Here is a 69,913-nt window from a genome sequence, read left to right on the forward strand (position 1 = left end):
GTTAGCATACAAAGAATCTTGTCTGAAGTCGTCTCATCAAGACACAGCATCTGAATATCTTTTGGTTGAAGAGTGATGTGGACAGTAGAGTGTCAATCCAGGAGAGAGGAAAAGGAGGGGAAAATGGAGAGGTTGGGAATGAGCAGACACTTGAGAATCTGTTTCTTACAGCTAGATTTTTGTGGAAAGAGCCTTTAACATCCAGCCCTATGCAGGAGGGCGGGGAGTCCCTTGGGCAGAGGGGGACAGGAATCAGATGGGTTCTGGCCACAAGGCAGACCAAGCAGCATCTGAGCAGACTGAAGGTCAGACGACAACGCAGGGAAGAGGAGGAGGACAAAAGGAGAGATGGGGAGGAACTGACATTTATTGAGCACCTACTGTAAGGAAGGAGATTGGGCAAAAGGAAAACAAAAGGACAAGCTGGGGAGAAGTCACTGAGGCAGATATGTCTGGTTTACCCCTCGTCTTCATCATCCTCGATAACCAATCTCTACGGTCAGCCATGTGCCAAGTCCTGAGGCTGGGATTACAGGAAGCAGGTCCTTGCCATTGGAGGCTCACAAGTCTCCTTGAGGAAGCAAGACCTAAAGATACGACAAGCCATAGTAGCATATGCTCTGTCAGTGGATGCCAACTAGTTAAGTGTCAGAAACTGAGGGAGGGATTGCAGTTCCCTGGTTTGGGGAGGGTCCCCGGGGAGAAATCCGGCTTGAGTTTGGATGCTGGGTAGCACACAAGTGGAAAGGAGGGACAAACTGGTATGGACAAGAACAGCAAAAAGGACATGGGCGGTGTGTTCAAAGGACTGTGACCAGCAGTTTATTATTCTGGTTCTATCGCTTTGTATTTTGGGGCCCTTTCACATACGTCACCTCAGGAAATGACTCTCTTGTCCTTCATAAGCCCAGCTAAACCCTGAAACGGATGGCCTTCAGGGAGTTCCACAGAATGAAATGAACTCCTACTATGTGTAAATCATTGTTAAGTATTGCAGAGTATGCAGAAAAGTGTAAAAGATAGTCCCTGCCCTCAAGGGCAGAAAGGATTTTCCTTCTGTCAGAAGGCCAGTGAAAGAGATTCGGGATGACTCTGCAGCAGTGGAGTCCTATGTCTGATAAATGGCAGCAGGTTCTGGGCAGCATGGACAAGTCCAAGGAAAATTAGATTAGCCATCTATCAATGTTCCACTTGTGGGTGGTCCAAGGTATTCTGGTGACTCTGCAGTTTTCTTCTCAGAATTAGTTACCGGGCTCAGTCCTGTGTCTTCCATATTCTTCCCCAGGACATTCCTTAAGCACAGAAGCCTGTCTGCAGCCAAACACCAGTTCAGAATCAGAAGCCAAAGTAATTGCAGATGTACCCATAACCCATCCATGGCTGGGCCACTGAGTAACACCCCAATCAATGCGCAGTCTCAGACTCCGCAATTCATCCTGGTAAGGAAGAGGCATTAGAACAAGAACGAAAGAACCAAAATAAGACCACACACATGGATAACTTCTAAACTGGTCAACCTTGGACAAAGAAGTCTGAAAACCTCTATCTGGCCTGACAGAAACACAAAGCAACCTCATCCTGGCCCTTAAAGCACCGGCTGGGTCTGAGTAAGAGAAAGCACAGGTGAGCACCATCTGAAACTAACTGAAATGCAAATTCATCTTGGGCACCCCCACAGTCTGATGATGGAGCTACTGCCACGATGGAGCGGAGAAGATTCCAGGAACTTTCCAAGTAGCATGGGCGGAGTTGCTACTTATAGGACAGAAAGGGCAGATGTCTGTCAATCGGTTCTCAAAAAGTGAGTTATGGGGATATAAAGCAGAGAACTAGCCACATGGGTCAGTCAGTAGGCAGGAGACTGAAGATGGCCTGCACTCACTCTGGCGTATTTGACCTCCTGCTTCCCCAGATGACTGAGGGCTAAATAGATGGGATCTCTGGGACCTTGAGGGTCTGGGCTCTGAATGTTTGGTTGGAAAAACTCTTTTCAAGGCTAAAACGTACCAAAGGATGTTTGGACGTATTCTGAAGAATGAATTCACATTCAGCCATAAAAAAGAAGGAAATCTTGCCATTTGCAGCAACATGGATGGAGCCAGAGAGTATAACGTGAAGTGAAATAAGCCAGTCAGAGACAGACAAATACTATATGATATCACTCATATGTGAATTCAAGAAGCGAAACAAACGAGCAAAGAAAAAGAGACAGAGACAAACCAAGACTCTTAACTAAAGAGAACAAATTAATGGTGACCAGAGGGGAGATGGGTGGGGGGATGGGTGAAAAAGGTGACGGGATTCCGAGTACATTTATCATGACGAGCACTGAATAATGTATAGAATAGCTGAATCACTATATTGTACACCTGAAACAAATGTCACACCATATGTCAGCTATACTGGAATTAAAACTTAAAGAAAAAAAAAAAGAATGAATTCATATACTCTAACTGTAACAGAAGCAGCTGACAGATCTCACTTCAAGACAGCTGAAACATAATGCTAGCTGCAGGCTGACCCTAAACGAAGGGACTGTACATCCTGGGTCAGAGCGGATTCTTCAAGACCACCAAGTAGCCCCCCAAAAAACAAAGAAAGCACACAATCTTACAACTCTTTATGTAACCAGGCTACCAAGCAGGAAGATGCTACTGAAACCTGCCAGTCTGACTGATGGCGTTCGGTCTTGGATGTTAACAAAAGGTTTGTTGTTGTTTAACTACGTACCTCCACCTTCATGTTTAATTCAGAAAATTCCATTCCATGAAACTTTAGGCCCTGAGGCAAAGAGGTGAGCACAACTCCTGTGCATTAATACTCCCAAGGCAAAGGTAAATGGAGCTGCCCAGATAACCCGTGGTAAGGTGTCCCCAAGGACGATACCATATAAGGAATCCGGTTGTTGAGAAAGTGATGACTGGTCCACATATCACTCATATCACTTTTTAAAAGAACTGAGCAATAACTTTCCAAGCAGTTGAACGATGTTTTAAACATACTGGGTTGCTAAAGCTATCAGAAGAAGCATCCAGATCTAAGAGAATAAGGCAAAACTATATGAATGAACCCCAATTTTTATCTATTCTAAATACTAATTTATACTTTTGAATGTTAATTATATATATTTGTATACCCCCAAAAAGTATCTGGTGAGCAGAGTTGGCAAAGGCAAAACAGGTTAGCTGACCGGCAGGTGGTAGATATTCTTACAGAATTATACCTTAATCATTATCATACCTATATGATTATTATTATATTATATACCTATATTATTATTATTATACCTTAATAAAGTATCTTACTCCCTCCACAGTGCACAGACCTTCCTAGGACAGAAGTGTGGCCAAGCTATTGTAAGAACATTTCAAACTCGCCAAGTCTCCAGTCTCGAGATAACGCTGGAGATACAGCCCCTGTCCTTTTGTTCTCTCCCAAGAAAGGTTTAAATATTTCCAGGGTCTTTCCTTTATCCATTTTTAAATCAATAAAGGGCATTTTTGAGCATTCACTGCAAGATACTGCATTGGCCATATCCCAAGGGTTGCAATGATTCTGAAGAAAGCATCATTTATCACAGCATCAGATTGGACTAGAGAGTCCAGAACTTTGGACAACATTTCCAACTCTTCTCTGACCTACTGAGTACTGTTTCTTCCTCTGCCCATTTTTTTTTTTTTTTCATTCAGAAAATATTTACTTATTACCTTTATGTGCCAGGTTCAATTCCAGGTGCTGTTGTCTCCAGGACCAATGAGAGATCAAGTTCCTCTCACAAAGCATACATTCTAACTAAGAGAACAAATACTTTCAGATAGACCTGAATGCTAGAAAAAAAATAAGCAGAGTAACACAGTTCAGTGATGGGGGCAGGACAGAGGGGAAGAAAAGCCCTTCTTTAGCCAGGAAAGAGCTCCAGGAGGGGTTTACAGCTCAGTTACAGATCTGAGTTGATTAGCAAAAGATCTGAGGGAAAAGCTCTCCAGGTGAAGGGAACAAACACAAAGGCTCTGAGGTGGCAGAGACAAAGGAACTGGAGGAAGGCCTGGCGGGAGAGATGGATAAAGACAAGTAGGGGAGGTGATAGGGGCTCCAGAACTGAGGGCACTGCATGTTACAGGAAGGAGTTAACATTTCAACCAAAGTGAGATGAGAAACCACTGAAGGGTTTTAAGCAGGAGCTACACCATCCCAACCCTGGGGCAGACTTATTGAGGACCACGTGTATGAAGGACACTAAACAGAGAATGAAGAGGTTTTCTCTAGAAAGGGGCCTCAGAGACCAGGGTGAGACATGAAGCACATCTTCAGGTCATCCTGGGGCCAAACATTAATGGGCTGGCCAATCCTTACCCCCTCCTCTAGCCCAATCCCCTGGAACTGGAATCCCCTGGCAACATCATGGACTTACTCTACTCGGACTGTTCCAGACATGGAGCAGCCACACTGAAGTTCTTCTAAAATCTGATTCCTTGCGGGGCGCCTGGGTGGCGCAGTCGGTTAAGCGTCTGACTTCAGCCAGGTCACGATCTCGCGGTCCGTGAGTTCGAGCCCCGCGTCAGGCTCTGGGCTGATGGCTCGGAGCCTGGAGCCTGTTTCCGATTCTGTGTCTCCCTCTCTCTCTGCCCCTCCCCCGTTCATGCTCTGTCTCTCTCTGTCCCAAAAATAAATAAAAAACGTTGAAAAAAAAATTAAAAAAAAAAAAAATAAAATCTGATTCCTTGTGACTTTTACTCATCTGCTTCCACGTATTCTTCTGGGCTCTACTAAAAGCTAATAAGACCCTAAGAATTCCCTTCTCAGGCACGTCAGTACGAGTTTCCTTGAGTTACTCATGTGACTTTTTAAACTTTTTATTATGGAAAATTTCAAATGTCCACAAAATCAGAGCGAATAGATAATCTCCATTTACCTACAACCAGCTTCAACAATAATCAACTCGTGACTCACTGTTTTCTGTCTGACATTTTTATTTCCTTCGCCAACTTGGTCATCACATTTGTCTTACACATGTGCTCTGGCCAACCCAGAGTCCTAGCAGCTGACTCACCAGAGACATCCCATTTCCACTACAACAGCCAAACAGTCCGATTACACGTGTGGCAGCCACACTGTTGCTTCATCACGTGAATTCGGTGGACCCAACTTTCCCACCAGAACTTATGCAGTAGGGTTTTTGAACCCAAGTGAAGGAATTTATGTTTGTTCCCAGTGATTTTCACCTTATCAGGTTTAGCCCATTCCTCAGGCTATCATGATCTTTTTGGATCTACACTGGTATTTATTCACCATCCCTCCCAGCTTTTGCGATACCTCTAAAATTTTGGAAGTAACCAATCATCTCTATCCTGAGTTTAAAAGGAGTATGGGGGCACCTACCTGGGTGGCTCACTCGGTTGAGTGTCCAACTTCGGCTCCGGTCATGATCTCGCGGTTCTGGAGTTCAAGCCCCAGATTGGGCTCACTACTCTCAGTGCAGACCCCACTTCGGATCCTCTGTCTCCCTCTCTCTGCCCCTCCCCAAACTGTATGCTCGCTTGTGCTCTCTCTCTCGCGCGCTCTCTCTCTCTCTCTCTCTCTCTCGCAAAAATAAAGACAACATTTAAAAAAAGGAATATGAATTACAATGAACGAGTTAGAAAAAGAGTAGAGCCAAAAAGGATAAGAGAAAAACTTTACATTCCTTACGCTATAGATAAGAAACCTAAGGCTCAGAGAGTCTGTGTTTGGTTCAAGGCCCCCCATTAGGTTAAGGGCAGGACAGGCTCGACCCTAGGCCTCATGCTCAGAGCTCCTTCCATCAGACCTTACCTCTGTAAGTCCTAAGGAGGAAAGAAAATGTGGGTTATCACCAGCTAGGCTAGTGTCTGTGGGGCACTGCAGACTGATTTCTACTCAACTACTAATAATAACCCACTCATCTGGCAAACAATGATCAGATATTGCTCTCTGCCAGGACTCACTGCCCTCAGTGACTTTCCCAGTCACTGGGAGAAAGTGGGGGAGAGAGAGAGCAATCTCTCAGAGATTAGGCTGGAAATCATTTTTCTCCATTCTTATTTAATGCCTGCAGTATGTGGAACTATGTAACTGAATGAGAGGAAAGTCAAAAACGTTCATTAATAATAAAGGATTCACATCTGTTAGAAATGATCATCTGTTATTAAAAAAAGCCACAAAAGATCTCATTTAAAGAAGACCCTTAACAAAATAGACATCTTAAAAATTCACCCCTCAAGAATGCTCTTTACAATTTTTTCCATTTGAGAAACAAAGGATTGAGTAACAGTTATAGACACAATTCACACAGTAACCTGGATAATACACAAGAAGCATCCAAATGTTTTTCTGAGCTTTCTCTTTGTGGGTCACTAATCACCCACCGGGGAGGGCCCAAAGTTCAAACATGTAGAGCCCAGGGGGCCTCTCACCAAAGTGGTGGTGAACTGGGTAGGAAAGGGAGTATCCTATCAGAGGATAACATGAGGGCGTGGAGGGAGATCTGGGAGCTTTACCAAGAAGTGCACAATCCAGCTTCTTATCCAGTCTGCTACCATCATCAACTATCAAACCATTTGCTCCTCTTCGCAAGAGGTACTCCTTTAGAAGGTCCCAATAATTTCTGCTTATATTGTTCGACCAGCTGGTTGAAGCGGATTTCAGTCTTATTTCCCTTAGCTTTTCTCCTAGGTGTCTATAAATGAAATAGGGAAAAACAAGATTATGAATTTCAAGCACTGAATATCACCTTACCCTTAACACCACCCAAGAGAGAAAATAAGAAATCCTGTTCACCACAAGAGGTGAACTTCCAGAGAGTGACCCTTAGAAAATGCAAAATGAATTGTCCACTGGCAAGAAACCAGACCAGGAATGCCTAAGAGAAGGGTCCCTCTAAAACACTGCAGGTGCTCCTGAGCTCTAGCCCTTAGATGCTCACGTGAGTCTTCTTGCAAAAGAGTCAGCCCAGAGTCTAGACCTTCTCGCTGGCCCTTTCCCTTAACAAAAATACTGCTTATGGGATTTCAGAGACAGAGCTCCATAAGATAGTACAACATGGATCAGACTTCCCAGAGACAGATTCCTTGAGGAGGAGGAGAAGCTAATGCTTCCTTTGCCCTTGAAACTTAACAGAAAGGGACTAGGGAAGGAGAAAAGAATGCTTGACCTCAGATGTTCAAGAATGTAGAACAACCATTTTCTACTAAAAGAAACTAGGGCCGCTTGGGAAACTGGCTAATGCCAGGGCCAGCGGAAAAATTATGTAAGATGAGCTGCAACATTGGGTTGTACCAGAAAGCAAGGACACTACCACAGACAGGCTCATATCAGAAAGCATCGAGAGCCACCCTGAAGGGCCTTCTGCTGGCCTAAGATGGGACAGGAATAATAACTATATTTGACTGAAACATATCAAGTATACAAAAACTTACGAATCTATGATACTAAAAAAATCTCACTGGTAGGGCACCAAATCACTACTCTGAAAACGGACAAAGAGAAATGAAATCAAGCATGCCTTTCCAACACAAATGGTATTGCATGGTAACCAAATAGTTGACAAGGGAAAATTCTTTTCTCTAAAGTTCTACTAAAACAATGTAGAAGAACTGAGGAAAAACAAAAACAAAAACAAACCCCTAAAAACCCACCATCTGGAAGGAACCCATATTGAAATCACAGATCTAGATAGCAATCATCAGTATGTGCTAAGACCATCAGGTGAGAAGCTGATGGGAACTTTACAAACAGAAGACAGGCAGACAACCCCTAAGCTTACAGATCTACTGATCAACCCCTGAGCATCACTAAACGTGGGGCAACCAGACATTATGTGCCTTAGGATGTCAACGCACCAGAAAGCACCCAGCACTACCCATGAAATACTCTTGCCAAGAAAAGTGAACTTTAGGGGCACCCGGCTGGCTCAGTTGGTGGAGCGTATGACTCTTGATCTTGGGGTTGTGCCTTCCAGCCCCATGTGGGGTGTAGAGATTACTTAAAAATAAATAAAATCTTTCAAAAAAAAAAAAAGAAAATGGAACTTGACTCTAATCAAGCCGGGACATCTAGCTACCAGTTTACAGGCGCTACATGGTTATCACAGGAACAAGTTAAATGATACCACAAGGAAGCAAGCAGCTAAAGTTAAAACGTAATACATTCTAAAGGGCAAATGATTCAGTTTCTCCAAGGAATGATCAGCATGGAAAAAAGGGAGGTGATAAGGAAGAGTATTATAGGGGGAAAAAAAGATTTAAGAGATATAAAAACCAAATGTAACGTGTGGACTCTTTCTGGACCTTGATTTGTACTAGCCAACTATAAAAGAACACTTATGAGGCAACTGGGGGCATTTTAATATGGGCTGCATATTAAATGATATTAAGGGCTTCCTATCAATTTCATTAAATATGAGAATGGCATAATATATGTATATTTTTAAGGCCTGGTAAGTTAGAGATGCATTCTGAGGTATTTTTCTGAGCAATATACCTCATTTTCTTATAAGGCATATTTACATGCAAAGCAGTTTGCTTTAATATGTTGTGGGCAGGGGACAGTATGTATGAGGAATAAGTAAAATAAGATAATTGTTGAAATAGAGTAACTGATACACTTGATCTTCTCCACTTTTTTATTTATAATGTTTATTTATTTTTTATTTATTTATTTTTCAACATTTTTAAGTGCTCTCTATACCCAATGTGGGGCTCGAACTCACAACCCTGAGATCGAGTCAGCCAGGTGCCCCTATTTTTTAACTTAATCTAATTTTTTTTTTTTTTAAGTAATCTCTATACCCAACATGGGGCTCAAACTCGTGACCCCAAGGTCAAGAGTTGCATGCTCTTCTGAGTTAGCCAGGTGTCCCAGGTTCTCTCCACTTTGAAAACTATATATTTACCTCAACATCCTCTATAAAGCTGTAGTCCTGCATGTAGATGCAATCCAGAAGCCCTTTCTTTTTGCTTAACTAATCAGGGCACAAAAGTGGCTGCCAGCCCCGGGCAGAGCTATGCTATACCAAAGCCCCGTGCCCTACAGAACTCACCTGCTTGGAAGGTAATTTCTGCTTCTCTTGCTTCTGCTGGTTTATCTGGGGCTTTGGCTTTTTGGGAGGGAGAGACTTCACTTTGCCTTTGTCCCGGAGCCTGAAATAAGAGGTCAAGTAAGTGTCACTCTGAGTTCTTCCTCTAACTGGCACCTCTGAGGCTGTCTAAGCCAGAAGATAAAATTCCTTTTCTAACACTGGCTCTAAGTCCATGACAAGTCATTCTAAAAAAGAATACTGTAACAGAATATCCTAAGGCTCAACATTTGTATATGTTCTTGTTTCAGCTTAAAACCTCACAGGATCCTCAAAAACCTTCACTTACTTAACAAATACTTTGTAAAGACTGACTTTTGTGGATAGCACTAATCTGTTGCCTCAAATAGGATCTGCAAGATAACCTTGAGTAGGTGGGCCTCAGCCAACAGAGACAGCCCTGCGGATGGGAGGAGGCTCTTCAGGAGAGGGAAAAAGGCACGAAGGCCTGCCCTAGAAGGCTGCCCCGAGGTCCCCTCTGCTAGTGCTTCTTCCAGCCTCCCGGTGGTCCAAGAGCACATCTCCGCTAGTGTAGAGATGCCTGCACATGAACCCCTCGTGGGGGACTGACACGGTACTAAACATCCCTTTCATCCAAACAAAAGCTACAATAAGAAAGCATTAAGTGAGAACAAACCCTTTTAGAAGCCACCCACTGCTCTATGCCACAGTCCTGCCTGTGGCCTCACCTGATTTTGGGGCCTCGGTGTGAGGGGAGCACCAGGACCTTCCTTCTCTTCTTTCCATCAGGCAGCTCCACCTGCTCCACTTCAGCCTTGGTCTGGAACCCCGTCCACGAGGTAGAATGCACCTTTCCCTTCTGCTCCAGGGCGGCCTTGCTTTGTTCCTGTGTGTGGTCTTGAGCTGCTTTCCGCTGCCGGTCTTTTCCAAGCACTGGCTGTTCCTGCTGGGGCTCGCCAGTTGCAGGCTTGGATTTCACTTTTTGCTGCATAAAACAAGAGACTGCCATCCGGTTTCTGGATGAGGCTTATTTGCTGGAAACACTCAGCAGAAAAGGAGCTTTATGTGAGCGTAGTGAAAGCAGGGGACTTCTTCCCCTGAATAGTTACAAATTATAGGAAAGTGAATACATAGTAACAGATGGTTACCAGTTTGGGGGACATGAAACCACTACTTCCCTCCCCATATGCAGAGACAGGGGAGAGTACATGTATGTCCACGACTCAAAAGCCAGTAGGAACATGCCAGTAGCATGGGACAATTACCAAAGGTGTAACACATGTGTGAGAGGAATCCCAGAGGGAGAAGAAATATTTGAAGTAACCGGGTTGAAAGTTTTCCAAACTTAGTGACAGATACTAAACCGCAGATCCAGGAAGCTCAGCCAAATATATACCAGTAACTCTACACCCAGCCACATCATACAAAACTGCAGAAAATTAGAGACCAAGTGAAAATCTGGAAAGTAGCTGGGGGGAGGGGGAGGGTAGAGAATACCTTACCTACAGAGGATTACACTGAACTCTTCAGAAACCATGTAAGAAAGAAGAGAACACAGAAATATTTAAAGTTTGGGGCGGGGGGAGTCACCAACTTAGAATTCTGTATCTAGTATAATTATCATTCAAAAGTGAAGGAGAAATAAAGATTTTCTCAAAAAAAGAAATAAAAACCACACACACACACACACACACACACACACACACACACACACACACACCAAAAAACTAAAGGAAGGAATCTGTCACCAGGGGACCTATCTTGCAAGAAAGGCTAAGTGAATTTCTTCAAAGGAGGAAGACGACCTAGGTCAGAAACTCAAATCTACATAACGAAAGGAAGAACACTAGAGAAGGAATAAATGAAGTGAAGATGTGGAAAAGATGCTATGAGAAGGAAGGCATAAGGTGTGTTACAGATTTATGTTGCACTGTAGTAGAAGAAGAAAAAGCAGATTCACATGAAATTAGTGTAATAATTGACACAACAAAGATCTGCTATGAGCCTGTACTGTGCCAGTGTCAGTTTCTAAGGTAAGGGTCCAGAGGGAAAGAACAGTGTTTCCCTTTCAGTACTTTCAGCCTAGTGGAGACAAGAGACACACAAACAAAGCAAAGTGAAAAACTAAAGATCTTAGGGAAATTCACGAAAGTACAAGTAAGGAGGTCTTACCTCTTCTGAGAGAGGTAGAAAAATGCTAGAGGAAGCACATTTGATCTGCACATGAAAACTGTGTAGAAGTATCCTTGAGCCAAGGGAAAGGGGCAATTTTACACAGAGAGTATGTACACAAGTTTAGGCAACAAAAGACCCATCTGAGTAGTTTTCTAAGTCACTAGCTTCAGAATCACTCCACAGCAACAGCTTACAGCAGTAAATAAGTCTATATCTAGAACAACAAAGCTGCCTTGAACAAGAACCAGATCCCAGGTTTTCCGACCCAAGACCACTGTATTAACCACCGAAACTGCTCTTCTATTGGTCAGTCCACCGTACACACCACAAAGAGTACAAATATTTGGTATATAAGCAAGTTAAGATACGCCATCAATGGAGGCCGTAGGAGTTATGGTATCAAGAATAACCTGGCCTCCTACGCCCTGGGGCAAGATGGGTAAGAAAATGAGTGCTGACTGTGTGCTGACCATGCACTGTTACCACTTAATCCCTGGCAATCATGTGAGGTAGATGCTGTTGATCCTATTTTACAAACGAAACTGAAGCTGAGAAAGGTACTAACTTGCTAAGGAACTCAGAGGAAGAGCCTGAGCCCGACCATGACCGTAAGTATTCCTGTGCTTGTTCTTTCCTTGACACCACACTGGCTTAAAAACAACACTAAAACACTATCAGGCATCACACTTCTGGAGCCATCTAAGAATTCTGGAAGAGATAGATGAAATCTACAGCAATGTAAAACTTTCATCTGGGCCACTACCTCTGACATGTACCATCACCAAACACTGTACTGGCATTGCTCATCGCTAATAATATCAGCCTGATTCTCCTCTCTCCTTCCTTTCCCTCCTGTGGAACTATCACAGGATAGGCTAGCAGAGGAGAAGATGGCCTGAGAGTTCTAGGGAACTAAGAGTAAAGGGTAACAAAGAACCGAATCAGGTAGAGAGACCTATTTCAAGGGTGCAGAACCACAAACCGAACAAAACAGGAGTTTAAATATATTGTTTTAACTGAAATAGTTTTTTTTTAAGCTTATTTATTTATTTTGAAAGACAGAAAGTGTGCACGCGAGTAGGGGAGGCGCAGAGAGAGAGAGGAAGAGAGAATCCCAAGAGAGAATCTGCACTGTTGGTGCAGAGCCTGATGCAGGGCTTGAACTCACAAACCGTGAGATCATGACCTGAGCTGAAATCAAGAGTTGGACGGACACTTAACCAACTGAGCCAAGGTGTCCCTGAAACAAATTGTTTTAACTGAGCTGTACACTTAAAAATAGTAAATTTTATGTTATGTGTATCTGACCACAATTAAAAACAAACAAACAAACAAAAACAGAAAAACATTTCAATGCTGTACCAGGCTGCGCTGAATCCTCAGTTCCTTTATTTTAAGTTTCCTTCGATCTTCCAAAGAGAACTCCACTATCGGTCTCTGTGTCAAAAGGAAAATGTCATTCAATAGATTTCTTAATTTCTGAGTGCAATGATCTAAGCTGTCCTCCACTACTCCCCTCTCTCCTGCTCACTTACTCTACTTAAAGGTAGGGGGCCAGTTCTGCAAGCAGGCTGTCCAATTTAGATTTCAATTCCTTCTAATCATCAGCTGAATCACTGCTATTCCCTCCACCGACTGGCTACTCTTCCCCACCACACACAAGTCAGAGGACACTGGACATAAAGGAGAGAAATGGTTTTCTGCAAATGGCCCTCAGAGGATCAGGTCTCCCCACAGGAAAAGGCTCACCTTCAGAGGCCCAAAGATCTCGGGATTGTTGTTGATGTGGCGAAGGGCTGTCAGGGCATGCTCGTGCTCCTGGAACTCTGCAAAGGCGTAGCCCAGGGACTGGCCCTTAACCTTTCCATGCGCTCCTTTGAGATCTCGCATCACCCTACACTAAGAGTACAGCAAGAAAACAAAAATCCTTGATTACAGGATAAGGACATGAACAGATTCACTAAGTAATCAGGTTACTGGAACAGAATCCTGATCTATATCACCATCACAACAGTCATACTGGAAAATATACTTACCAGTGTCTGTCTTAATAGAATACACCTACTAGAAAGCACAAAACCAATTAAATAGATACCTTCTGGCTTTCTAAGAGTTTACAGAGACCAACAAAAACCTATATATAAGCACATAAATAAAACAAACTTCCTCCCCCCAAAATTATGACAGCTAACTGCTAATAATATAAGTTGAGAGGTTTATAGAACTTTAAACTATACAAGTTATCACTGAGGATGAAGCACCATCCATAGATCTCATCACTGAAGAAACAACTGAAAAAGGAAATTACTGAAGAAGGGAAAGAAGGCCTGACGGCTTTAGTTAAGAAATACATTCAGGTGTGGGGAAGAACCTGCCTAACATATAACCTAGAAAAACAGGAAGAAGCTTCAGCTGGCTTTGCTCAGAGCTCAGACTGTCTCTGGTGTGATGTTTCCCTAAATCCTTTACTTCAATGTAACAAGCATCCTGGGGCATTGAAGATACAATATCATAGCAATCTATCTTAGGATACTGTTTATATGCTATTACTCCTAGAAGCTGTAGTTACCACATAATGGAGAAATGTAGGTATTAAGGACATGTGGATGCTGCATTTGGTATACTTCTGGTACTTCTCTGTCCCTAGAGCTGTGCCATGTACTGTAGAGAAACCAAGAAAAGCATAAAATGAGGTTCCTGTCCTCAAGAAGCTTATAATCTTGCTGACATACTATACCTTCATGAGGTGAGCATATGAAAGAATTAAAGAGAAAATTCAATACAGTGCAAACACTGTAAACTCCTAAATTTTCCTAACTGATGATATACAGGCACTTACTAAGTATTGTGGATGCTGATATGAGAAATTTCACAAGTGACCCCTACACCAGTAACACTTTGAACAGTTTTACTAAGAGCAGTGTCAGATATGTGCTGATATGTTCACATTCTCTCATGTAATTCCCCAAATACCAATGCCATACATTTTAAGAGATTTTCCAGGATTAGGAAAACAGCTTATAGTCACCAATCAGAGCAAAGCAGATTTACAATACTGGCTACGTTACTTATTCAATAGGTACTGATGAGAGATGACTATGTTCCAGGTACTCTGCCAAGGACTAGGAACAGTGGGATACCTACTCTCCAAGAGCTCAGGGTGGTCGGGAGAAATGACTGGCAGACAATTACAGGACAGTGTAATAGTAAGTGCTATGACAAAGGTTTACAGAGGGTGCTGTGTGGGCAGGGGAACAGTGTCTGCACTCACTGTGTAATCAAGTCTTGGTCTGAATCCAGTGTTTGTCTAATACAACTGTTGAAGACCCATGTGGCTCTCTGTGCTTACCACATACCACTGAGGACTCTTTTTATACAGTACCGGCCTAAATGGCAGTAAAATGTTCTTCTAAAGACCAAACTACACAGATTATTTTCTCTGCAAAAAAATTAACATTACAGCACCTGCTATGATGCTGAGCACATAGCAAGCATGCAAATTAATTCATGAGGCAGACACTTCCTCGCATTCTGCTGCAACTTGGACAGTGTGTGTGAAAGGCCGTTCTTTTTTTTTTAAGACTGTCATTTAAAGTTTTTCTTTATTTTGAGAGAGAGAGAGAGGGGGGAGAGAGAGGGGGGGAGGGAGGGAGGGAAGGGGCATGAGGGAGGGGCAGACAGAGAGAGAGAGAGGGAGAGAAAGAGGGAGAAGGTACATGGGGGTGGGGCGGGGGGCGAGAATCCCAACCAGGCTCTGCGCTGTCAGCACAGAACCTGACTCAGGGCTCAATCCCATGAACTGTGAGATCATGACCTGAGCCAAAATCAAGAGTCAGATGCTTAACCAACCGAGCCACCCAGGTGCCTCTGAAAGGCAGTTCTAAGAAGAGAAAATAAACAAGCAAACGTGAAAACTACCTTAACTGTTGACAACGTGTCCAAAAAAACCGCTGTCAATCTGCTAGCACCACAGTCTGAAATAAATGCTCAAAACGACCCATGATGAGTACTGAAGTTGTGGGTGGGCAGGGCCAACTCTCACCTCCTTGAGGCGCACCCCTTTTTCCCCTCGTGTGGCATTCAGCAGCAGCTTTCTGAGCTCTTTGTCATCCACAGCCTTTGGGAGGTTGTGCAGGCAGAGTCTGGTCTGGGAGACAAAGATATTCTGGTCCTTGAGTTTCTGATGTTTCAGCAGCTCAAACTGAAAGAACAATAAACTGTTAACAATACAATCTACCTTTTAAAAATGCAGGTTCCTAATTCTCCAAAAGGAACAAACTGTGACCTCCCCCCCCCCCCCAAATCCAATAACCACGCATATAGAAAAAAGAAATCGCCCACCCGCAGCCTTATGATGTGTAGCCTAGGGAAAGACAGGTTCAAAGAGGCCAGATGGTGGGTATGTGGTAAGATCATGGGCTCTGGATTCAGACTAAATTAGAAATCCATCCTAACTGGAGAAGTTACATGAAATTTTTTAAGCCTCAGTTTTTCCCCCTACAAAGTGGAACTGTAGATGAAAATACCAATCTCTCAGCACTGATGTGAGGCTGAAATGAAGTAATACACAAAAAATCCCAAACTCAAAAGCTGGCCTAAAGCAAATAATACATAATCCTGTGGTTAACGTCTATGCCCAGTCCTTATCTGTCCACCAACTCAAACTAATTTTCTAGTTTTTCCAAAAGGATGTGGAATTTATTTACAGAATACTTGCTAGAATGTTGTCTCGACTCTGCCACCTTGAGGCAGAAGACTGTCTATGATCACAGAGATGAGTTCTGCTTCTAGAGCACTGGCCTCAAGGATGTTGCACCAGTCCCAGGGGTCCACTCTCCAAAGTGAGAGGATAACATTCTTTTCCTGCTTTGTTTTTAAAATTAGGTTAGTAGATGGGGGCGCCTGGTTGACTCAGTCGGTTAAGCGTCCAACTTGGGCTCGGGTCATAATCTCACTGTTTGTAGGTTTGAGCCCCGTATCAGGCTCTGTGCTGACAGCTCAGAGCCTGGAGCCTGCTTCAGATTCTGTGTCTCCCTCTCTCTCTGCCCCTCCCTAGCTCCTGATCTCTTTCTTTTTCTCTCTGTCAAAAATAAATAACATTAAAATTTTGTTTTTAATTAGATTAGTAGAAAAAAAGTTTTAAATTAAATTTTTTCTTTAATCAAGTCTCATTTCTGCTGTTCCTTATTTGGTAAAGGTCCTAACAAATTACAAAATGATCAGATTCTCTGAAAATGAATATTAAAGGGTTATTCGAAGTGGCTCTCATGCCTACGTTCAACAGTCTTAAAAGAAACTGTGAATTATGATGCATATAATGCAGTGAGTTTTTTGCTAGAAAAATTCATTCTAAGGGAAAATTAAATGTGTCACTATCACATTGTGATAGGCAATGTGATAAAGGGCATATAATGCCCCCCAAACACCATGGTTTCCAGATGTTCACTACTAAAAAAGTTGTGAACGTGAGTCTAGAAACTGTACACCAAAAAAACACACTGCCTCTTGGTGTCATTATATTCTCATCTCTGTTCTCCATCTCTGTACCTTCAGGCTCCAAAGCTAATTGTCTTTTTTTTTTTTTTAACATTTATTTATTTTTGAGACAGCAGATACAGTGTGATTGGGGGAGGGGCAGAGAGAGGGAGACACAGAATCCGAAGCCGGCTCCAGGCTCTGAGCTGTCAGCACAGAGCCCGACACAGGGCTCGAACTCACAGGGAGATCATGACCTGAGCTGAAGTCAAGAGTTGGCCACCTAACCAATGAGGCACCAGGCACCCCCTAATATGATTTTTCTAATCTGAACATAACCTTCTACCAAAAAAGGACATCTTAACTCTTCCAAGAACCCCATCTACCTCTTTCTCTACTAACTCCAGCCTATTCTCATCTTCCTTTCTTACGTCATTCTGTATTTACACTGACACCTAATTATACACAGCCTTGGCCTCCATGCTGTAGAAAGCATACTATATGGCCAACACTTACTGCCGGGCATCGGGAAATTACACAATAAGACCCAGTCCTTATAATGGCATACAATGCTCATGTATTATGTTCAGTGTTGGCTTCTTTGCTGTTTCATCTGTATGTTTTCCTCTAACAAGAGCATAAGCAGGGTCTGTGACTGATGCTTAGCTCTCTGATAAGCACCTCCAGCATTCAACAGTTATTATTTACTGATTTGTACGAAGTCATGCAGATCCCGTAGGCTGGCGCCTAATCTACCCACCCGTTCTCTTTTGGCCATATCAGCGGCACTCACACCCTCAGCAGCCTTAGTCCCAGCACGAATCACTGCAGAAAGAGGGGAAAAAGGCCAAGACATCAGCAAGGGAATTTTCACTGAGCAACAAGAGGAATGTGATTTGAATGATGCAAGCTCTTTGTACAGGCCCAGAGGACTATGCTGGCCAGGACATAGTGGCATTTGGGTAGGTCCAGAAATAGGCTACAGGGCTAAGTTCTCAGCTCTGAGCTGCTCTCAAGGACTAAAAACTGAACATTTTGTGAATTTGTTCCTTTTCTCCTTCCCTCCCCTCAAAAACTTCATGTGCATGCCCGAAGTCTAATGGAAAGGCCTAGAGGAGGGCCTGAAAGGAAGTACATTTTAGATATTTGGAATACAAAACCGCTCTACTTGTAACCTGCCCTTGGAATTTTACTGTCCCTCATGTACTAAGTACTGTACTTAGTCCTGCCAGTAGAAAGCAGTGAGTTAAGCCATCCTGAAAACAGCAATATGGCCATAAGAGGCCTAGAACTGAAGGCTAACAGCCTTACATCACCAGTCCAGGCTGTGCAGCTGTGCAGCAGGTGGGCTGACAAATACTGCATGACCTAGAGGAAGGGATTTTTTTTTTTAATTGAAGCTAATTTCTGATTATCTTTCTGACATTAAAGGAAAGGTACTGAACACACAATTTATATTCATAATCCAAAAAAGCAATAATTTTAGTGATAATTTTCAACTCCTTCAGGAAAATTATCAGAACTCATGACAAGAAGCAAAGGCAATTTGAATTTTTCCTCCCTCTTTGCCCTGCTAATCCTCTGATCTAAAGGTCTAAAAGCTAGCAGGCAGACAAGAGATGGGCGAAGTCTTCCTAACAGAAAGCTACATCTGCTAAAGTGGAATAATATAATGCTGTTATATTATAAGCTATAGTGTTATATTATAAGCTAAAGTGGAATAATATAATGCTGGTAAGGAGGACATGTGGGTTTTCAATTTGAAACATGCCCCCAAACATCCTACTGCTGCTCACTGCCACTGCACAGGGCCAGCTACTCAAGCCTGGTTCACAGCTCCCTCCCACTACTCACAGCCTTCTCTGGCCAGGTAAAGGTTCCGGGTTCCAGTTGGCTTCTTCACCTTCTTTGTCTGGAGCTTTGCAGCCTCGTCACGCGTCACGGCCAAGTCGATTCTGAGCAGTCGGCCATCCAGTTTAAGCCCACCGCCCTGTAACAGACCGCAACTCTCTCTCTCAAAAGTCATAATGGGTAGAAATTAAGCACCTAACAAGGAATGCCAAGGAAAGGGAAAACAGCAAACCCCAATTATGCTGTGGAACCCAACCCCTAGGATGTTTTAGCCCAGGCGGGTGCAGGTGGACCACTGAGTCTAATACTTAGTATAGCTGTGCAAAAGGCCACGTGTAGGGGTGCCTGGCTGGCATGGTCGGTAGAGCATGCGACTCTTGATTGCAGGGCTGTGAGTTCAAGCCCCACGGTGGGTGTGGAGCCTACTTAATTTAAAAAAAAAAAAAAAAAAAAAGCCACGTGTACACTTAGGGCAGTTAGCAGTAATTTATTTTATAGGAGTTGATTAGTACCAAAGTAGGCCCGAATTAAAGAAAATGATCTTTAAATTCTAAAGAAAGCTAACAAAATGGTAGTGTTAACTCTACTTAAGAGAATTTAAGAGATAATGGCAATACAGGATAATTTATCTCAGAACAATTTATAGTTGGCTATAGAACACACAGAAAAATTCTCCATCACCCATACATTTTCTCTCATTTACTCCACTTCATAGATGACCTTAATCCCTTCTTGTCCCAACCTTTCATGTCATCAGCCTAGGATAGAGGCTGACGTACAGACAGTAATCAATAAACATTAGATACATTTTTAACCTGTTTCCTTACTTATAAAATAGGTATAATAATTTTATTTACGTTACATACCCCTGTAGAAGTGATATAAGGATTAAATAAGGTAATACATATAAAGCTCAGTGTCTAACACACACTAAGTTCTCAGTAAGTGTTGGCCTTATCTTATTACATTATTGACAGTAATCATCAAGCTGTATGTGAACAGCAGACTCTGGCCTTTGGAGCCATTATCCCCTAAATTATGGAGTAAAAGAAATGTCCTCCTTACCTCAGTCTCTGGAGAAGCAGCTTCAAGGCATTTCTGCGCTGCTTCTTGAGTCATGAACTGGGCAAAGGCACAACCTGCACAGAGACAAAATTAAGTGACATGCCAAACTCCCCTGGCCCACCAGGGTGCCAAAGATAACACTACACGTGGCGGCAGCCTGAGACAAAGTGGGCAAGACTCCCATCTTGTTAGGGTGCTACGAACAGGCACCGTGTCGGGCACTGAAGGTTCAAAGGCAGACAAAATAGGACAGGTGCTTATCATGAAATTTTACTATTACTTCATCATCTTTTCCAATGCTTCTTAGAACTTCGGTCTCACCATCGCTCTCCTTGGTAAGAAAAAGCCACAAGATATGGTAGAGAAATTCCACTCGATTCAGCATCACTTACTGCTTGCCTTTTAGAGGAGTAAAAAATGAGGCAGGAACCACTTAACCTGAAATTAATTACATATCTCACTGTCATCAAAGCTACGTGGGAGACATCAGATATGGGCAGACTGACCTCTTGGAGTCAAAGTCCCTGGCCTCTATCGCATGAATACAGCAGTGAACCAGAAAGCCATAAGCTCAATTCCTGACTCATACTCTAGAATTTGCAAAGGCACACCTCTGACTGGTTAGATGCAGGGCCAATCAACCCATCCTAATTTCTGCTACTGATAAAAAGCAGTTTTTATAAGCAAAGAAAAAAAGTTCACCTTATAGTAGACTCCAAAAAAGAAATACAAGTCTCATAATATTTTGCTAGTATTCCTTTATACAAATTTAAATATTCACTCGTATATGAAAAAAATGTCAAACTTCCTAGAGCTACTGGGGCACTGATTGATCTTTTGTCCCCTACAAGAATGAATGGCAGCAGACTGACACAACACATGTGGCAGGTTGACCCAAAAGTCACCATCTAGGTGAGGTCTTCCCTGCCTCTTCCAGGCAGAGCCAAGTACCCCCCGCCCTCGTCCCCCTCAGTCCTCCAATCACATCTCTCTATTACAGCACTGGTCAGGTGGCATTATCCCAAACAGAACGAGTGTCTCAGGAGTAAGGCCCATGTTTCTTGGCTGTTTCTATATTGCTAGCACCTATCATAGTGTCTGGCATTAACAGACACTCAATAGAAGAAACGAACGATACAGAAAGAAAGAAAGGAAGATGGAGGAAAATGTTTCTAATAGGCAGAATAGCTTATTCATCCAATTTGAAGAAAATGTGTACTTCTCTCTGAATGGGTAAGAATTTTATTACTGGAATTCCCAGGGTCAGTATTGGGTTTAGACTTAACACTTTCCTAAAGTCTAAATTTTTAGCTCTCCTAGACAGCAAAATGGCATGCTGACAGAGATAAATGGTAGGAGGAGGCCAAGGCTGTGTGAGTAGGCAAAAAAATTTAGTATGAGCTAGAAAAAGACAACACGTTAAAAAAATAATGAAAACTATGCTTACTAAGATTATTAACTCTGAGCTAATATTAATAGACCAAGAAAGAGACTGAGCAAGTTAAGTATTGACTACATTCTGAAAATACCCACCCAACACACTACTGCGCTCAAAAAGAAACAAAAGATATCATCAAAGTAAAGCAATATCCTACAGTACTTGGAACATTCTATGCAATTCTAGTCATCTGTTTTTAGAAAAACATACTGGAAATGGAGAAGGTCCAAGAAGTATAGTTGAACATTAAGAGTTGAAAGCACCTTAAGTGATTACTCTAGTTGAACCCATTCATTTTACAGATAAGAAAATGAAGCCCGCAGTGGTTAAACAATTTGCCAAAAATCACCCAGCTGGTCTATGGCTCAGCTGCAATTAGATCCCTAATCTCCAGGAAGCAGTTCAGTTTTCTTTCCATCATACTGCCCTATTTATATCTTTTTGGCTAAGCAAAAACCAAAAACAATCAGGTTTCATCAATTTGGAAAGTAAGGTTTAGAATAGAGGTTCTGTGAATCCTTGAGCAGATTCCAGAGAGCCCACAAACCCTCAGAAGTGGCATTTTTCTGGAGAGAGGTTCATAGCTTTTGCTAGATCTCAAAGGAATCAAGAATCAGAATAAATTAAGAACTCACTGCTTTAGGAGAATGATTGCAGTTGATGAAATCAAAGATCATGAACAGGCTGTAAAGATGCTGCTTACCTAACAACAGTATACTAAAAGGAATTGTGGCCAATCCTTAAAGTTCAAAAGAAATAGCTTTAGGAAAAAAATCTAAGGCAGCAGTCCTGCTATACACAGTTTTCCTTCTGACTATTGCTGCTGCAACAAAATTTCTGTTAGCTTCCATCTCTAACAAAAGCAACTGAAAAAGATCCCAGTAATTTCAAGCAATGTGGAATGATTAATACCCATGAGATGCTATCACATTTGAAATTCAAAGGAGAACAACAAATGGAATTCATTACCCTAAAGTAAATAAGCAAGGGCTTAAAAAGCTTAGACAAAATTGTGGCTGGCAGCACCATTAAAGATGCTGAGTGTGATATCTTAGAAGACAACCTCAGAATGTCCTTGGTGCTTCTATGGGCCACAGAAACCCGGGCTGGGTGGACCGTAGACCCCTCAGAATGGCACACGTTGTGCTCTCATGTAACCTAGTCAGTGCCCATGGCAGCAGTCTCAACCTTTTTAGGACCTGCCAAGCTGACAGCAAATACCTTTAGAATGCTCTGTGTCTGGATGTAAGACGACACGGACGTATTTGAGATCTCCAAATTGCTGGAGGAGCTCCCCGAGTTCTTCTTCCTCTGAGTCAAAAGACAGGTTTCTATGGAAGACAGGTCACAAGAAAAGCCAATTACAAAAGTGAGATCCTGTGTTCTAGTACAAGGTAAGACACCAACTGAAGTGGCACTCTTGCTCACGGCCACCCTCTCTTGTTCGGGAATAGCACCGATGCACAGGGGCGGCCTCCACCAGCTTAGCCTCTGCTGTGTGACTCTGTCCCTCAGCCATTATTGGCTGGCCTTTCTGCGTCTATCAGATTCTCTCCCCCAGGAATTTAAAACTTGAACAGGCATATAAAAAGACCAGAAGCGAAGATGTAGATTCATTTCAAAATAGCAGTACTCAACCCAAAGGAAACTCCTGGGAAGCTGAAATCTGAAAATATTCTATAGATTGATCTGGGTGGTGGTTACATGGACATATATGTATGGAAAATGTCACTGCACTGTATGCCTAGATTAATGCACTTTACAGAATATATGTTATACCTTAAGAAGGAATAAAAAAAAAAGGCAGTGTCCCCAGAGAAAAAACCCCCAGCCTCCTACAACTAGGGCCCCAAACATCCCAGATTTTCATCTCCTTAAGGTTTGTTTTTTTGACACCTTTGATTCTGTGAGCCACCCGTGTTCATCCAACAAACAGACTTTTTCACTTAAATTGACCAAAGTTAGTTTCTCTTACTACAACCAAAAGAGCAGGCTAATAAGAAAAGTCAAGATACACGTGTGTGTATCTAGCTCTCTCAATTACTCACTTCCCCCCCTGCATTGCTGTGAAAACTAGGTTTCAGTTAAAACTATATAAAAGTCAGAAAATCCTAAAAACAAAAAACAACAAACAAACAAAATCCTTCAAATAATAACTCAAAAGCAAAACAAGGAAAAGTTTACTAGCTACATGCAAAACAAGAAAAGAATAAGTATTTCTCTCGACGTAATTAAAAAATGTTGGAAGACTTTGTTCTACTAAATTTCAATACATTCTAAAGATCCTTCATTTTCCCAGCTATGAACATCCATCCAGGGTAAAAACAAACAAACAGTCCCAAATAAATATCTATAATTTTACTTCTCTTAGACTCAGTTAACAACCCCATAAACAATTCCATCTTATGAAGTAATCGAGACAAAAAAATGATGTTCTGCAATAAGACATATCCTAGCCACGTAATTTTTTCTAATTTGCATTATGGGGAGTTTTCTCTCTCCCACCTCTTAACTTTCCTCAGTTTTGTGTTTTTTTTTTAAAAAAATTTTTTTTTAACGTGTTATTTATTTTTGAGACAGGGAGAGACAGACCATGAACAGGGGAGGATCAGAGAGAGGGAGACACAGAATCTGAAACAGGCTCCAGGCTCTGAGCTGTCAGCACAGAGCCCGACGTGGGGCTCGAACTCACGGACTGCGAGATCATGACCTGAGCCGAAGCTGGCCGCTTAACCGACTGAGCCACCCAGGCGCCCCCCTCAGTTTTTTATTAATTAAAAGATGTAGGAATGTTAAGAAATGGTATCCTTGGGATTGAGGTCACAGGCTCTTAAGTGTGACAGTTCTTCCTTCCTATCAGACAGAATCCTCTACAAACACAAAATTATTTATATGGCCAATTCCAAACAGTAAAAACAACTATGGAGAGACACTGTGTTAAGGCAGAAAATGGGCTACAGCACGGCTTGTATAGGTTAAACCCACCTTTATAATAGCTATGATGTGGGCATGTGTGTGGGTGTTCTCTGAGTAATAATTAAGGTTAATATTTTTGTGTGTGTTTTTGCTCACTTATTTCCTCAATTTCCCACAATAAGCACAAATTACTTGTGTATAAAAACAATCTTAAAAGACTACAGGAAGGGGCTCCTGGGTGGCTCAGTTGGGTATGCGTCCAACTTTGGCTCAGGTCACGATCTCATGAGCCCCACATCGGGCTCTGTGCGGACAGTGCGGAGCCTGCTTGGGATTCTCGCTCTCTCTCCCTCTCTTTGCCCCTCCCATGCACACAACACACTCTATCTCAAAATAAATAAAACTTAAAAAAAAAAAAAAAAAAAGACTTTACAGGCAGAAAGAATACACATCTTTAAAATAAGACCCAAACAGCCCTAGTACATTGGCACTTAAGAAAAGACAAGAAGGCATGCCTGAGGTATACTGAAGACAGCCTGACTCTGTGAAAAGGCCAATCTACCACAGACTAAAACGGCAATGACAACATAAAATAAAACCTATTTCCACCTGACTCCCTCCTTAAGTTTCCCTGGAAACAGACGAGATGCCTTATTCTATTCTGGATAAAGGTGAGTTGGCAAGAAGACAGAAATTACTGGAGACAAGTGATGTCACCTCTCCCCAGTACTTCCCCTAAAACAAAAGCCAGAAGCAAAATGTTTCTAACAGTTGAAGAATTGATTTGTTCCAAATGATGCTACCCAAATTACAAAGAATGAAATGTAAATGAGGATAAAATATGAAGATCCCTGTTATTTATCTATTTATCTTCTGTATATAGTTCTGGTTCTCATAAATTCTCACTGTTGGCTATATTCCTAGGGCCCGATATATTAACGGTCTTAGAGGCATCTGATTTTCTGGCTTACCTAGAAGAACTAGTACAAAAAAAAAAAAAAAAAAAAAAAAAAAGAGTGGGGCACCTGGCTGGCTCAGTTGGTAGACCATGCAACCCTTGATCTCAGGGTTGTGCATTCAAGCCCCAAGGTGGGTGTAGAGATTACTCAAAAATAAAATCTTTAAAAAAAATGGAGAGAGAAAGAAAGAAAGAAAGAAAGAAAGAAAGAAAGAAAAAATCTGTGCAGACAACATAAACAGCAGTTCTCAAGGTACAAAAGCATACCTGATAAAAACGGTCTTCCCTTCATTCACATCAGAGGGTAACTTCCTCTTCTTTTTCTTTGAGACTTGTACATCTAAAGTAAAAAAAAAAAACAAAAAACACAACAAACTGAAAAAGACTTAGTGCCACCCACATGACAAGGGGTTACTCCACAGATATATAAAAATCTTGCATAAACGAATAAGAAAAAATCTAGTTAAAAGTGAACAAAGAATATACAACAAAACACTTGAAAAGATGCTCAAACTTACTCTCATAGCACAAGAAATAAGATGCTATTTTTCATTCCAACAGATTAGCAGAAACCAAAAAAACTAATGAAATCCAATGTGGTAAGGGTGTGGGGAAAAAGACATTCATACATACTATCGTAACTGTATAAACATTTAGAATATTTGAAGAGAAAAAAATACACATTCACATACACAAGGATACACTATATTGGATGTGCGTGCTCACACACATTTTTCCTTACAAAGGTATTAAATAGATACACAAGAAACATTTAATATTGGGTGTCTCCAGAGAGGGGCCTTAAGTGGCTGGGTACAAGGGAGACTCACTGATTTTGAAAATAGACATATATGCTTACATATACATAGAAAACTTCTGAAACAATGTGAAAGAAACAACAGTGGTTACTCTGAGGGACTCTTGGGGGATTGGTGAGAAACTTTTTTTTCAATTTGAGAGAGAGAGCATATGCATGAGTGGAGGAGGGACAGAGGGAGGAAGAGAGGGACAAGGGGACAGGAAGAAGGAGAGAGGGGGAGATGGGTTGAGGGAGAAGGAGAGGAGAGAGAGGGAAAGGGAGAGAGAAAGAGAGGGTAACGGAGGAGAGGAGGAGAGGGAGAGAGGGGGAGAGAGGGGGAGAGAGGGGGGGAGAGAGGGGGGAAGAGGGGGGAGAGAGGGGGACAGAGGGGGAGAGAGGGGGACAGAGGGGGAGAGAGGGGGAGAGAGGGGGAGAGAGGGGGAGAGAGGGGGAGAGAGGGGGAGAGGGGGAGAGAGAACTTCAAGCAGGCTGCACACTCAACATAGAACCCAATGTGGGGCTCAATCCCACGACCCTGGGATGATGACTCGAGCTGAAATCAAGAGTCGGATGCTCACCCAACTGAGCCACCCAGGTGTCCCAAGAACATTTTACTTTCTATATTACACCCTTCTGCACTTTCTTTTTTAATTTTCTGCATTATGTATTGGCCCAATAATTTTTTCAAGGTAAAGAATGGTACGAGATAGATGAACGTGGCTGTTGAATGCGAGGTCTCATAGTCCCCTCAGTATACAAGCTTCTTTGATTCTAAGGTGTCTACCATTCTCTCCTCATGGAAAAAGCTTATTTCCTCAATTTTTTATATGGCCAAACCAACATGCCAGACTTAACCTAAGGAACCAGTTATTGGCCATTCCTTATTCCGTAATGACCTGTCCTCCTTCAATAAACAAGTTGAGTTTCACCCAACATTCTTTATAAAGGTAGCCACAGGGTTTGATAGCAGTTTTACAAAATGCCCCAAGAGGCCCTTTATCCCCATCTTAACTCCTGAAAGTTGTCTAAAATCCACCTCAGTGTCAGGACACAATATCCTGCTGATTCAGTTATTCACTCACCTTGGAGAAGCAAGAGAGGTAGTACCTCAGCATTAAGCCAGCTTTTAAGTTCCCTGGGAATCTTCACCCTCAAACATCGTGCCAAACGTATTTAAAAATCAAAACAAGAACTTTAGAAGGATTATCAGGTATCCTTTTTAGCACATCTGACAGAACATAAATTAGGATCCTATTTAAAAAGAGGCCTGCGCTGAACTGTTGCACATTTCTCAGTGACTGATTTCACTTTATTAAAAAAAAATTTTTTGTAATGTTTATTTTTGAGAGAGAGTGAGAGACAAAGCGTGAGGCAGGGGCAGAGAGAGGAAGACAGAATCCAAAGCAGGCTCCAGGCCCCTGAGCTGTCAGCACGGAGCCTGACGTGGGGCTTGAACTCAAGGACCATGGGATCGTGACCCGAGCCCAAGTCGGACACTTAACCAATTGAGCCACCCGGGCGCCCCTCGGTAACTGATTTTCAGTGCAAAGTTGTCTACAAAGATCCCAGGCAAACCTTCATCCTCTTGCTGTTCACTGTCGGTGTCACTCTCAGCCAGTTCGTCTCCATCATCAACGCTATCGCTTTCCTCCAGGTCGCTGTCCTCGTCAGAATGATCCTCCTCGCTGCTCTCTACAGTTGGGGCCTTCTTGATGGCTCTGCAATGGCACAGTTCAGAACTGACAGGGTTAGGATCTAATCCCATCCAACTTCATGACACGCGTCACCACTGCGGTGACGGGGGCAGGGAAGACATCATGCTCCTCCCAGAGACAATCCTAAATCGTCCTCCATTATCTCCAATGAGCTGAGCTGCTTACTTCTTTGGAATTTGTGTAGGCTTGGTCACCCTTGCTTCTTTATTGTCCTCCCCCTCCTCCTCCTCATCTTCTTCCTCTTCTGTACCATCCTCTTCTTCCCTGCCATTCTCTTTACTTAATTCCTGATGTTTAGGTCCAAGCCTCTTCTCACCTACACATGGAAGTAAAGAAAATTAGGAATTCACTTAGTATCCAAAACAAGGTTATTTGGACAAGAGTAACTAACACCCCAAGTTCCTAGTTCCTCGGGACTAGGGCTAGGACCTTAAGTGCCATTTTCCCCCAGTATTTTTCTTACTGTATATGAGAGAAAGCATGAGGGAAAAAAGCTAAAACAACAAGAACCCCTCATCACAAAGACTGCCTGGAAGCCTGTCCCATTCATCAGAAGCCTGAGGGAAAATCAGACTCAGAAGGAGAAAAGCAGCCACTGAGACTCCACAAACAGCCTGCCATCGTGCACCACAGCCGGCAGGGTGCTCACCGTGGAGCCCAGGCATCAACTTTAATCTCGGTGAGTTCTGTTCTCTGAGCTCCTGGTGGCTTAAAAGCCAACTGTTTTCTAAGTAAAACTTAAGTTGTAAGTCTCCCTATTCATAATATTCCATCACCCTCTATTATGAGAAGTTGGGAAAAGAGAGCCAGCAGAGGGGAAAATGAACTCAGGCCCCACTCCTCACTCACGTTCACACCCAGGGGTGGGCTTAGATTCAAATGATCCTATGTTTTGAGACTAGATCACCAGATGGCACAACACGAATCAATAAACAGCTCTACGCTCATTTCTGAGCCTGTAGAATTCAGAGTTTTTCTTAATCCTCAGTCTCATTCTTTCCGTTAATCTTGTGCTTTTGGTATCTTTCACCCAAAATTCTGACAGACTAGCAGGTTCCCTTATAATTTTACCGTAGGTAGAGTTGTTTCCATACTCACCTCAGGACATACAATCCCTCCTGCCCACCACCACTCCATCTTACCTGGTGCAGAGGCAGACTGTGTATTTTTATATTTATCCTTTGCCACGGCCCAATCCACAGCCACTGTCCGCCCTGTCAGACAGAAAAGTAGCGTCAGAAAGGTCTTCCTCTTTTTAACATCTCTTATAAATGACTTCCTATTCATCAAAGACATCACCAAAGATGGCCCAAGTCCTGCCAACCAGTCAGAAAGATGGAACCAAAACAGACAAAGAAACTGCTGATTCAGAGAATGTTCGTCCTAAAATAAAGCTCAGAGTAGCCTATCCTTTTTAAACCTTAAGCTTTTATTTTTTTTGTGATGTTTGTTTATTTTTGAGAAAAAGAAACATAAGAGTACAAGCAGGGGAGGACCAGAGAGGGAGACACAGAATCCGAAGCAGGCTGCAGGCTCTGAGCTGTCAGCACAGAGCCCAATGCGGGGCTCAAACTCAAGAACTATGCGATGATGACCTGAGCTGAAGTCAGACATTTAACTGACTGAGCCACCCAGGTGCCCCTAAACTTTAAGCTTTTTATCAATAAGCAGTTATTTCACCTTTCTATACAACCACTGCACCTGGGATGAGAGAGTAAAAAAGTAAAGAAAGAAAGAATGGGAACAGTGCTTACAGTTAGACAAGTTTCCAGTTAGACTAAGCAAGAGGCAAAACAAATATCTGGAATAATCTGCAATCTACACAGAAGTTACCAAGTCTGTCAGAATTTTGGGTGAAAGATACCCAAAGCACAAGCTTAACAGAAAGTTACCAAGTCTCTAAGCCAAGCCCTTCTTTAGTACCTGGTAAATGAACACCCCGAGTGGCCTCACAGTCCGTTTTTAATTTTTTTTTTTTCAACGTTTTTAATTTATTTTTGGGACAGAGAGAGACAGAGCATGAACGGGGGAGGGGCAGAGAGAGAGGGAGACACAGAATCGGAAACAGGCTCCAGGCTCCGAGCCGTCAGCCCAGAGCCTGACGCGGGGCTCGAACTCACGGACCGCGAGATCGTGACCTGGCTGAAGTCGGACGCTTAACCGACTGCGCCACCCAGGCGCCCCACACAGTCCGTTTAACAGCCCACAGGTGCTGAATAGTGATCATGACACAGAGGGAGAAATCTGCAAATCCCACATCCCCTAGACAGCAACCAGCATCTATCAGTGATTATTTCAGGGACATTTTTTCCATTAAGGATTTAAATGCACACTCATAACCAAATAAAGACAAGTGAATAATGTCATGGGTTCTTTCAAGTTGAACCCTAAGATCAAGCACTAGGAATATTTCACCAAAACAGCTTCTATATTAGCAGTAAGACTCTCAACAAATCAAACACCTTTTGAAAATGTAGAAAGTGGGTTACTGTGCTAATTCCACCCAAACACCAGAAATATCTGGGTGAACGGTATAGGTATAAAAAACTTACCTTTTATCTCTTTCATGTTCATGCTTTTGAGAGCTTTTCCTGCTTCTAGGAGGTTTTTGAACTGGACAAAAGCAAAACCACGCATCTTTCCATCTGTGTGCAGATGTACAAAGAAGTTAGAGGCAGCAGGTGAGGAGCCAACAAACACTAGGAAGGACACTACAGCAACCAGGGCTGGAAAGATGGCCCAAGTCCTGCCAACCAGTCAGCCCCGAAGCAATAGCTAATGTCCTCCTGCTGAGTATACCCTGGCTCAAGCTTGGGGAGAGCCATGCATTTCCCTAAACTATAACTTGTCTTCTAAAACCAGTTCTAATCTAACTAAAAATCCCATCCAGGAAATAAGCACTATTTTTGAGTTTTTGCTGTGTCAAGCACGGTGCCTGATACTATATATATCTATATCTATATCTATATCTATATCTATATCTATCTCCTATCATCTGGGGCTCACAGAGAGTATGACGTGAACCTTGTATTTCTATTTCAAATAGTGGTTAGTTCAAGGGTGAAATGGAAAAAGACCATTACGTTACGTCATCTTAATCTAACTCACAACAAATGATGGCGTGCTAGTACCTGGCTTCCTGGGGATGCTTACTTCCAGGACAGCTCCATATTGAGCAAACACCGTTCTCAGGTCATCTTCTGAACACTGACACCAAAAGTGAAGAAAAAGAGATATTATCACAGAAAATAAACATGAAACATCAACCATTAAATTAGTCCATGACAAAGAGCTTGAATATTTTTACTCTTTTACTTTTGAGACTAGGACATAAAACATCTCTGAACAGAAGCCATCTTGCTTTGTACCTAATAGACAAAGAGGACAGATATCAAAGAGCTCTTCCTCCCTCCTCCCTATCTCAGCAGTAGTGTCCCAAAAGGAAGGCATCTTCACACTTACTATCCTTAATTAGTCCTTATTTATACAGGCCCATTTTCTGTATTCAACAAGGCTACGATTCATTCCCAGAAGGAATTATGTCCAATTAGACCATCCTGGTGAAGAGTTCAACCAATGAGCACCAACAGCCTCCAGAACAGGTAGTGTTAGTTTTCTCTGTCACTCACCTTAAAGCTTAGGTTCCGAATAATTAACCTGGCTTTCTTATCAGCTACTTTGGGTTTTTTTGGCTTCAGCTCCTTCTTTGTGGACTCTGACTTTTCTAAAAAATAAGAGGCAACAGAATAAGTCTGTGATCCCAAACCACTCATCTCTAGGCCCAGAACATCACAGGAAAGAAGCTATTAGCAAAAGATGACATTTCCCACAGGACTAAGTATGGCAACACCCAGGACCACCAGATTTCCAAAGTTAGAGTTAAATAAAAGACAAAAATGAGCAATAAAATATATTAGATGATTTTGGACATCAAAGGGAAATTTAGGAAGCTTTCAAAGCAGAAGCTATCCCCCCAACCACCCACCTCTTCTTCCTCACCCTAAGGGAAAATTCCTTTAAGTTACTAGAAACTCACCATTTTCCCCCTTTTCCTTGGACTTCTTCCTCAGTTTCTTCTTGGCAACAGTCACGTTGATCTTACAGCCTTCAAAGGTGGTAATCTCCTTGAGGGCCCTCTGAACATCTTCCAGCATAGAAAAAGTGACATAGCCAAAGCCTCGACATGCCTTACTTCCTGAACAGTAGGGGAAAGGGACAGAACTGTAAGCCAAGAGCCCTAAACCATTAAATTGGGAATGCCCTAAACTAGCAGATACTGTCAGGCCATCCCATTTATTAGTTTGCCAAAATTCTCAGGAGGGACAAAAATGAGATTGGCATCCGTGGCCCCTTCCCCACTTTGCTCAGAAATTGTCAGGCTTCCTCTTCTAATTTGGTGCCTTCACTGTTAGCCTCTCTTCTTCTTCCTTTTCTGACCATCTTGAGAATATGGAGGGCCCATGATATCTATTACATCCCCAGTGAAGAACTCAACCTCAAATAGAATGGAACATCACCAGAGAAGGTGGGAAAGGGAAGTATGGCAGCTTTGAAAACTACAATATAATTATGCAGATCAGAAATTAATGCCTGAGGCCCTGACAAAAGAACCTCAATAAACAATAAGCATTGCTTTGGGAGCCTGAAGATACTATTACCATTATTACCAAGCCTTAGCAATCAATATCAAATCTAACCTTTTTCAAACTAGCTGTAAATCTCTTAACTCATTTTTATCTTCAGAACCACACTAAGGTAGGTAAAGTGAATACTATCATCCCTTCTTTCCAAATAAATAACTTAAGATGGAGGAAAGTAAGTGAACTGGCTAACGCACCAGGGTGTTAGTAGCTGAGTGAATTCCTCATGACTAGCCCCATGTTCTTTCCATGGGACTCCACCAATATCAAGGCCACAGAGAAGAATATTAGGACCAACCAGATGAATAGTTGCAAATAAAAACTGTAACCCACCTTTGCCCTTTCTGGTTTGCTTTTTCTTGATAACATTTTTATGTACTAAAATGTTAAGTCATTTACTGCATCAAAAAGGAAAAAGACAGACCAAGTAGTCCGCCTATGACCCAAAGAAAAAATACATGCTCTGCTTCTTTTTGAACTACACTCGAACCTACTTCAAGGTAGAAGCCCTCAAACACAGGATGTTGATCCACATATACTGGTTAAAGCTGACACTTTGCATTAGGAAAGCATACTGTGATTTGGAGATTGGTGTCTTTTTTCTTGGGACTCCTTCTCACAAAAGCCTGCCCACTCAAAGTCAGAAAATTAGAACAAGAAAAATCAGGGCTCTTCCTGATCAAAGACAAAGCAGCTGAAATGTAAAGCAGTTCAGTACCAAAATAAAAGTATGTGCTCACAACATATTTGCACAAAGCATCATATTTTACAACCATCCTGTAAAATTATTCCCATCTTAAAGAGGTGAAGTCACCTCTACTAAGACCTCGTCCCACCCACCCCCAACCCCCACTCCTTGTTCCCATCCCATTAAGTACAACACTCTTTCCAACACATCTTGCCTATCTGGACAGAAAAATACATACTATTTTAAACAGGGAATAAAGCTTTGTATTTCTTAAGATTTAGACCACATACACAGAATACAAGGTAAGGTTATACTCTGTCTAAATTCTGAGGACACAAAAGAGAATTCCCATTCAATGGCCTGTTCTTCCCTGGGACAGAACCACCAAGCACTGGACAGTTTGACAACCACAGTAATGAATGTAACTTAGAGTAGAACCCAGTACACATATGCCTTTTTTATATAAAACCAAAGGGATGCCTGGCTAGGTCAGCTGGTGGAGCGTGTGACTCTTGATCTTGGGGTTGTTAAGTTGGAGCCCCACACTGGGTGTAGAGATTACTTAAAAATAAAATCCTAAAAACAAAAACAAAAAAGTTTTATGAATACTAACCCTTTACCACGTATAGATAGATACACTCTATTTAAAAAAATTATTGACCCACTCAAGACCCACTAACGAGGAATGATCTGCAGTTGAAGAAACACTGCTGTTGAGCCCTCTCATCTCTCACTCACCCATATCTATGCTTAAAATGACAAAGAACCAGGCAGGTGTCATAGATTGTAGAGCAATCAGAGCCATGTCGACAATCCTAACTCTTACCTCTGTTACTAACAAAACAGAAGTTAATGATGGAGGGTTATTAGCACACAAGTTAGCCTGTCTACTCACATACTCAGATACCACGGGGGGAAACAGGGATCCTCAAAACGCCAGTTTCCACCAGTTGTTCTGCTGCAAGGCAAAGAAGCAGCCACTTACAGAGACTGACTGATGACTTAGAAGGGAGTGAAATTTAACATCAGGTGCCTATCAAGTGTCCCCTGAAGTCTAGGTTAAGAAGAAGGAATGCTTCTACAATTAAAACCCTTACAATTCTTCCTCCTTCCAATACATGCCAACCCTTTCTCCTAGTGATGCGATGAGCAGCACACAGAGTATAAGCCATGTAGGAGTATTCCACAAATAAGCAAATATCCCCAGTGGCTTAAGCCAAAAATCTTGGGAGTCAGACTTAACTCCTCTTTTTCTCATACGCCACATCTCATCCATCAGCAAATCCTCTCGGTTCTACCTTTGAAAATATCCATGTTCCAATCACTTTTTGCCACCTCCACTGCTACCATCCTGGTCCAACACACCGTATTTCTTACCTGGACTGCAAGAGGCTAATGTTTGGTCTCCCTGCTTTTGTCCTTTTCTCCAATGGCGGCCTCAGAGGATCTTTCAAAATGTAAGCCAGATCATACTTACTGCTCCCTATCCAAAACTAGTAGTTTCTGGTATCAGAGTAAAAGCCAAAGTCCTCCAAAATCTTTGCAATAGGTCCTACATGATCTGGTACCCTAGAATCTCATCTTCTAATTCTCTTACCTTCACTCACTTATTCTGTCATCCTGCTCTTGCTGCTATTTCTTCAATATACCAGGAGTAGTCCTCTTTAGTATCCTTGAGCTTAGTGTTTCCTCTGCCTAGACTCCTCCTCCCGGACAGACACATGTTCACTCCTTCATCTCAGGCAGGCCTTCCCTGGCTACTCTATCTATAGATAACTGTCATTTCTCACCCACCAACCCTCCCCCCCCCCCCACACGCTCACCAACACAGAGACTCCTTATCGTTATTTTTCTCCTTCGTATTTACCACCATTATCACTATATATATATATATATTTTTTAATGTTTATTTATTTTTGAGAGAGACAACACAAGCAGAGGCAGAGAGAGAGGGAGACAGAATCCAAAGCAGGCTCCAAGCTCTGAGCTGCCAAGCACAGAGCCCAACTCGGAGCTCGAACCCTCAAACAGTGAGATCATGACCTGAACCAAAGTCAGACGCTTAACCGACTGAGCCACCCAGGCGCCTGTATCACTATATGTTTTGCCTATTTGTTTATGGCTGTCTTCTCCATCTTGAAGACTTAAGAGCAAGTTTTTTGGCTTGTTTTGGGGCACTGCTGTATCCTAATGACCTACAACAGTGCCTAGTACACAGCAGACATTCGAAAAATATTTACTGAATAAATGAGTAAATGAATAACATACTAGTTAGGAGCTTCGGGTCTCATGATCAAATTCTGGATCCGTTACTTACAAGCTGTATGAACTTAAAGTTAGCAAATTTCCCCAAGCCCCAGACTCCTGTCTGTAAAATGAGGTTAAGACTGTCCACCCAAGACTACTGAGAAAATTAAACGAGATTAACACGAGTGGAATTCAGCACCGTGCCTGGCACTCAGTTGACTCTCAACAAGGTTCATTAAAAGTTAACTATTACATTGTTACCAAATGAGACAGCATGTGTGAGCGCGCATAATAAACGGAAAGCGCTTTGTAAACCTAAGGCAATGCCTTGACTTTCAGAATCGGGCCTCTATGGACTCTTCCAGAGCCGAGTCAGTTTAAAAAAGCAGCTCAATCCCCCTTCCCTTCTCATTGGGGCGGGTCAAGAATTCTACGGCTCGCTGATGTCCTCGCCGGGATCCCGCTCCCAGGAACCCCAGCCCTAGCCTCAGCAGCCCCGCCCCCTTACCTTTCTCAGTCACCACGAAGCACTGCTTCACCGGCCCCACTTGACTGAACAGCTCCTCCAGCTGCTCACTGCGGGCCGAGGGCGGCAGGCGGCCTACAAACAGGGTCAGCCCCGCCATGAGGCTGGGAAACGAAGGCGCGCGAGACCACAAGCAAACCAGGCCCGCGCACGCGAGTCAAGGAGCCGGCTTTAGCAGGCCGACCACGCCAACCTGCCCGGAGATCCGGAAGTGCTCGTCATTCAAAAGAGTCCGGAGGAAAACATGGTGGGAAGGGAGAAAAAACGTTCCGGAATGAAGAAACAAAAAAAAAAAAGGGAAAAAAAAAAGGGTGCCGCCCAGGAGCGGAGCTTCTTGAGCGGGTCTCCACCCCTAGTCCCAGTACTTTCGCCCCGTCCCCTACACCCTGGGCTACTGTAGGGAACAGGAATCGCTAGCTCCTACCCAGTTTATTTATTTTGTTGTTGTTGTTGTTGTTGTTGTTGTTGTTGTTGTTTAAGAGAGAGAGACAGAGTGTGAGCATGGGAGGGCAGAGAGAGAGGAGACACAGAATAGGAAGCAGGCTCCAGGCTCTGAGCTGTCAGCACAGAGCCCTACACGGGGCTCGAACTCACAAACCATGAGATCATGACCTGAGCTGAAGTCTGACTCTCAACCGACTGAGCGACCCAGGCGTCCCTCTCCTACCCAGTTTAAAATCTGACTTCCAGGATTATGGATCCCAAAGTACCAAGGCAGGCAGAGGAAGTCGTTTTTTTTTGCTCGAGGCTTTACATATATTGGCTATTTAATAAATACTTTCTTTAGGGGCACCTGGGTGGCTCAGTCGGTTGAGCATCCGACTTCAGCTCAGGTCATGATCTCTCATGTTTGTGAGTTTGAGCCCCGCTTCCGGCTCTGTGCTGACAGCTCAGAGCCTGGAGCCTGCTTTGGATTCTGTGTCCCGCCCCTCACCTGCTTGTGCTCTCCCTCTCCCTCAAAAATAAATAAACATGAAAAATTTTAAAATAAATAAATGCTTTCTTTCGTGCCACCACAGACTCCCAGATTATGTGTAAAAAATGCAACCAGAATGCACATAGATGCACACATCAAACACATTATTCGAACAATTCTCATTCTCAGAGAATATGAGACATCTGTCACATTGTAACAGATAACTATAACTGTGCCAATGACAAACAAAATATAGCTGCCAAAGTGCACACACACACAGATCACACACAATCATTCTGTCAATAAATATTTACTGAGCTCCTACTATGTGCCAGGCACTAAGGATAAAATGGGTGAGCTAAAAAAAAAGAGAGAGAGAGAGAGAGAGAGAGAGTCCCTGCTCTCATGGAGAATCAAGTCTAGTAGGGGTAGACAGACATTCATTTAAAAACTTTACAAATAAATCATAGCATGCACGCTACAAGATAACATGGGAACATACCCAAAGCAAACATAACACATACACGTAGACCCAGAAGGCAAGTCCTCCCAGAGACAGGAGAAGACCTTCCCTCAGGTCAGCTTATGGGTCAGACCCAAGGCTGAGGGATCTTACTGACCAGTGGGAGATCTGGGTGCCCCTAGAACCTGGAAGGCAGAGACTATTTGCCATTTCACTGGGTTCGGGAACCAACCTGTGTGCAAGACTGCAGTACCCGGCAGGACATCCAGCTGAGAAAATGCACTTTTTCAATAATGATTTTTATTTTATTTTATTTTTTTAATGTTTATTTATTTTTGAGAGGGGGGGAGGGGCAGACAGAGAGGGGGAGATAGAGGATCCAAACTGGGCTCCGCACTGACAGCAGAAAGCCTGATGCGGGGCTGGAACCCATGAACTGGGAGATCATGACCTGAGCCAAATTCGAACGCTTAGCCTAACCCGCAGAGCCACCCAGGCACCCCTCGGTAATTATTTTTAAGTGGTATAATCTGAACACACGGTAGGTAGAAAATTCAAAAAGTACAGTGAAAAGTAAGTTTCCCTTTCTCTTCAAACCCCGTTTGCTTTCAATACATTTTGGATAGATGGGATGATTGATTGATGGTAATGGCAGGGTAGGGGGAGGGGAGAACACTTAACTTTAGATTTATGAAGCTATGGGGCGCCTGGGTGGCTCAGTCGGTTGGGCGTCCGACTTCAGCTCAGGTCATGATCTCACAGTTCCTGAGTTCAAGCCCCACACTGGGCTCTGTGCTGACAGCTCAGAGCCTGGAGCCCGCTTCGGATTCTGTGTCTCCCTCTGTCTCTCTACCCCTCTCTTGCTCATGCTCTGTCTCTGTCTCAAAAATAAATAAACATTTAAAAAAATTAAAAAAAAAAGATTTATGAAGCCCCAGCTCCAAGTAAATAGTGTATGCTCAAAAGAAAACACCAGTTATTTTTAAACACGTAACTCAAGAGACGAAGTACTCAAATACAAAACAGATTTTTAAGGCTGTGGGGTTAATCCTATCCAGGATGAACAGAAACAAACAGACAAAATAAATAAGGTGGGTCATTGAAATAAAGTTGATTTGGGATTCCACATTCCTCCCTCTTCTTTTCTCCTCCTCTTCTGCCCACTCACCACTTTAGAAATCAAAATTCTATCCCCAAAAACTAAACTGCAAGCTTCAGGGCTCTAGCTATAGGGAAGCCTTCCCAGTGCTGGCTGCAGTATACACAGGGTAAAGAACCCTTAGAGGGCTGTTCCATCATCCCTTTGGGCTACCCCTACAGTGCTGTTTTATTATTTTATTATTTTTTTAAAGTTTATTTATTTTTGAGAGACAGAGAAGAGAGAAACACAGAATCCAAAGCAGGCTCCAAGCTGTCAGCACAGAGCTCAACGCGGGGCTCGAACCCACAAACCACCGCAGGATCATGACTCAAGCCGAAGCGGGCACCCAACCGACTGAGCCACCCAGGGCACCCAACCGACTGAGCCACCCAGGCGCCCCCCCTACAGTGCTGTTTTAAATGAGTGTTGTCTCACTCAGACCATCCTTAGAGAACAAAACAAAACTGTGTGCCTGTGTCCAACAGGGGGCAGCAGCCACTCACAATGCGGAGGACTTCTCTGTCCCCAAAGGAGGACATCGATTTCAGATACCCAGTTTCCGACCTGGCCCCCCCACCCCCATCTCTGGCTTCCAGCCTCAACCTCAGCCCCTCCCCTCCTACCCATTCACATCTGGGAGGCCACGTGGTGCTTCAGTCAGGAATATTTGCTCATCCATCTACCCAGGACACACGCAGGGTTCTTTATTAAATAGCAGGAATTGTGGTGCCCTGCACCACATCAGCAATGTGGCTTCCAGGGGAAATAAATTGTTGGCTTCTCTCTCATCCATCACTGTGCAGGAGCCCGGAAAGGAAGGAAGAAAGGCCTGGGCTGTGCTCTCTCCCAGCCAGCCTCTCCCAGGCCCCATCCCTCTGGTTCCCTTCCCCCTTGCAAGCCAAACCTTCATATAATACCACTTACTTCTTGTTCTTAGCACCTCTCACAGCTGTAGTTAGTGCTATTGTAATTATTTATATGGTTGGCTCTTTTATTTAATATTTTATTTTTAAGTAATCTCTACACCCAACGTGGGGCTTGAACTTAAAATCTCAAGATCAAGAGTCACATGCCCTACCGACTGAGCCACCCAGGTGCCCTTACGATTAGTTCTTCAACGTCTGCCTTCCCCCAAAGGCCTTCAGGTTCCTAAGTTCAGGGCTGGTGTCCACCTCGTTCACGTCTGTCTCTTCAGCACCTAGCACATTGTAAGCATTCAATAAAATGTTTTAAAGACATTGAGCAAACAAGGGTGAGTCTGTCTCTCAGTCCCCTGCACTACTAAGAACTGAAGCTGAGGGGTGTACGCATTAGGATCTACCTGGGCTCCTCTGGGAAACCTGCTTTGGGTAAGGGCTGAGGCATGGGACAAAAGGGAAGGGTTGTCTCACCAAAGTATTGGCCTCTATACAAAGTCGAAGGGCTGAGGTCATTCTTGCTGAGGAAAAGCAAAGAAGTTGGAGCTCGTGAACACTGAGCTATATCCCTCCTCCTTGTCTCACCAGCCCCATTCAGAGCCTCCAGACAGAAAAGGAGTGGGTGTATGGAGGGGGGAGAGACAGATAGACAGGCCAACAGACTGACTGGGGGTATGTGGGCTAGGACTGCTCTATCAGAGCGCGTGTGCATGAACTCCGGGGTCCCCTGGTGGGTAAGAGTGAATGAGCAGGCTGGCAAGCGTTAGGGCGAGGAAGAGGTGGCCGAGAGTTGAGTGTGAGCAGAGGCAGATGGGAGCATAAGTGGGGAAGAAAGGCAGCAATTTATCCGAGCAGCAAGCACTCCTTGCATGAGACAAAGCAGCTCCGATGCTGGGTCCGCTACGGCGGCTACGACAGCAGTGAGAAATGCCTGTAATTAGGAGGCTGGCAGTTCTCTGGGCCTCAGCCCAGAGTGACTATGCAGCAAGAATTTCTGAGCCAAGTTGAGCCAGGTGATGGAGGAGACACAGTCAACACCACTCTAGTTCCATCCCCCACGGTGCCTGCCCCACCCTCTTCTCATTGTCTTCCCTACTATGACCCTCACTCTCCCCAAACATCACTGACTCTTCCTTCCTCTGAGGTTCCAGACCCTGGACACGCCCCTCAGGCAAGACAGATCTTCATGCGCAAGGAGAGCAGTGCATTAATTCTTCCACTAGTGCGTGGACCTGGTCTGGTGAGGGCCCACCCTTCCGGACCTCCCTGTTTTCCTTCTGGGTCCCCCCCCCCTTCCTTCTCGGATTCCCAAGAGTTGATGGGCAGACTTGGAAGAAAAAACACTCCCATTCCTGTTTTTCCACTTCAAGCCTGATATGTTGTGCCCCTCTAGGTTTCCGTGTGATGTGCGAGACGTCTGCCAGAGCACTGGCAGATTTTCACTTTCAAACCTAATCTTACGACCCTGTTTTGGCGCCACTCCGAACTTCCTGCATTTTAGCCAAATGACAAATGCACTCTGCAGAGCGCAGAGCCAAATGCTCTGAACAAGGGAGGGGTTACAGAGTGCCTGGTGGCCAGGGTCTCTGCACGGTGAGTTCTGCTTTGGTGAGTAAGACGGGGCAGGGGTTTGGGAAAGGCAGGCTTTCTTCAGGGAGGATCTGCACCTGTGGGAGATGAATGCCAGGGAAGAGGGTTTGTGAGTCTGGCCTTGAAGAGGCCCTATTGGTAGGTGGAGCAGGTAGTTTCCTCTGTGAATCCAGCAATCGTCTGTAACATGGCAGGGGGATGGCTGGGGATCCCAGATCAAAGTGATCCAGCCCTTGACATATCATTTCCGTGAAGGACTTTACCACCAACTGGTCCCTAGCCAGCTGTCCACCACAACCTGCAGCCAGGCTCCTAGGAATGCAGACATTTCCACCAATGACCGTGGAGTTCCCGCCTCACCTCTCAAGGCCGGTTTCATCTCTGACAAGCCACTTCCCAGAGAGTCAGAGGGCCTTCCAGGGGTCACTCCCAGGACCCTCACTCATTCCAGCTACAGGACAATACTTGCAGTCAGGAAGGAGGGTCACTGGGGTCTGAGATGAACTCACCCCACCCCAACACCGCTTCTCTTCCCGAACTGATGGAACCGCTGCTGCTGTTGCCTCATCTAAGCTTTTCCAAGAAGATCAGACCTTTCTCTGAAAATATTTTATTGATAAATTAACTCTGAAAGCGTTCACCTCCCACCCAACTGCTGTAGAGTCTCCTAGATGAGCTATGGACCCTTCTATGGGGAAGGATCACATGGAGGACAGGGAGGCTCGCTCATACAGGAATGGGATTCCTGGGTATGGCAGAGGTGGGTTTGGGGACTGAAGCCGGTCTCGAGGTCCTCTGAGGACAGCCCCTCTCACTCAGCACCAGAGTGGGGAGTGTGGTCAGGAGTGGAGCACCTTGGGGCTTTATTGCTGGTGAATGCCAAGGAAAGTGGGACCCCTGCCAGCCTAGAATTGCAGCAGAGGGCATCAGAGCCCAGGGCTCCAGAGGAGGTGGCACTAATTCCCAATCAACAGAGCCTGGCTGCTGACCCACCCACCCAGGGACCCCTGGATGGAGAAGGAAGCGGGGAGAGGTATCTGAGCCAGGCAGGATTGAGGAAGGGTTACAGTGTGCAGGTCTCGGGCAGAGCAGGCGCCAGGAGGGGGCGAAGGCTGGTGCACCTAGCGGGGGCGCCTCTTCACAGGTCTATGGTGTCGCTGCCCATGCTCAGCTCGTCGATCTGTCGGCAGGCGTCCAGGAATTGCTCCTGCAGCAAAGCTTCTGCGGCCTGCAGCTCAAGAGTAGGCTCTGGGGAGTCGCGGGAGGGTGGGGACAGGACCTGGTAAGAGCCTGAGCCCGGGAGGCTAGGGCTGCTTCCCGAGGGCCGCGGGGGACTGAGGACGCAGACCAGCGGACAGCGTGGAGGCCTGTCGGGGCTGGAGCATAGCAGCATGGACGAGCTGTCCCTCGAAAGTCCGCACAGTGAGCCGGAAGAGGCGCTGCTGCCCGCGGGCCAGGCCCCGGGAGAGGGGAGCTCCTGCGGTGCGGGAGAGCCAAGGGCCTCCTCAGACCTCTCATTGGGTCCGGCCCCGGTCTTCGCCCCCAACGAGGCGGTGCGGTAGAGGCCCAGCCCAGGCAACGCTTCCCCGTAGGCAGGGCCCTGGAAAAGGCCGGGAGTGAGCAGGGCCTCGCTGCAGAGGGCCTCCTCAATGCTGCGCCGCAGGTTGATTGGGGAGGGCGGGCGGAAATCCACGGTGTAATCGCTGCAGGGGGAGGAGGCCGGAGAAGGGGCCGGGTTGGCCGCCGCGCCTTCGAAGCCCCGGCAGCCGCCTCCCTGGAGTAGGAGGTCGGGGCCCGGCCCGGCCAGGGCGCACAGCTGCAGCAGCTCCGCGTCGCCACGCGCGATGGCGCCACCCAGGGGCTCCTTGTCGGGGGGCCCGGTGACCCAGCCCCCGGGCAGCAGCGGGGCCGCGTGGCCCGGGGACAGGCGGAAGAGCTTGGCCCAGCAGCGCGGCGGCACACGGGGGCTGCAGAGCGCCGGGTAGAGGCCCAGCATCGCCAACGGGAGCGCGACGCCCACCTCGCCCAAGCGCAGGCCTAGCTGGAAGGCCCACCAGGGCCAGGGTCCCTCCAGGCCAGGTTGGCCGCCATAGCCCAGGGCGTGCAGCACTTCGTAGCCCTGCAGAGCTCCGCTCAGCAGCCCGAAGGTGCCCGCCACCGGGGCTGTGCGGGCCGCGCGCCGCCAGGACTCGCGCGGGGCGAAGGGGCTGCGAGCCTGCGGCAGAGGGGTGGCGCCCTTGAAACCAGACCCTCCCAGGGGCGCTCCGGCCCGCCGCCGCCTTCCCCCCCAGCAGGAGAGCGCCAGCAGGAGCCCAGAAAGGAGGGCGGCGAGGAAGGCGTGCAGTCCGCGGGAGGCGAGCCGCAGGGGCCGCAGCGGGCGGTGGGCCGCGCTCCCGAGGGCGGCGGCGGCCGCCAGCCCCAGCCCCAGGAGCAGGAGCGCGGCCAGCCCGGCGGGACACCGCGGCGGGCGCGGCCGGGCCAGCAGCAGGCAGGCCAGGCCCAGGCCGGCGGCCAGGCAGGGCAGCGGAAGGTCCTGCAGCAGCAGCCAGGCGAGCGGGGGCAGCCGGTCGCGGTGCCCATAGGCGTCGTAGAAGAGCGGGAAGGCCCGCGTGGTCCCGGCCGACAGCAGGAGCAGGTCCAGCAGCGCCAGGCAGGGGGCGCCTGGCGGGCAGCGCCAGGGCAAAAGGGCTAGGGCCAGCAGCGCCAGCAGGGCCACTAGGCCGAAGAGCGTGCCTACCCCGTACACGTGGGCCTCCCAGGCCAGCCCCCAGCGAGCTCTGGCCTCTGCCCAGTCGGCCTCCAGGGTCAGGAAGAAGAGGGCCCTCGGGGCCACAGGAGGCTGCCCCTCGCGTTCAGGCAATTCTCCCACGATGCAGGACCCTGGCCCACCACACTCTGGCTGCACGGAAGGCTTCCCAAGGCTGGCAGGAGAGGGGTCATCCGGGCCAGAGGTGGGCCTGGTGGGGTCTGTGGGCAAAGAACGTTTGTCTGAAACAATTATGCAGCCCTCCTCCTCCCCTCCCCACAGCCGGTGACCTGTATACCAGTCAGAGTCTCATAGCATCTAGGACACCCTTGTCTGAAATACAAGGCTCACCCTCTCAGCTGCTCGCCTTCCCCTCCCCATCAAACTCCTCACACAACACTTTCAGCTCTCATCCCTTCCCCCCATCCCTAACCCACCCCCCACCCCCGCCCCCTGCTTTGTTCGTTTCCCTTCATCACTCTGTGATTCTACTGAAAAGAGTTTTTAAGAAGCCACAGAACTTTACAACTGGAAGGACCTGGAGAAGCCCCCTCTAGTTCAATCCTCTGACGAGAAAGAAAGCTTGATGAGAACAAAGATTTTTGTTTGCTTTGCTCACATCTGAATCTCCATGCCTAAAATGGTACCTGGCCCAGAGTTGGCACTGAGCAGATATTCCCTGAATAAATGAATCCTCTTTTTGCCCCATGAAAACACCGAGGCTCTACAGAGAAGCAAAGTGACTTGTCCAAGGTCACAAATCGGCAGAGCTGCCACTAGAATCCAGATTGAAGCACCAGTCTGAGCCTCTTCTCATGACACTGATTTGCTTATCTCTTATTCTGTGCCCCTGACTCCCAACTCCCACCTTGGTGCTAAGAGAAGCTTCCCTTGCCCTTTTTCAACTGCCTCCCCCTTTCTGTCTCTTCAGGAATAGCCCCTACACACACATGCATGCAGGCAGCAGGGGGAGAGGTAAGACATTCCCGTCCCCAGCACCTGAAGAGAACACAACCTTTCCCATTCACTGGCCTTCCTGTCTGCCCTACCCCCAACTCTTGGCTTACTCATGGCCATGGTCCCCATCCTGACTTGATCACAAAGCCATTGGTCTAAGACTCTTAATATATAAGCCACTTCAGTTCTCCATTTTATAGGTGACATTGAGATGGACTCCCCGGGGGGTCTCAAGGCTACCCTTGAACTCCCACGAAGGAACCACTGGGAAGATCATAGTGGCATAAGGTGCCATCTTCGTGAGTGAGCCCCTCAGGTGCCCTAGGGTTTGCTAACTTAGGCCCCTAGCCCCACTCTGTGCACCAACACCTTCCCTACCCTCCCTGGGGAAAGGGAAGTCAAGAAAAAGAGGGTGAGGAGTAAGATCCCTAATTTACTTTCCTGGAGCAAGAGAAGAGTTGGAAAGAGATCCAAGGATTCTTCCCACGGCCAAGCAGCAAAAGAAGATGCTTCAGGCTGAACCTCTCCCTACTCCACCTAGCAAGCTCAGCAGAACGGCAGCTGCAAACACTATGGAGGGAGAAACATGGTGGTGAAGGATGGAGACACCCTGGTGAGGAGGGGAAGGTGCACAGGAGGCAGATGCAGAATGAGGGAGGGCGGGTCTTCTGACAGCCAGACCCCTGCCCCAGCAGCCTGGCCGTGCTCCAGCCTTGCCCCAGCTGTACAATATAGGAAGACCCCAGGTGCACTCCCACCCCCAGGCACTGCCAGCTCAGGCTGGGAACATGCAAAACACAGCAATCCTGAGGACAAGGAAAAGGAGTGAGGGGGGCAGAAAGCAGCTCTGGAGAGAGAGGAGGGGAAGATAGAATCAGACAACTGGGGAGGGCAGAGAGGGAGCAGCCAAAAATTAAATATACACAGCTTGCTGCCTACTGCAAATGGCGGTATGTGCCCTGGTTCCTGTTCCATCACATTCCTCAAGTCTGAATTGGGGAAGAGCACCTATTGCATAAGGCTGTTAGGAGGATAAATGGACGACGTGTCCAAATCTCCTCCGAGTGCCTGGTGCCTAATAAGCATTCGAGATGTGATCGTTGTTGGTATCATCATTATCAGCTAATGTTTATCACCGATCAGTCATCGGTTTGTGTCCACGGGAGTATGACTATTTCTGGCCTCAAACTAGTTCTTGGTTTAACTAACGAAAGGCTGCTGTCTCTCAGCACGTCCTAAACTTGCTTAGGAAGACCACCGTTAGTCAAATGAGCAAACATCAACACATCGTTTCACTGTGCGAACCCTATCTAAAGAACACCATTTGGATGGACTGACCACCCCTGAGTGCCTAATGAAGACACAGACAGGAATTAAAAGGGGAACCATTCAGCTGGGATGGCTTGCTCATCAGGGGTAGGCATCAGTCCCACATGAACAGGATCAAATACTTGCACCTCCTCCTTCAATCCCCTTCCTTCGTCCTCTCGGATGCTCTTGCCCAACCACTTCTGGAAAGTGGATGAGTTCGCTTGGCGTTTCCTCGGCTTTAGCAGGCTCTGCAGAAAGGCAGTGAGACTGTGCCCGGGAGCCCCACAGCCTGAGCCAGCCTGGCACCCCTCACGGCCTCCTCTTCGCTCGCTGTGCAGACAAGTACAGCTCTCAGAGGTCTGTCCTACCTCACCTTTCTCTAGGCTCCACTTCTTACCCAAGGGCCAAAAGAAACCCCATCTCTCACCTCTGTCCCCAAGCACTGTGGCAAGGAGAGCAAGTATTGAACATTACTGAGAAGCCAGGAAAAAATCAAAAGCAGAAAACAGGCAAAGTGTAGGCGTAGCTCAGGTGTCAGAGGAGGGAGTTCTGAACTAGGAGCATTGCTTCCTTGGGAGACTGGGCATACCCTGTGTACCCGGGGTTGGGCCATGTTGTAGGCAGGGACAGGCAGAGAATACCCAGCTTCTGTCTTTGGAGAGTCCATTTGAGCTCATCCCCTGTTTTCCCACTTGAGGCTTGCCCAGAAAGAGCCCTCAGTCTCCCCCAGAGGAGTCCAGAAGATAGTGACTTCCTAGATCCCTCTCTGGAGGAGCCCTCTCTTACAAGGTAGTCCCACTCTGGCCCTGTGGCCCCTCTTGACCTCAGGGGCAAGAAAGGAGATAGGATGTCAATGTGAGTAATTGGTAAGGTCACAGCTGGCTGGGATGGAGTCAGGGAGAGGGGCCTGCTCGATTTATGGAAAAGTCAGGCCTGATTATCTACCAGCTGTCCAGATCAAAGGGCTGGGGAATCTCTCTCTCCCAATAGAAGCTGTGGTCCATTCAGCGGCCTGGCCCCATTCCTCTCCCCACCCCCACCTCTCGGATCATAGAAGATTGATCCTCTTTGTAAGGGTCACTGGCATTTGAAATACTGGACAACTGTAAAGGGTACAGATGGCAGCCAATCAGAATAGATGTCGGCCAGGGTGTCCGGGGAGTGGAGGGGAGCGAGTGCTCAGGGGGCTAAGGCCAGTGGGTACTTATCAACTGGTAGGAAAGTCTTGCGATATGTTAATGACCTGCACAACTTCTTCCAGCTGCCTGCTGGTTCTGTCCAAGGTGAAGGGGACCCAATTCAAAAGAGAGGTCCTAGAGTCAAAGGTTAACCACACCTAGGTTAGAAAGATCCCAGAGGAGACAGGGACTCCCCTTGTCCCCTAATACACTGCTGGCAGGAGCAAGGCCCCTTGGCCTTCTCTTCAAGAGGCCTGTCGCCCTCCTGGGTTTATCTGAGAGAACTAGCCAGGAAGAGGCTGAGTTCCTGCAGCCGTCAGTAAGGAGGGGGGAGGGGGTGGGGCAGCGAGCTGCGCTTCCTCTGATACTGTCCAGACTCATTAAACCTGCCTGGCCAGCACTGTCACCGAGGCTGACAGACCGCCAGCCAGCATCCTTCCCCCGGGGCCACAGAGCCTGCCCCCCACCCCACAGCAGATCTCTGGATGGGGAGGGGACAGCAGCCTCCTCGCCCACATGCAGTGACTGCTCCGGAGTGAGCTACAGTCAGGTGCTGTGTTAAGTCCGGAACTGGAAGGAGCTGGGGGACCAGTGCTTTCCACTGCGGAGCTGGTTCCTACTGTGAAGGGTTGAGCGGATTCACAGCTATAGTAAATGCTTTGCAGAACAAGGCTGGGCCTAGGGGTCCCTCTTCGTGGCTCCCTTGGCCTCACCTACCGGAGCCTGAGAGTGCTCTCTGCCCTGTGGGTCATGGTGGCCATCACATCTTGGCGCCAAGGTTGCGGGGTCAGAGAGGTAGGCTCTGGAAGTGCATCTGGGATGCAGTAAAGGCAGAACCAAGGTTAACAGCTACTATTTAAGAAACTTCAACTTCATGCCCAGCCTCATGCCAGGAGCTTACATGCTCTGGAGGCTTCACAATAACAAGATAGGTACTATTATTAAGCCCTAGATACTCGAGCAAATTTAGGCTCAGGAAGAGTAGATAACTTTCCCGAGGTCACCCAGCCAGTTGGTCAGTGAACTGGGATTCTGAGCCAAGTCTCAAGATTCCAGAGCCCCTAGTCTTTCCTCTGCACCACCAGCTTGTCTGGGTGCATGTTCTGAAAGACTCCTTTAAATAAGGGTGGCGTCCGTCTGCTGAAGGTCTTCTCTTCACTGTCTTCCCAACGAGGGGCCCAGTTCTGCCCATATCTGACAACATGTCATGTCAGATCAGACGGCAAAGGAGAGAGCCCCAAGGTTGGGGCGGGGGGTGGGGGTGGAGAGGCAGGCCAGGCAGACTGGAGTGAAGGGTGGAGTTGGTACTGAGGCTGTGGGAAATCATGAAGGAGTCCCTGTGTCTGTCTGCCTCTGATACATTTGTCTACATCCTGCGCTGCCTATGGTTGCAAAACTCCCGGGGGACCATTACTTAACTCTGTGTGGGACCGTCCCCAGCAACACTTGTTCTCAGACCATTAATACGTATCGCCATGGTGACGATGAAGAGAATGCTGATTATGATTATGATGACAACGAAATAAAAGAGCCCCAGAACGCCAACGAGTGGCTAGCATGTAGTAACTGCTAAATAAATGTCACGTGCAAGTGAACTGGACACTTACCTAGTGATGCTGTTGCAACCGTGACAGACCTTAGGGAAGCAGCTGGGTCCAAAGGGCCTGAGCTTGGGAGCTTTCTCTCCAGGGGGGTTGGGGGTGGGGACACAGTGGTGCCAAAGAACCCTGCAAAAGGAGCACGTGGGGTTCAAGCACTATCCTGCCAGCCAGTCTTGGCAGTTGGGGCTTTGGAGAAAATCCTGTCCTTCCCCAGATCTTGCCCTAACGGAGCCAATGTATACCGAACAGGAATTGTAGCCACATGTACGCTGGGAGGTAAGCTACAAGGACCAAATCAGACTCAGTATGGCAAAGAGGGCATTTCCCCATAGGAGCAGTGGCCCGTGTCCCAGGCCCGGGGGAAAAGCAACACAGAGTCAAAGAAGACAGGGAGGTCTGATTAGGCCCCTAGCACAGTGGCTGGCACGTAGAAGTGTGCCTTAAGTGTTTGTTGCAACAAAATAAACACTCACCTGGAGAATCTGAAACTCTAGAGGCAGAGCTTGGGGATCGAGTGGGGCCTAGAGGGCTTGGGCTTGAGAAGTTCCGCAGTGGGGACAGAGTAGTGCCGAAGAACCCTGCAAAAGGAGCCCGGGCTGAAGCTTCCTCCTACCTGCCAGGCTGCCCAGCAGGGGCTCTTCTCCAGATGGGGTAGGTACTCACCAAAGGGTCCCAGGCGCCCAGCAATCTCTGCCAGGCTGGCCCGCAGGCTGGGCAGCAGGGGCAGCGTTCGATGCCCGAGCGTGGGGGCTGCGCCTGCTCTCAGTGCCATGTCAAACTTCAGCTCCAGCTCGCTCTGGCGGAGTCTGGGAGGACTGGATGGAGGTGCCGTAGCTGTCAGAGCAGTGTCCCAGGTGACAGTGCCCATCCCGGGCTGATAGGGAGCAGTGGGCCGGTCAGTGGGCCCAGAGAGGGGGAATGTGGACTCTGGAGACTGGGAGGAGGCCCAGGGCGTAGAGCTGCCTTCAGCAGAGCCCCACTCCGGGGGGGAGTTCCCAAGGGAGCCCACCAGCAGTTCCCAAATGGGGTCGGTCCTCAGCCCCCTGGCCACCTCTTCCTCTGGCTCCCGGCTGGGCCCAGGAGAGAGCGGCTGGGTCTCTGTGACAGAGATCCCCCAGGCAGCAGCAGGTCCCCGAAGGTGGAATTTGAAGTTAAGTCCCAGGTTGAGAGACAGCATAGAGGCCTCACTCTGAGGTGGTGGGGTCAGAGTGGTGAGAGGGACACCCGAGACGGAGGAGACAGGCTGGGGCCCCACAGGAACAGCAAGCAGGACCCAGCAGAACAGCCCCAGACAGCCATGCCCTGCCATGGCCCCACCTGGCCTTGGGTGGTGGCCTCAGTGGGCAGGGGGCTCAGTTCTTCAGCACCTTTTGAGCTTGAAGATCCTGGAGAGGGGAGAGGCGCTATGAGCGCTCACTGCCTGGGATCAGATGCCCCAGAGAGAGGTTGCTGATCACAGAGAAGCCGGTGGTGGGGACAGGACGCAAAGGGCTCTGCCCAAGGAGAGTTGCCAGCTCCTCCCTCCATTCAGGCCCAGAACAGATCTCTTCCCTGCGGTTCCCCTTCTCTTCTAGCTAAAGCCCCTCTCCCAAAACCCCTGCTCCCCAACCTGCTCAATCTGGGGGCTGGGGCCTAAAGGCAATCAGCTGCCCTCATCCTCCCTGATAGCTGAGGGGGGGGGGGGCACTCAGACTTCCCGACTCAGATCCTTTCCCTCCCTCTCTTCTGTCTCGCCTCCTGTCCTCCCTCAGATGTTTATTGAGGCCTACTACGTGCCAAGCGCCCTTCTGCTAGTACAACTGCGAACAAGCAACACTCATGGAGAAGCCTCACGCTGCTTCCACCCCCCACCCTGGGCTCCAACCTGAGATGTTGGCACTCTCTCTCACTCAGACCCCAAGGAACACAGGGCCCTGGGAGGGGCAAAGCGCAGAGCCCAGCGATCAGGCTGAGGTGGAGAAGGCAGCCAGGCTCCCGCCAGAGAGGCAGGGTGCCCTGGTCTGGCAGAAGCTGTCCCTTCGGCCTTTCTCCTCTTTCTTGGGGCTTGGCCTGCTCCCTTCCCCTTAACCCTAGAAGTATTTGGGGGGAGGGGAAGCTTGGCCAGCACCGGCTTCCCGGGGAAGATGGACAGGCAGGCAAGCCCCGCAAGGGGCTGCTGCAGCCGCCTCCTACCTCCTCCCTGAATACCCCCTCCATGAACACATATCTGGTGGGGGAAGGGGAGGGTGAGCCAGGGATACACGTGCACCCGGCCCCCTTACATCACACACAGCCACACCTAGCACCCGAGACACACTCACCCTTCACACACCCCTGCACACACACGTGTGCACACACCCACATCCGATTCTGCCAAGCCCCCTCCCTCTTACACGGGTTCAGACCCAAGCTCTGTGAGCTCCCAGCCTCCTCTCTCTCTCTCTCCCTCTCTCTCTCACACACACACACACACACACACGCACACACACGTCTCTCACAGACACGCACAGTGCACACAGTCACACAGAGAGGCACACACACCCCTACACACACATTCACACACTCCGTGCAGACACATCGCACACCTTCGTCCCCCTACACACCCACCACCCCTCGAAGGCTCGCTCGCTCTCTCGCTCACGCTGCTCTCGCCCTCTCTCTCCCCCTGCCCGGACCCGCCGACCTGTTCCTCTCGCTCCCTCCCGCAGGCGGGTCTCCTCTGCCAAGTCCCCCAAGAACCGGAGGTCGCGGCGGCCCAGGCGCCCAGCTGGACAACGCTCCGCCGAGTCTCGCCCCTTCTCTCGGTCGCGCCCGACGCCCCCTCGGCGAGTCCCGGCGACCGCGGCTACGCCGCCACACTGCCCCCGGGCCGGCTTGGCCCTGCCGGCGACCCGCAGCGCGGTCCCCCGCGGCCGGCCCGGTCCGGCCCTGCGCCCCGCGCTCCCTCCCCGCGGCGCCGCCTCCTGGCTGCGAGCCCCCCGCTCCCCGGCAGAGCCGCCCGCGCCGGGCTCCGCGGCAGCCGCGCTCTGACCGCCCTCCCTCCCTCCGCCAGCTTCCCTCGATCCCGCCCCTCCCTCCCTCTCCCCTCCCCCTCCCCCTCCCACCCGCGGCCCGCCCCCTACCCCGGCCGGCAGGCTGGCGCGCACCGCAGCGCCCAGCGCCGCCGCCTCTGTGCCCGACGCCCCGACGCGCGCTCATTCACCCGGCGCCGCCAATCGGCCGCGGCGAGCGCGGGAGCCTAGCTCTCGGCCCGGCGCCGGCCGCCGCACACTCCCTGGGCGGCCCAGCACACACATCCACACGCCCTCCTTTCCCGGGAAACACAGCCTTGGGCCGAAGCCCCGCGCGCGCACACGCGTGCACACACACACACACGCGCGCGCGCGCGCGCGCACGCGGCAGCCTGCCCCAGGACGGCACCCCGGGCCGGAAGAACCACGGCGTTTGTTAAGCCGTGAGTAGAAGTGTAATATCTCATTAGTCCTCACCACAATCCTCTGGGTGTCCCCATTTCACAGATCGGTAAATTAAGGCCCAGAAAAGTACCGAATTTGCCCAAGATTACACAGCTTGTCAGGGACCTCGTACCCAGTCTCTCTGCTGCCCTCTCTACAACCTGGTGGCTTTCGACAGTTGTACCGCTACACGGGAGTGCCGGCAACACTTCACAGGTGAACTGCAGGATGTCAATCAGTGTGTACCTTTTTTTTTTTTTTTAAACTGATCTCCCCCCAATACTCAAGAGTTTCAGAAATGTATGCCAGCAAGAATGCTGAGCCTAAACTGCATGTGAGCCGTGGATTATAACTTTTTTCCAGTAAGAGATGAAAGGAGAACAGTGAATGCAGCTTCAGGAATGTGAAAGCCCAGGCCAAGGCTAACCCAGTGTTGAAGATGACACATGAGCAGAGTGGTCACTGTGGATACTTTATGGACCCTATTATACTGTCCCAGCGACTGATTTAAGTAGTTCCAGCTCTTCTGTTTGTATCATCTTGGGTCTCTAAATCCCTCCAAGTGTTCCTCCAAAAATGCTAGTATTTAGGGGCGCCCGCTGGCTCTGCCGGTAGAGCATGCGGTTCTTGCTCTCCGGGTTGTGAGTTTGAGCCCCACGTTGGGTGTAGAGATGACTTGAAAATAAAATATTTTAAAAATGCTGAAACAAAATAAAAATAAATACTAGTATTTAAAAGTATCAAGAGAACATGAAACAGGAGGCTCCTTGCAACCCATAAAGCTGTCCTTCAAAATCCAGACACCCCGTTGTGTTCCAAGCATTTGTGCTGGATGCTTTAAGAATATCCTCACTTAGGGGTGCCTGGGTGGCTCAGTCGGTTAAGTGTCGGACTTCAGCTCAGGTCATGATCTCACAGTTCGTGAGTTCGAGCCCCGCGTCGGGCTCTGTGCTGACAGCTCAGAGCCTGGAGCCTGCTTCGGATTCTGTGTCTCCCTCTCTCTCTGCCCCTCCCCCCTGCTTATGCTCTGTCTCTCTCTGTCTCAAAAATAAATAAAAACATTAAAAAAAAAAAGAATATCCTCACTTATTCCTTATCACAAGCCAGAGAGAGAGAAATTATTGTCACTGTGCTATGGCCTTGGATGTGACCCTGACCCCTTTTCCATCTCCCCCTCCCCTGCTGCACTGTAAGGTTGGGGAGGGGCTGCTGAAAGAGTTACCTAGGGCAGGTTCTGTCTCAGTCGCAGAGAGCTCACATAGTCATAAAGAGCTCACATAGAGAGATGCCCGGGTTAGGTGCTCAATGAATGTTAGATGAGTAAATAACAAACAAATGAATAATTCTGGGGTCCTTTGGACCATGGGTTGTGTTTCAGAAAGGCATCTGGGGCTCACCTTCTCATCACAGAATCCCTTCAACTGGTGTAAGAGAAAATCAGGCAACCCACTGATCCCTTTTCCAGGGGATGCCTACGATGAAGGCTGGTATTTCTTCTGGGTCGCTAAACATAACATTGCGAAGGGCATTCCCTGGATGCATCCTCTGGGATCGCTATGGGATCCCTGTTTTAGTAGGGATCCTCCCCCCAAGCCCTTTAGGGGCTGCCTGAAGGCTGCATACTGGGATCCAGCCTCTAGTTTTCTCTCATATACTTAATAAAAGTTATCCTGCTAGAGACACTTCCCTTGAATCCTCCTCATAGAAGGGCTCATTTCCTGCTAATCGTGTTCACTTAAAGACTTCTAAATGGAAAGACAGAAATAAACACACCCCAGAACATTAAAACAGCAATCTTCCATGACCAAGTAGGGTTATTCCCAGGAATTATATTTTAAAAAATATATTGAAAAGGGAAGTTAGGGTTTTGGGTTAAGATGGTGATTAAATGCATACATCTAATTTCACTCCCTCCCAAAACCCCACTAAAATTTCAATAAAGAAATTTTTAACTCAAGAGATAAACCCTGAAGGATGGAGAGAACAGGAAAACAGACAACAGCCACAGAATTTTTGAAGCAGAATGGCAGACAGCCATGCGGTTACTGACTTATCAGCCCTGAGGAAAAAGACATCTCAACTGGCAGTGGGGAAAATGGAGCCAACTTGATTTACATTGCAAGGTTCTCAGAAGGCACGCAAACTGCCAACCAAGGTCCCTCTGGAACTGTGGATGAGGTTGCTAAAATAAAGGCCATGATGAAAAGCAGTTAAATCCCTAGATTTCTTCCCTAACTCCAAGCCAGGGGACTACAAGTCCCTCCCCATCCCAGCCATGGTCTGGAAGATTTTCCTCTGAGGACGGTAAGATAGAGAGGGTAATTGGGGGCGCCTAAGCGGCTCAGTCAGTTAAGCGTCGCCTTCAGTTCATGTCACGACCTCACAGTTCATGAGTTCGAGCCCCGCATTGGGCGCTCTGCTGTCAGCACAGAGCCTGCTTCAGATCCTCTGTCTCCCTCTCACTCTGCCCCTCTGCCGCTCTCTCTCTCTCTCCCAAAAATAAACATTAAAAAAAAAAAGAGCGTATCTGGATTGGAGAAGCTTCAAATGCAGTTGTGAACAGAGATACCATACTGAAAATACTAAAAACAAGGGGATTAAGTGACCATGTCATACGGCACAAAACCCTAGCCTTCTACTGTTGGGGTCCCAAAGTGCTCAGAGTAGGACCTTTGCTGTTTAGGCAGGAAACTGGAAGATTCTACTCTGGGGTATTTCACCAGCCCTAGAGGGAAGACCTAAAGATACTAACATAGAGGTTTCCCCCAAAACAACCCAGCTGTGTCACCCTACAGTGGCAAATCCAGCCTGTGAGTTGGCTCAGAGTTTTTGACTAGCCCTCTAGCCCTCCACAACCTTAATCATGGCCAAACACTCCCAGACATGCAGGATATTTTCTAATGCAAAGAGAGAGACAAAACAAACAATAAGAGAAGTAACTTGCAGGAAACAAGTTATACAGAGAGAAGAAAGGGTCCAAAAAGCCCATTTTTAATATCCTTAGAGAGATAAGACAAGATAGTACATCTATGAAACAAGAACAATATGCTATACAAAGGAACACCCAGAATATAGCAAGAGCAACAATTGTGTCTCGAAAAATAAAATCATGACAGCAGAAACAAAACGTCAGTAGAAAGATAGGAACATAAAGTTGACTAAATCTCCCTAGAAACCAAGCAAGCATACTAAGAAAATAAAGAAGACAAGGGGCGCCTGGGTGGCTCAGTCGGTTGAGCGTCCGACTTCGGCTCAGGTCACGATCTCACGGTCCGTGAGTTCAAGCCCCGCGCCGGGCTCTGGGCTGATGGCTCAGAGCCTGGAGCCTGCTTCCGATTCTGTGTCTCCCTCTCTCTCTGACCCTCCCCCGTTCATGCTCTGTCTCTGTCTCAAAAATAAATAAACTTAAAAAAAAATTTTTTTTAAATAAAATAAAGAAGACAAAAGAGTAAAACATTACAAGACAATTGCAGGAGTTCAACATCAAAATAACAGAAGCTCCAATAAGAAAAAAGAAAGGTGAGGGGGTGGTGCCTGGATGGCTCAGTCATTTAAACATCTGACTCTTGATTTTGGCTGGGGTCATGATCTCGCAGTTCTTGAGTTCAAGCCCTGCGGAGGGCTCTGCTTTGTGAAGCCTGCTTGGGATTCTCTCTCCCTCTCTCTGCCCCTCCCCCCGCTTGCACTGTCTCTGTCTCTGTCAAAAATAAATAAACTTTTTTTTAAAAAAGGGAAAAAACAAGGGGCGCCTGGGTGGCTCGGTCGGTTAAGCGTCCGACTTTGGCTCAGGTCATGATCTCACCGTCCGTGAGTTCGAGCCCCGCGTCGGGCTCTGTGCTGACAGCTCAGAGCCTGGAGCCTGTTTCAGATTCTGTGTCTCCCTCTCTCTCTGCCCCTCCCCTGTTCATGCTCTGTCTCTCTCTGTCTCAAAAATAAATAAACGTTAAAAAAAAAATTAAAAAAAAAAAGAGGAAAAAACAACCCAGGAAAATGGAAGAGAAGATATTCCTCAATGAACTAATTTGAGGAAATTTTCCAGAACAGAAGGGCGTGAGTTGCCAGGTCATTAAAGGTGTGTCCACAAAGACCCAACACTTTAGATGGAAATAAACTCCCACCAAGGCAAATTAAAGAGAAGCATCTAGAAACTTCCAAAACAAAGTAACATACAAAGGATTAGATACCAGAAAGGCTTTGGATTTCTCAACAGCAATGCTAGAACTTAGGGTGACCTTGCCCACTGACATTTCCAGAAAAGGTTCTGGTAAACTCTCAGAGAAGCCAAAGCCACACCAAGAACCAGGTCGAGGCTCTGCTCACATCCCTCTTCCTGGAAGTCTCCACCTAGTACAAAACCATCCTTTCCTTTACCAGCTAGATCATTCTTGCTTCTCGGCATTTTTTTAGGAATACGCACAAATGTGGTGAAGGCATAAACGAAAGCTGTGTGGGGCAGCCCTCCCCTAGGAGGTCAGAGCTTCTTCCCGGGCGTCCAGAAGGCCAGTGCCTACAGGTGACTGCCGGCTCTCTCCAGGAGACATGAAGAATGTAGAAGTGAATGGAAGGAACAGCGGTGAAGGGAAGGAGGCCTGAGGAACAGAGATGGGGACCAAGGAGTCCTACCCTGCTCTGGTCCCCATCCTTCTTTCCTCCTGCCGCCAGCTCCTAGGCTAGGGGAGCTGAGGCAGGCTGGCAGAGGGTCCCTCCAGTGAGTTCCTGCATTTCATCTCTTTGTGTCTTTAGCTCTTGGGGATTAGGGTGGATAGGGCAGGGGTCAGGGAGGTCTGCTGCACACATTATGTTGTAATTTAAAAAAAAAAAAAAAAAAAACAAAGAAAGAAAGAGAGGACCGGTGCTTTAATCTTTTGACAAGGACAGCTGCTCCCAGGAGTCTGCTTGGTGGGTCTCTATCTCCTTGTTTCTGCAGCCCTTAGACTTACCTCAACCTTACTGTGCTCCAGTGTATCCGATTCCTCATTTGTAAAATGGGGATAATAGTAGTCCTTCCCTCACAGGGTCACTGAGACCACTAAGTGAGTTAGTATCTATGAAGTGCTTTGAACACAGATGTACCGTAGAAGCGTTTGCTACCGTGTTACTATGGTGTTAGGGTTCCAGGAGTGACAAATAAAGCCGCTGGGCGCGGGCTGGGGGGGGGGGGGGGGGGGGAGAGAAGTTGGGGGGCAGGGGACCGAAGAGATCGCGGGGTGATGGGGAAACAGGGGCAGTGGGGACAAGGGGGAGATGAAGGTGTCTGGGGGAGGAGGATTCCTACCAGGGGATGGGCCACAAGGGCCGCACTAGCCAGCAGGTAGAGGTAAAGAGGCTGAAGCTTGATCTGTTTAAGTTTTATAGGGCAGAGTAGGCCCCAGGGAAAAGTGTCCTGATTCTCACATCCCTGTGAAAAAGCACACGCCCTGCTTAGAGCAGAGGTCCCCTACTCCGGACCACCCAGGCGCAGGATGGGGGGTGGTGCTGAGCCGACAGGTCCATGGCCAAGCTGGGGGCTCAGCGGCAAGCCCCTCCTCCCACACAAATGTGGGGGGGGGGCAGACTCAGCCGGGCTTTGGTGTTGGACAGCCTGAAGGCTTCCCACAACTGCCAGGGGGACTCAGCTGTTTCCCCGCAGCAGGGGGAGCGGCCACCCTGAGCCCCTGCTGCCCGTGACCCTCCCCCTTCCCTGGTTGTGTCCCCATCCTTCACGGGCTCGGAGGACAGAGAGGAACAGCCGAGGGGCCTGTGGGGTGGGGGTGGAGGGCGCTGGAGGCCACACCAGAGCCGCTACGTTGGCACCCACGTGAGGCCTGGTGAGGGTGCCGCGGGAGGGGGGCACCCCCTTCCAGCAGAAGAGAAGCCAGCAGCCCCAGCACAGGCCCCATGCGCTAGCTCTCCTCAGCGGGCTTCCCTCACCCCTGCCGCCGAGGGCTGGGAAGGAACCTTAAAGCAATCTCTGTTCCTCATCTCAGCCCTCCTCCCTGCTTCCTGAGACGTGATGCCTTGGTTATGTAAATGGCAGGATGACCAAATGGCAAAGTTGATGCTGGGGACACTCAAAAATCTACCTCGCCTCCCAGAGGGCCTGGGCTGGGCAGGGAATGAGGGAGGGGACGTTCTCTGTGTCTGGGCTGCTGGGAGAGAAGAGAGGAACCCTTCTGGACACCTTCCGGTCCTTTCGCTCCCTCACCCGCCCCTCCTATCCTCTCTTCTGGGCAGGGAGTGGGGAGTTCGCTACCAGGGTGCAGGCTGTGGGTACAGAGGCTTGTGTTCTACCTGTGTCTGCCCTCTGCGCCCTGCCCCCCACCCCCCACGGGCATAGCCCCCGATCAGCTGCCTGCGGGAACTCCTTGGTAGAACCTTTCCAGGAAGAATGGCACAGGTGAAGGGGACAAACCAGAAACACTATTGGACTTCGGGCTATTGGAGCAGATTGCTTAAAACACACTTCTCGTTTTACAAGGTGAAAGCAGCCATTCCTCGAACTCTATCCTCGATTCTGACACCTTAACGATGTGTCTGAATCAGTCTCACTCGGGAACCAGAAGACCCGTGTTCCAGTCTTGTCTTGGGCAGAGCTGTGAAGAATGTTCCATGGCTTCTCTCAGGACTGGGCCACTGCTGATAGGAGGGTGAGGTCATGTGTGCAAAGGGCGATGACAGGAAGAGCTTGGAGGACGGGGCCACTGGGAGGCCTGGAAGGTGATAAGGGGACCCAGAGGTGAGGAGAGCCTGCTTCATTCATCCTGGTCCCCCTGAGGAAGGTTGCACTCCTCCCCGAAGGACCAGACTGCTAAGAGTAAGGAAGCGTCCTCACAGCCATTGTGTGCGTAGGAGGCAGGGTGGGGGGTGACATGGGAGGGACAATGATATATTCTAAGGACTCAGAAGCATTGAATCATTGAAAGGATGCAGGGGAGAAGGGGATAAAGGTGGCTCCTCTAGAGCCATGCTATTCAGGGTGCTCCATTGACCAGCCCCTCTTCCCAGCACGTCCTCACAGCCTCCCTGCCCCCCCCACCCCTCTGGCACCATGGCCCCTGGTGCTGAGTGAACTCTGGTAACAGTCTGGTTCAGAGAAGGAAGCCCAGGAAAGGGGGCTGGGGGCAGACCTTAGAGCAGGATTTCTTGATCCTTAGAAATTGAGCCCCTTCTGAGAATCTAGTGGAAATTCTGCTCCCTCTGCCCAGAAAAATGAACAGACAGACACACAATCTTGGCACACACAGCAGGGGGGTCATAGGTCCTCCGGAGGCCATCCCTGAACCCCAGTCCACAAATCCGATCTTTCCTTCTGTCTCAGCATTGCCCAGGTACTTATTCCTCGGTGCCCCACGCCAGGGCCCCAAGGGCAGAGACAACCCCTGCCTCAGGGAGCTTGCAGGCCAGATCAGGATGCAAACCCCAGGGACTTGGAGCCCAAGCAGAGGGCTTCCTGGAGGAGGCGCTTGTTTCCAGGCTGAGGAGACAGCCTTGGGATCACAGCAAACCCACAGGCTCTGGAGTTAGTCAGGCCCTTCATCTATAGAGTGGGGACCTACGCCCACCTCACAGGGATGGTGAGAGATAATATTGATGGTGTTTAGCATGGGGTAGAACAAGGCTCATCATAAACGTGCTGTAAATACTCCCTCAGCTGTGGAGGAAGTGAGCATCCTGGCTAGGTTTGGAAAGGTGAATAACAGCCCTCCAAAGATGTCCACGTCCTAATCTCTAGGATCTGTGAATATGTCACCTTACATGGCAAAAGGGACTTTGCAGGTGTGACTATGTTAAGGGTTGGAGGTGGGAGATTATCCTGGATTATCCTAGTGGCCCAATGTAATCATAAGAATCTTTATAAGAGGGAAACAGGAGGGTCAGAGTCAGTGCAGATGCGAAAATGGAAGCAAAGGTCAGACAATGAGCTGCTGCTTTGAAGCTGGAGGAAGTTGCCACGAGCCAAAGAATTCAGGCAGCCTCTAGAAGCCGGAGAAGACAAGATAAAGGGTTGTCCTCTCAAGCCCCTAGAAGGAGCACTGCCTGGAGGGTCTATTTTCGATTTCCAACCTCCACAAATATAAGATAATAAATCTGTGTTGTTTTGAGCTAAGTTTGTGGTAATTTGTTACAGCAGCAACAGTAAACTAATACGCTAAGCCTCGCCAGAAGAGGCCAGAGCCCGCTGGGGGGGAAGTTACGGGACAAAGGGAGTTCGGAGGGGAGTTTCTGTAGCTGGGCAGGGCGAGGAGTGAGCCTGTGATGGGAGGGGAGGGCCGGGCATGGAGTGCTCAGCCTGTGATCTCACCCTTGGCCAGCCACAGCTGCCCTGGCATCCGGACGCCTGTCAGCCTGGGGTTACATGCCTCACTGGGCCAGAAAGGGATCCCTGTGTAGCCAGGCCCCAGGCAAGGGTGGGGGTGTGGCAGAGAAGGCTGGTGCCAGGGGAGGGAGCCCAATCAGCCCTGGGGCTGCAGAGGCCACACGAGTGGAGGGAGGAGGCCAGCAGGGGCTGGCGAGGTGCCCTGTCACCCAGGGCCCCACCAGCTCGGTCCTGCTCTGCTTCTCTCCTGAGGGGCATGAGCGTTCCCTTCCTCTCTTCTTTTTCCTCCTTCGTCCCTGGGGTCTCCTGGGCTCCCCCGGGGAGAGAGGGAGGGGTAGGGAATTTGGGGCTAGGCAGCAAATGGTTGGGTCACAACTGGCTCAGTGGCGGACTAGCTGGGCGACCTTGGGCAAATCACTTGGCCTCTCTGAGCCTCCTTTCTCCTCCAGAAATGAGGATGAAAATAATACATTAATTATTTTTGTATTAAATGACCCCATGCATGAAAACACAGTCCCCAGCATAGAGTAAACCCTATCTTTGCCTCCTCTGCTTTGCTGGCCTCAGTGACGTATGTTAGGTGAGGAATGTTTTACAGTTTCATTCATTCTATTCAACAAGTATTGATGAGCAACACCGTTTTTGATGAGGAAGACATACAAGGGAAAACAGACTATCTGCACATAAACGGAGAGCGTCTGATGTGTTATGGAAAACAACGAAGCAGGAAAAGGAAGTGCCAGGGATTGAGGTAGGGGAGTGGTTTGCAGTTTTGTGCAGGGGCCAGGGAAGGTCTGTCTAACCAGGGGCTGCTGGACAGAGACCTGAGGGCAGTGGAGGAGTGAGCCGCGTGGGCATCTGGGGGAAGCAGAGGGAACAGGCCTGGTGGGAGCACTGGAGGACAGCAAGGAGGCCAGTGTGGTTAGGACAGAGCTGGCGAAGGGAAACAGATAGACAACAAGGTCTGACGTAGCGGGGCTAGGTGGTGGAGGGCCTTGTAGGCCACAGTAAAGACTGGATTTTACCCCAGGGAAGCCACTGGAGGGTTTGGAGCAGAAAATGGTATGCTTCGGCTTACGTTTTAGTTATTTTTTAAAAAGAGTTTTGTTATTTATTTGTTTATATTTGGAGAAAGTGAGAGCAGGGGAGAGGCAGAGAGAGAGAGGGAAAGAGAGAATCCCAAGCAGGCTCTGCACCAGCAGCCTGGAGCCTGACGTGGGGCCCAACCCCCCGAAACCGTCAGATCGTGACTTGAGATGAAACCAAGAGGGGGACCCTCAACCGAGCCCCCCAGGCGCCCCTGCTCCGGCTAACATTTTAAAAGAACCAACCTGGTTGTGCTGTGAGAAGGCTCTAGTTGGGAAGCAACCCGGGGGCAGAGGGGTAAGAAAGCCCGAGCTCCTTGCAGTAACCGATGCAAGAGATGATCGTGGCCCAGACCAACCGTTGCTGGGGAAGAGACTAGAAGAAGCAACCAGACTGACGACATATTGATGGAGTCTCGCCGACGGGATTTGCCGATGGATTTAACACAAAATGTGAGAGAAAGGGGAGTCAAGGGTGGGTCCGGGATTTTTTTGTTTTCGTTTTATCTGAGCAACGAGAAGGACGGAACTGATATTTTTTGACACGGGGTAGCTTTAAGGGGGACCAGGTCTGGGACGATGGTGGGGAAGTGTGATGGTTAATTTTACGGGCCAACCTCACTGGGCCACAGGGTGCCCAGAGAGTTGGTCACACACTATTCCGGGTGTGTCTGTGAGGGTGTTTCTGGGTGAGATTAACTTTTGAATCCGTGGACTGAGTAAAGCACATTTTCCTCCCCAATGTGAGTGGGCCTCATCCAATCTATTGAAGGTCTGAATAGAACAAAAAGGCTGAGTAAGAGAGAATTTGCTCTCTCTGCCTGCCTGTCTTCGAGCTGGGACACTGGTCTTCTCCGGCTTTGGGATGTAGACTCGGGCTGGGTTGCTCTCCTGGTTGTCAGGTAGAAGTAAATGTTTATGGTTATGTTCTGCGTGAGATCCTACTTAATATCTCGTGGAGACGTGAAGCAAGCCGGTAAGTGAGATCGTGAGGGAGTGAGAATAGATTAGATCTTTGGACTGGATTTGAATCCTCCAAATCTGTCCCTTGACCCAGTTCAAGCCGGCCTTCTCTACACAACTGCTGAAACGGAATCCTTTCCTGCACAGTCCGGGGCCCCAGCCGCATCCTTGGAGAGCACTCCTGTCCTTGGTTTCTCTAGAAAGTTCGCATAAGCTCCAGAATTCCTAACCCCCCTCCCCTCCAACTCTGTGGTCCTCCAACAGAGGGGAGCCTCACTGCAAGGTCAGGGGTGAGCGGAGGGGGTGCCCCACCCAGGCCAGGCAAAGCGGGGTCGCACTGCAAGGGGCAGATTCATCTTTCGTTCTCTTCATCCACGCCTAGTGCTCCTGGTCCCCCAGCAGGCCTCACCCCCAAGCCCCTCACCCCAGCTTCCCTTAGGGGCTTGGACACCACACCCACCAGGAGGGGGGGTGGAATGGATGGCAGGATGCCCAGGCAGGCCCAGCTTCCTAACTGAGCTCACCTCTTATTATTTGGTGACTTGGGAAGTCACTGTCTCTCTGAGCCTCATTTTCCCCGTCCACAATAAAGGACTATGTGCTGCTCCTGCCTTATGGGATTGCTGAGAATAAGATGCACCTACCACAGTGACTGGTGCTTGGTAATAAAGCGCCGCGGAAAGCAGGTCTTTTAGACTCTGCTACCCACTCCCAGTCGGCTTCTGTCCTTTCCGAGAGATTATTTTACTCCTGTGTTCCTCCTGTCCTTCAGAAGCCAAATTTTACCGTGGACATGGGCAACCAGGGAATGGTTGCCAAGGGCAGGGCTTTGGGAAAGGCTGCCTGTTGCCTAGGAAACTGCCCCACTCCAGGGTCCCTGGGGTTCCCCAGGTCGATGGCTACTGGCGCCACCTGCTGGATTCAGTGCCACACTGCTCTTAAAGCACCCGACCGAGGGAGTCCCTTCTTCCGCAAGCAGGGAAGCCGCTCTGCCCCTGCTCTCCTCCCCCCAGTATCTCCACCATGAAAAGTCCATCCCTCCTTTGCGTCCCTGGATATTCCCAGAGACCAGAGGCACAGAAAGGAGTTAGAAGCACCGTGGACCATGGGAGGGGTGGAAGCAGCATCCTTCCCCACAGAGAAGGACCGAGGGCTGATTCCCGGTAGTGTTGGATCCAAATGAAGTTCCTCCCCTTAATTGATTTCCTGGAGCCTGGAACATATTTCGCTCCCCACTAGCCTTTCCACAGGGAAAGAGCAGTAGGGAGGGAGAGGTTAAAGTTGGGGGTGGGAAAGTGACGTGCAGGGTCATGGCAAGGTCTCTACACAACAGCTTCTGGCTCCCTCTTCCTTCCCAGCCGCTCTACCCCTGGTGACCTTCATCCTGATTTCCCTTTTCTTCCCTTTTCTGGAGAACCTTCCCACCCACCATGCCACCTTGTCAGAGGAGACCCCTGTGGCTTCAGACCGAGCCCAGGGGGCAGAAGAGAAGCAGAAACCTGCTCTGAGAGACCAAGTCTGCTGAGTTGGATGCAGGCAGCCCCTGATGCACATTTGCCCTGATGTGCGGGGTTAAAACACAGGAGGCTGTTGGCTGGGGTGGGGGTGGGGGGGAGTCTTCCATCATGAGTAGAGAAACTAAGGCACCCAGAGAGGGAAAGGCTGATCTCTACCTGTGCCAGGCTAGTACTGCGCCCTGTTACCATACCATTCCTCCTCCCTGACACTAGCTGGGATGTGGGGTACAGCGCACTTGGGAGCCAGACACCCTGGCTCTCAGCCCAGAGACTACTGTTGCCAATGGGCTTAAGAGGGGGTGGGGCAGGAGGTTGGGACCAAGGGTCTTGGGTCCCCAACCCTATCTTCCCTGCGTATCTGAGCTGGAAGTAAGGGAAAGGAGGCTGGTGAAGGTGACCCCGACACCCTGCAGGTGAGGGGCCCTGTCCTGAGGACAACAGGTACAGGAAGCAGGGTTTTGGGGCTGGGACCTGGTAGGTGTTGCCCGGGGTTGCATGCTTTGACCCTGGCCCTGCCTCTGACCAGACACCCTGCTCAGCTGGAGGTGGAGGGTCGCTGGGGGAAGGGCATGAGGTGGAAAGAACTGGCCCCCTGGCCCCAATAAGGGAGGGGTCTATGTGAAAAGTGGGAGGGGACACAGATCAGGAGAGGTTGGGGTCAGAGTCTGGCTCTTACAAGCTAGGAGGAGTCCTGACGGAACAAAAAGCTTTAGTGTGAGGGTGGAGGGAGGAGCTGCCTCTCCCCCCATGGCTCATCCCTCTTCCTCTCTAGACCCCACTCCTGATGTGAGGAGATGGGACGGAGGGGGAATTGAGGGTAGCTGGGTCGTGCACAGCTGGGGTGCTGACCCCTCTCCAGGTTGGCTGCCTACCCACTTCCTGATTGGCACTAGAACCACAGAAGCTCAAAGAACCCTCAGAGGGCTAGCCTGGCCCCTCCCAAGCTGCCAGGTCAAGCCATCTGAGCGCCCTTGCTCTCAGCCTGCAGATGTGGGGCAGAGGGGGGGTGGTGGTGGAGGGGAAGGTGGGGCCAGAGTCGAGGGCTACTGGCCACCTCTCCATCTGTCCTCCAGGGTGGGCCAACCATGGCTGCGCTGCTACCCACCAACTCTCTGACTCCATTCCCCTCTAGTGCAAGCCATGCCTCCCAGGGTTCCCCGGGCTTCTGCCAACTACGTCCGCTCCTGCCCTGGCTAGACCAAGTACCTGCAGCTCTCCCTGGCCCGTGGCTTTGATGTGCTGGCCACGGAGAGTGTGCCGAGCCACCTCCTGTGGATAGTGGGGCAGGCTGCCTGGGAGCTGGCATTGTTGGGGGGGACTGGGACGCTGGCTGGCTGCCTGCCGGTGGTGCACGCCCTCTCCCTGCGTGGCTAAACCCCCGTGCAGACGCTGCGACCCGCGAGCCAGGACCTGGGGCGCCGGAGCAGCGTGGCCTGGTGCCTGCGTGACCACATCTTCCATAGCCTGGTGGCAGCCAGCCTGGACTGCATGGATAGGCGAGTGTGCCCGGGTGAGGGTGAGGGGGTGCCTGGGCCACCCGCACCAGGCGGGACCAAGTGGACACGTTCTGCTGACCCTGGGGTCTATGACCTGCATCTGTCCCAAATGTGGCTCTGGACTGCCTCTGAATGTCCATCTGATGTGGCCTTCCTACCCAGAGCGACTGTCCTTTTGTCCCAGCCGGGGCCTCCCCTACTGTGGCCGAATTATACAACCCAGAGCGAGCGTGTTGTCTGGGGCCAGCCCGGCGCACGTTCGTCTCCAGCCTCCATTCCTTTGGGGAGCGTGAGGGCAAGTAGGACGCAGGAAGCCGGATTTACTGAGCACCGCAACCTTCCATGCACTTCTCGCATCATCCCTGCAGCGCGGGCATGAGGTAGACGCTCTGCTGTGTCATCTGAAACTCTTCTTACAGCACATGCTTTGGCAAGTCTCAGAAATCGTGTAATTGGATTCCCAGATTTCCTCAACAGTGATTCGCTAACTTGGGTCTTGTCAGAATCACCGGGGCCCAGAGGCCCAGAACGCATCCTGCTTCAGTGAGCCTGGGCTCGTTTTATTTTTAGTTCCCCGGGGGATTCTGACACACACCGAATTTAAGGACCATTGTGCTTGAACTTCCTCTAGAAGAGCCAAATTAGGGCTAACATACCTCAAGTAATGCGAAGGTCATTATTACAAGGTAACCCATTGTATTGGTCAGCTCTAATGGACCCCTTAGGTCTGGCTCAAAAGGAAAATTCTCCCTTTGAACCAGTCACACCCTTGATGCTGAGCGGCTCTGTATTTCTCTAAAAACCCTTAGATCTTATCCATCTCCGTTGCTGGTCAAGCTGATTCTTGTACGGTTTTTGTAAAGCAATGTGCGAGACAAGCTATGAAACATGGCCTCGTTGTGGTCCATCCCTTCTCGGTTTTTACCGTCCCCTGGCATCCGTGCATCCTTCTCCCACCGAGCTGTGTCACCTCGGACTCTGAGGTGCTCACTGAGGCCACAGACGCCAGGGTGCAAGGCCTCCAGGGACGCTGAATGACCCAGTCACTTTGCAACAGACTCTGGAGCAGTCACTGAACTAGCTCTGAACCTACCCAACGGTCCTGCCCTCCAGGTCTTTCCTTCTCATCCCTGAAGATGCCACAAAACTGGAAAATGCCACAGTGGAAGGCTGGCCCCAGCCCAAGGGGCTCTTTCAGGAAGGGCCTGGGAGAGGGTAGGCACTGGCATGGCATGCCAAGAGTAGCCTGAGGCAAGCCCCCCACCCCCAGCAGTCACGGGGATGTTTCTGGCTGTTCTCCACCCACAAACTAGCGCCTCCTACAGCCTTTGCTCATTCCTGCCACTGGAGCATTCAGGCCATCTTTGCTCCTGCTCCTGAGTGATGTCTGCACCTCGGTGGCACAGCTGTGTGCCCAATGACCAGCCATAACAACAGAGGCAGAGGAAGGCAATGTGAATGTCCCAGGACCCCCAACCCTAGGGATATTCAGCAGCCCGTGTGTCCCTGCTGTCCCCATCAGGAGGGGTTTGAGGCTAGGACACGGGTCCTGAGCAGCAGACGAACAGTGGGAGCTAACCCACTCTACCTGGTACCCACATGTGTGTCTCAGCTGGTGACACCGCAGGCCCTGGGCTCAGCGGTCAGGGCCACGGCCGTGCTCTACTTCTGCCCGTGTCCAGGCTGCACCGTCCGGCATCACCAGGCTGTAGCGGGTACTTTCGGGCAGCCACAGCGAGGCTCCTGATGCCCGTCTTCTACAACCACGACCACCCCTCTGCCACGCTGCCTGCGTGAGCTGCTGTCCACGGGTAGCAGTGAGCGTGCCGGTGTAGGCACAGGCCGGGGAGACCTCCCGTCACGCGGCCCACCTGCGCCAGTACCCCCTGGAGCACCGCAACGCCCTCCTCACCTTCCTGGGGAGGCTGGGCCTGGTGCCCCTGCCCCCCCGGCCCAGCTCTGATGGGGGCTCTGGGCTGCAGCTCACCACCAGGATAGGGGCCAACTGCCCAGTGGACGAGGGGCAGAAACAGGATGGCAGAGGTATTGAGACCTCTTGATTTATTCAGGTTATTTAATATACAATGACGCAACTGTGACCCCAAAGTGTGCAAAGTTAAAGCCTCCGACTGCAGCTGAGAGGAGAGGGCAGGAACGGTACACCTGGGGATGGCGGGGAGCCAGGAATGACGGGCAGCCTCCTCCCCAGGGCCAGGAACAGGGGGAGTGGCCTGAGGAGCAGGGCCTGGGGAGCCTAGGGCCAGGGGAAGGGGGCAGAGACCTCCCTCTGGCCTAGGTCAGGAGCCCAGAAGTGCCACATGGCTGAGCGGGCAGCAGCCCAGGAAGGGGCCAGAGGCAGGGCCAGGAGAGCACCATTTCTGGGGTGGGGATTGGGGAGGGAGGTGCCCTACAGAAGCCAGGAGGGGCCACCTGCCCCAGGGGTGGGAGCCAGGCCGGAGCAGGCTGCAGCGAGAAAGACCTGAGGCAGGCACAGGGCCTGAGAGCCCAGGCTGGCTAGGCTCAGGGGGACTGGAGGAGGGGGGGCCCGGGGGGGCTCCCAGGGCATCTGAGCCCCAGGAACAGTCCTGACTCTGCAGGGGAGGGCCAGGAGGGGCCGCAGACCCTCAGGGGCTCCCCTCCTCTCTCCCTGGAAAGGAGCTGGGGAATCCGTAGTGCAAATCTATGGACCACTCAGTTATGGAGGGAGGCTGTGCTCAAAGGGGCACCCTGGGGTGCACCCCCTCCACTGCCCCGGCTTCCACCACCGTCCTCAGTACAGCCGCTTCTCGTAACTGTGGGGACAAGGCAAGAGGGGAGCCAAGAGTGGGTGTCTGGACCCTGCCCTCTTCCCAGATTCCCTTGCCATTAGGCCTTGGGCTGCCAGGGTGGCCCCACATGGGGGGCCGGAGGGGGAAAGAGCAGGCCCTGTGCCTCTGTCTTCCCCAGGCCAAGGCTCCTCAAAGAACCATGCCAGGTCCAGAGACAGCCATGCTCCTTCTGGCCACAGCTACAGATGAGTAGACTGTCCTCAATGCTGGGGGTGGAGACAGAGCTCAAGAAGGCACAGCCCAGTCTCCTGGAGCAAGCTCAGAGCAAGCCGAACCTCTGCTGCCCGTGTCTCTGCCCCACCCCTGCACACACCGTGGCCTAGGCCCCTTGCGCGCATTGGGTCCAATCCAAGACGGGGAAGCCTCAGGCCTGCGGTCAGGGACATCTCTCTGCACCTCCACCGGAGGAGGGGCTACTGTCGGCTGCCCCCAGCACGGTGCTAGCCCTAGGGTCCCTGCCCCATGATTACACCCCAGTGCCCCCCTCAACCCAGTGCCCCCCACCCCCCTCTGCCCAGGTCCCACCCACACTGCCCCTGCTCTACTCTACACTTGGCCCCGGGCAGCGCGGTTACTTACACGGCAGAAAGGTATAGCTACGGGAGGATGGGGCAGAAAGAGACACAGGTTAGATGCCCGCCTATGCCTGGGGGGCCAGGCCCTCTCGACCAGGGCGGGGATGCATGCCTGCAACTAATGCTGCCAACTAGCACTGCTCCCGCCCACGGTGGCCCCGGCACCGGCCCTGGCATCTGTCTCTCTGCCCTTCCCGCCAGAGGGCTCGTGCCCCCAGCCTCCACCAGCCTGCTCGATGCTGCCACCAGCAAGAGCCCAGCACCACCAGCCCCTGCCACCAGCCACCAAGCTTCTGAGCAAGCAAGGGACTGGGAGCCCGGGAGGGGCTAGCAGCCGCGTCTCCCATGCCCTGCTCGGGGAGATGCCCGAGGGGAGGGGAGGGGCCTTGTCTGCATAGGGGCTAAAGGACAGGGTTCAAGGGTGGGCTAGGCCCTGCAGGACAGGGTGATGGGGTCATCCTGCAGCAGCATCCATCCCTGGAGCAGATGGCCCATGGGATCCCTGAAACCTCAGCTTGGCCTCTGAACCACGGCCCCACCTGCCCGACCCAGTGCCAGCCAGATGGGGCAAGGAGGCCACCACACTTACGAGTGCAGGCCATGGACACCACCCTCGATCTGAGCCGACATGGTCCGCTTCTCAAACTTGAGCTCCCCTGAATACATCATGGACCTGAGGGCGGGTAGGTGGAGCAGGTCAGGGACACCACAGGAAGAAAGAGAGAGGAAGCAGGGAGGAGCCAGGAGCCTCCCAGGTATTCCCCCACCAGTGCCCCGTCCCGCCCACTCCAAGTCCTACTCACCGCAGGACTGACAGGCTACGGGCACCGATATCCTGGCAGCCGTGCTGGATACCTGCTATGAGGTAGGGCACGAACTTCTGAATGGAGCCTTTGTCCTGGATGGAGCCCGAGACCCCCTGTGCGATCTTCACCTTGTCCCCCTCGCTGCATGGAGGGCAAAGAGACTGAGCCAAGCCGCCCATGATTCAGGGGAGCCCACCCCCCCCCCCCGGGGGGACCAACAGAAGGGGTGCCCCCCCGCAGAAGCCCCCCCCCCCCACCGACCCCGAAAGTAGCCACTCCCCGGCTGCTGTGGAAAAAAGCCTGCGTTCTGAGTCAGATGGCCCAGGGGCAACCCCACGTCCGCTGCCTGTACCCTGTGCCTCGGTTTCCAGAACTATAATAGGGGGGACTGGGCACCATCTTGGGAAGTCAAAGGCGGTGGTGGAGGCTGAAGGGTTACGGGCCGATCTGCCTGGGGGCGGGGTTCAGAAGCAGGGCACCTGAAGTATCGTTTCTGGCTGCTGCTGCTCTTCTCCATGGCATCCAACGAGCCCATGCCCCGGTATTTC

At 49.0% G+C, this 69,913-nt stretch overlaps 3 protein-coding genes across 6 annotated transcripts in view; all 3 read right to left on the reverse strand.

Moving 5' to 3' along the window:
• Window positions 1-6,241: 6,241 nt before the first annotated feature.
• On the reverse strand, window positions 6,242-35,763 carry RBM28 (RNA binding motif protein 28). Of its 2 annotated transcripts, none has more exons than XM_049642990.1 (19): window positions 35,528-35,763; window positions 31,481-31,639; window positions 31,074-31,168; window positions 30,576-30,651; window positions 29,997-30,089; window positions 28,587-28,658; window positions 27,610-27,760; window positions 27,305-27,447; window positions 25,198-25,270; window positions 22,278-22,387; window positions 19,619-19,692; window positions 18,557-18,692; window positions 17,463-17,527; window positions 15,270-15,428; window positions 12,977-13,126; window positions 12,590-12,664; window positions 9,781-10,037; window positions 9,056-9,155; window positions 6,242-6,694 (listed from the first exon to the last, which is right to left on the reverse strand). In XM_049642990.1, exons 1-19 carry the CDS (start codon window positions 35,643-35,645, stop codon window positions 6,560-6,562), a joined length of 2,241 nt encoding a protein of 746 aa, XP_049498947.1. In that variant the 5' UTR covers window positions 35,646-35,763; the 3' UTR covers window positions 6,242-6,559. The 2 variants fall into 2 exon arrangements, with proteins under 2 accessions (XP_049498947.1, XP_049498946.1); XM_049642989.1 differs by having other exon boundaries at window positions 27,305-27,468.
• Window positions 35,764-41,166: 5,403 nt separating this feature from the next.
• Window positions 41,167-49,715, reverse strand: PRRT4 (proline rich transmembrane protein 4). 2 transcript variants are annotated; one of them, XM_049642984.1, is made up of 4 exons: window positions 49,029-49,715; window positions 48,839-48,943; window positions 48,372-48,491; window positions 41,167-42,275 (listed from the first exon to the last, which is right to left on the reverse strand). In XM_049642984.1, the coding sequence occupies exons 1-4, from the start codon at window positions 49,672-49,674 to the stop codon at window positions 41,740-41,742; spliced, it is 1,407 nt and encodes a 468-aa protein (XP_049498941.1). In that variant the 5' UTR covers window positions 49,675-49,715; the 3' UTR covers window positions 41,167-41,739. The 2 variants fall into 2 exon arrangements, with proteins under 2 accessions (XP_049498941.1, XP_049498940.1); XM_049642983.1 differs by having other exon boundaries at window positions 41,167-43,539.
• Window positions 49,716-61,267: 11,552 nt separating this feature from the next.
• Window positions 61,268-69,913, reverse strand: part of IMPDH1 (inosine monophosphate dehydrogenase 1) — a 22,230-nt gene continuing 13,584 nt past the window's right edge. Inside the window, exons 12-15 of one of the 2 annotated variants that reach the window (XM_049642995.1) lie at window positions 69,845-69,913; window positions 69,363-69,506; window positions 69,149-69,232; window positions 61,268-67,948 (exon numbers count right to left, since the gene is read on the reverse strand). The exon at window positions 69,845-69,913 is cut by the window's right edge and continues 76 nt beyond it. In XM_049642995.1, the coding sequence (XP_049498952.1) occupies window positions 67,927-67,948; window positions 69,149-69,232; window positions 69,363-69,506; window positions 69,845-69,913 (319 nt within the window). In that variant the 3' untranslated portion in view covers window positions 61,268-67,926. The remainder of the gene's footprint in view (window positions 67,949-69,148; window positions 69,233-69,362; window positions 69,507-69,844) is intronic. The other variant, XM_049642994.1, reaches the window with a different exon arrangement.

Source organism: Panthera uncia, chromosome A2, assembly GCF_023721935.1.
Source record: "Panthera uncia isolate 11264 chromosome A2, Puncia_PCG_1.0, whole genome shotgun sequence".
Taxonomy (NCBI): domain Eukaryota; kingdom Metazoa; phylum Chordata; class Mammalia; order Carnivora; family Felidae; genus Panthera; species Panthera uncia.

Bases quoted from the DNA above. Each gene is read 5' to 3' on its own strand.
- RBM28 (XM_049642989.1), bottom strand. From the start codon at position 35,645: ATGGCGGGGCTGACCCTGTTTGTAGGCCGCCTGCCGCCCTCGGCCCGC. The intron at 27,761-28,586 runs GTAAGATGGAGT...TTCCATGTGTAG, and splicing joins ACAGTCTGCCTCTGCACCAG to GTGAGAAGAGGCTTGGACCT. The intron at 19,693-22,277 runs GTATTTGCTGTC...GTCTCTGTGCAG, and splicing joins AGACACAGAGCATTCTAAAG to GTTGTGCCTTTGCCCAGTTC.
- PRRT4 (XM_049642983.1), bottom strand. From the start codon at position 49,674: ATGGCAGGGCATGGCTGTCTGGGGCTGTTCTGCTGGGTCCTGCTTGCT. The intron at 48,944-49,028 runs GTGAGTACCTAC...CTCCTTTTGCAG, and splicing joins TGGGCGCCTGGGACCCTTTG to GGTTCTTCGGCACTACTCTG. The intron at 48,492-48,838 runs GTGAGTGTTTAT...CTCCTTTTGCAG, and splicing joins TAGAGTTTCAGATTCTCCAG to GGTTCTTTGGCACCACTGTG.